Source organism: Humulus lupulus, chromosome 5 (assembly GCF_963169125.1).
Source record: "Humulus lupulus chromosome 5, drHumLupu1.1, whole genome shotgun sequence".
Classification (NCBI taxonomy): domain Eukaryota; kingdom Viridiplantae; phylum Streptophyta; class Magnoliopsida; order Rosales; family Cannabaceae; genus Humulus; species Humulus lupulus.
Window position 1 is genome coordinate 238019762 of NC_084797.1, and position 72089 is coordinate 238091850.

Here is a 72089-nt window from a genome sequence, read left to right on the forward strand (position 1 = left end):
TCCATTGAAGATGGCAGCGATGTGATATTTAGCAGAGGTCACATGTCCAACGGAGCTGAGCTGATCCACAAGAAGTCGAACCTTGAGAAGATACGCATTCAAAGAGAGAGAGCCTTTCTTGAGATTTTGTAACTAAGTGCGAAATTGATCAACCTTGGCAGAGGTCTAAGTTGTGAAGTAAGTTTCAAGAACGGACCAGACTTGAGCAGAAGTTGGAGAACTAACCATACGAGCAAGAATGCCTTCGGACATGGAAGAAAGAAGCCAAGTATACAACAACCGATCCTGCTGTTCCCAATCATAATACAGTGGATTTATCTTCTTTGCTTGACGTCTGCATCAATAAGAAATTTTTCAGGCGGGGTGTAATCTAGATTGATGTAATCTTGAAGCTTATGACCACGAATAGCTCTAAGAACTTGAGGATGCCATAGCAGAAAATTATCATTGTCGAGCTTCACCGAGAGATTGTGTGTGAAAACAATCAAAGCAACGGAGGCAGCAGTAGAAGCAAACGAATTTGCAGATGCCATGATTGAAACAAAGAAACGAAGATCAAACAAAGGAATCAAGAAAGGGGAAATCTTGAAAAAAAAATTAGAGAAAACAATTGAGAGTGAATCACAGTGGTTCTGATACCATATTAGGAAAAGAGATTGAGATGAATAAAAATAGATTCTCATTACTATAACATTTTGTACAAAGGGTATAAATAGAGTCGATGCAACAGCAGAAACAAATAATGTAACAGAAATAATAACTACTGTAACTAACTAAGAGAGTAATAATAGTGTACTAGCTAAACAGGTACAACAGAAGTAGTTAGCTCTTAACAAAGGTGACCCCCTCTCACCTTTTCTCTTCTTGTTTTGTGTTGAAGGTCTCTCAACCCTTATCAAGAAGGACTGTGAAGTTGGAATCCTCTTTGGTATTGCTTGTGGTAGAACTGGGCCCACTATTTCCCATTTGTTATTTGCAGACGATAGCTTATTCTTCATTAAAGCTTCAGTCAGTTTTTGCATTCGCTTCAAAGAAATTCTTCAGTGGTATAGTTAAGCTTTTGGCCAGCTCGTAAATTTTTCGAAATCTGCTGTTTATTTCAGTTCAGAAATTCCTGATGAGATAAAGTTATTATGGCCATACCTTGGGAGTCAATCTTGTTGCAACTCGTGAAAAGTATTAAGGCCTTCCCTGTTTTGCTGGCACCAATAAAAAATCACTTTTCCAATCAATCAAGGATTGTATATGGCAAAAATTGTTCAGTTGGAAAGCAAAGTTGTTCTCTGCAAGAGGTAAAGAAGTTATGATCAAGGAAATGATCCAATCCATTCATACATATTCTATGAATCTATTTCGGCTGCATTCTTCACTAATTCTAGAAATACACAAGCTTTGTGCCAGATTTTGTGGGGAGAGGATGACACAAAAAGAAAATTTTGTTGGTGTCGTTGGGAAAAATTGTGTTAGCATAAGCATAAGTAAGGGTGGTTTGGGTTTTCATGACTTATTCCTCTTCAATTAGGCCTTGTAAGCTAAACGTGCATGGTGCCTTCTATTTTATCATGATTCCCTTATGGGGCGAGTAATGAAAGGGCTCTATCACCACTTTGAATCCTTTTTACAACCTCGCTTGCCTAACCAAGCTTCTTACATTTGGAAAAGTAATCTCTGGGGCAGAGATCTTCTTCAAGGTGATCTTAGATGGCAAGTTGAAAATGGAAGCAATATCTCAATCTATAGGGACACGTGGATTCCGAAAGGAGATGGGCTCTTATATATATCTCCTTGCACTCTCCCTCTCAATGCGACAGTGGATTCCCTGCTTCTCCCTTCTGGTCAATGGAATTTTTCATTAATTTATGAGAATTTCTCTCAAGATGAAGCAGATGCCATCCACTCCATCTCATTATTCATGGCTAACAGACATGATTTCCTATTTTGGCACCATGACAAATCTGACAACTAGACAATTAGAAGTGGTTATTGGCTTGCTGCTAAGAATAGATGATTGGGTCAAGCGGAATCGTTTCAGGGACTTTCAAAATGGTGGAAAAGGTTATGGAACCTTAACCTTCCTCCAAAGATAAAATTATAAACTTGGAAAACTTCCCAAAACTGGCTACCCACAATGCATAACTTGCAATCTCGTGGCATGAACGTAAATGAAGCTTGTCAATTATGCCATAAGGGTCCTGAAACTAGCTTCCATGCCTTGTGGAGGTGCTCAGGTCTCCATCACTTTCGCAACCTCACTGGCCTCTATATCAAAATCCCTAAATTCAAACACATGTGCATCTATGAGTTTTTCCAAGCTATTTCAAACATTCTACCAGATCTGGAGCTTCAACAAATGCTTATAATATTGTGGCGCATTTGGTTCTATAAGAATACACTTGTTATTGAAGGTAGTCGGATTCATATGAACTTAATTGTCCCATGGGCTTTTGATTATGTCGACCGCTACACAAAATCCAATATTTCCAACTCAGATGATGAGTCTTCTACCAAAAGGCATCACAGAAGGGAGAGCTCACGCTGGCAAGCTCCTGCCCATTCGATCCTCAAAATTATCACTGGTGTTGGCATCAACTTGAGTATTGGGAAAGTCGAAATGGGAATGATAATTTGCGGCCACGAGGGTGAATCCAAGCATTCATCCACCTGGATGCTTCATGCCACCTATACTCCATTAGTTGTGAAGCCTTGGGAATGCTTAAGAGCTTGCAATTTTGTCAAAGCCTGAACCTGTCTCATGTTGCCTTGGAATTTGATTGCCTACAAGTTATTCAAGCCATCAATAATAAGAGACTTGATAACTCTTATTTTGGTCAATTATTAGGAATATCATTGTAATGAGTGACCATTTTGTTGTCATCTCTTTTAGATTTTGTGCCAGATTGGCTAATCATGTTGCTCACTCTCTAGCCAAGTTAGTTTTGTCTATGGATAACCAAATGAATTGTTAGATTGGGCATCATTATTGTATAAAATCTCTTATTAAGACTCATGCTTTTATACAATGATATCTCCTTGGTACTCTTTTTTTCTCTTGAGATTTTTCCGCTAGGTTTGCTCTTAAGGGTTTTAATGAGACCAAGTAAAGGAATGCAAAACAGAAAAAATGAAATTGTGCTATAGATGAATATGAGATGCTCCAGACTCTAAGATGAGACTGGCCAAGACTATATATATATATATATACCTGAATAAGATTACAAAGCAACAGATGTAGAAGAACACAACACACTAGGCCATTACAACCAATTTTGTTACAAGAAAGTTGGAGATAACTAACTTCACGTGGGAGTGGTTACAACATAATGGTAATGAGACTTATGGTCACTAATCCCATGCTCACTAAATTGAGCTTTGCTAATCTCAGTAATCCTAATATCCTCCTTCAAGTGGCATGGTGGTACACACAATGTTAGCTTGGTCCTAAAGGCACAGAACTGAGGTGAACTAACGGCTTGGTGAGGATCAGCAAGTTGATGAGCTGAATCAACATACCGAATGTCTAATTGTTTTGCAAGAACACGATCCCGAACAAAATTTAAATCTATTTCAATATGCTTTGTCCGAGCATGAAAAACCAGATTTAAGGCAAGAGAGCTAGCACCAAGATTATCACACCATATAATCGGACATTGAGAAAGAGATAGCTTGAGTTCACTAAAGAGAGATTGTAACCAAATAAGCTTAGAAGTGGCAAGTGTAAGAGATCGATATTCGGATTCAGTGCTTGACCGTTCAACAACATGTTGTTTCTTGGAACACCAACTAATAAGGTTTCCTCCAAGGAAAACACAATAGCCAGAAGTGGACTTCCTATCATCCAAACACCCAGCCCAATCCGCATCAGTAAAACTTTGAAGATCAAGAGTAGGTGCTGGTGAGAAATGAATGCCAAGAGTTGAAGTTCCAGCTAGATATCTTAGTATTCTTTTGCAAGCAATCCAGTGGTCTGTAGTGGGAGCTTTTAGAAACTGGCTTAGCCTATTCACAGCAAATGATATATCTGGTCTAGTCATTGTGAGATATTGTAGAGCACCAATGATACTTCTATAGACCTTAGGATCTTGAAGAGGCATACCAGAAGTGAGAGAAAGTTTTAAACTGGAACATAGGCGTGGACTAAGGTTTGGCATCATGCATGTGAGTTTTGAGAAGCAAATCTCTTATATACTTATGCTAAGACAAGTAAATGCCTGAAGAGTTTCGAAAAACTTCAAAGCCCAAGAAGTAGTGAACTGAGTCGAGAACCTTAAGAGCAAATTGTATGTGCAATTCAGTAATGACTTTATGAATCTGAGCTGCATCTTCACCTGTGATTAAAATGTCATCTACATAGACTAGGAGAATGATTAGCCTGCCATTTTTTCGAGTGAAGAAAAGACTAGAATCATATTTAGAGTTTGAAAATCCCCACTGTATGAGAGTGTGTTTGAGTTTATCAAACCATGCTCTAGGAGCTTGTTTTAAGCCATATAGAGTCTTATTCAATTTGCACACATGATTGGGAAAAGTGGAATTGACAAACCCAATAGGTTGATGCATATACACAGATTCTTGTAACTCACAATTGAGAAATGCATTGTTAATGTCCACTTGTTGAATATCCCAACCAAAGGTAACAACTAGAGTGAATATTACCCGAATTTTTGATGGCCTTACAACTGGGCTATATGTTTCAAAGAAGTCCAAACCAGGATTTTGTTGAAACCCCTTTGCCACCAAGCATGCCTTATATCTGTCCACAGTTCCATCTGCATTTTATTTGATTCTAAAAATCCATTTGTTATTGACAATAGTCATATCTGAATTAGGAGGCACCAAAGTCCATGTACCACTTTTTTGTAAGGCATCAAACTCATTTTACATAGCTTGTTTCCATTGTGGATCACACAAAGCTTGTTTTACTGATATAGGTTCTAACTCAGTGACAACATTAGCAAAATAAGCTTTTGGTTTGAAAGTTCCGACTTTGGAACGAGTGACCATGGGATGTGTGTTTTGTGATATAGGAGGTGTGGGAAGATCAAAATGTAATTCAGATAGGGGAATGAAAGGTGTGGAATTATTGGGAGACAGATGTGGGGTAGACGAGACTGACGTGGGAGTGGTGACTGAAACAGGCTCAAGGTTATTTGGAGAGACACGAGTAGTTGGTGACTCAGATATGGAAGGACTTAATGAAGGAGTAGGGACATGACTGGTTGGTTGTTGTGATGAAAAACTAGGATGCACGTGAGTGGGAACACGGTAGTTGTTGGGATCAATGTAACGATGTTGGATGGAGCTTGACTCAGATGAGGAGGACTGAAATAGAGTTGGATAAGAAAACTCAGTTTCATTAAATGTGACACTATGTGCGACATAGACCCGACCACTTGGATGAAGACATCTACATCCTTTGTGATGAGGACTATAACCAAGGAAGAGGCACTTAGAAGACCAAAAAGAGACTTTGTGTTTCTGGTAAGGTCTAAGTAAAGGGAAGCATGAGCATCCAAAGACTTTGAGAAGATTATAATCAGGAAGTTGATTAAACAATTTCTCAAATGGTGAGATGAAACTGAGTGTTGGAGTTGGCAACCTATTGATCAAATATGCGGCTCAGACAAATGCCTCACACCAAAATTTCGGAGCATGTTGGCCTGAGCTAAAAGAGTAAGGCCAATATCTACAACGTGTTTGTGTTTTCTCTCAACACGACCTTGTTGTTGATGAGTGTGGGGACATGAATGTCTTCTCAAGATGCCTAGAGACTGAAAAAGTGTATAAAGTGGCTTATATTCAGCACCCAAGTCAGTTTGTACACTTTTAATTTTAGTTTGAAATGTACGCTCAACATATGCATTAAAAGTCTTAAAGGTGAGTGGTACTTGAAACTTAGCTTGCATTAGAAAGACCCAAGTGAACTTGGTAAAATCATCAACAAAACTAACATAATATTTGTATCCTTCCATTGAGGTGTAAAATGAGGGACCACATATGCCTGAATATATCAAATCAAAAGGTGCCTTAGAGTTGTTTATGGATTTTTTGAAGCTGAATTAATGCAACTTGCCACACTGACAAGCATCACAAAAATCAACATTATTACACTTGACAGAGGGATTAACAATTGATAGCACTTTGGCTAGAATTGGCTTGGAAGGGTGACCAAGCCTACAATGCCACACAGATGGAGTGCTGGCTTTATTTTGTTGATTGGATGTATTCTTTGACCAATGTAACCTCCCTGCTACTAAACAAGAACAGCTAGTTACATTAGAGATCCCGCCAGAATTCCCTCAACATTGGATAGACCAAGGGCTGACATACATCCATTTTGGGGCTATTCGACTCGCCCTCACCCATCATGGATGAAAAGGCTTACCTGTTTGTGCTAGGATCACTTTCCTGGATACGCGAATGCGAAGGTTTCAACATGCCTCCATCGGTACTCTTGAAACAACGCTTAATGCGGGTACAGTAATTGTCACATTCTACCCAAACTTCTGCATGTCTTTGAAAGATAAAGGACTTCTCGATGCTTTATAAGTTCAGCTGCAAATAGTGGGTTTAGACCAAGATCCAGAATCTATTGGTGCTACACTGCACTATCAAATGGCCTACAGAGTCCAGAACCATGCCATTGACATCGCACTTCCGGGAAGCTCAGACGCACTAATGATCACTGTTGATACAAATCAACAGCAAAGCTGCACCCACATACCCAGGCAAATCACTACGAAGGAACTACAAAAAATCCTTCCGACCTCATGGATTACTAATTACGAAAGGAATCACCGACCGCCTCCTACAATCCATTCGGCAGATCCAGCGTACTCTACAAATAAAGATAGGTCTATTGAAATCAACTTTCAAAAGAAGGAAGATACTCCTAAGGTGTTCTCTACTCAATACATGATGTCCTCCGTCATACCAACAAATACAGAAATCACCTCGTTCGACAAAAATGGAGTCCCCATTTATGCCTACAAGTCATCCTTAGGGCATATTTATTGGGACTAATGCAACTGCTCAGACTGCATTAACACGGACGAACCGGAAAGAATCCCCAAAAAGACTAGTACTGGCAAAGTCTTAAAAGAAAAATGGGAGGCAGGGCACACGAATATTGCTCCTCTTGGACAACTTTCTGGAAAATTTGATTACTTAGTCAAATACTCCTTCGATCCACCATCCTACCCCCCTCTCCCACCTACCGAATGGGATGAAGACGAAAACCACCAAATGACCTCCCCTCAGCCAAAACAAAAGAAGGTCCTACCATGTTACAAGAAAAAAAGGCCCAACCCAAAAATCGCTCACCACCTCATGATAAATACCCACAAACGCGATTTTCCACTATCTACTACGTTTACTGATGACGATGGCACAACAACCCACCAACCAAAGATCACAAATCCAAAAGTTCGAGAGCTTGATGGAACCCTAAAAAAGATCTCACCTGCAGAAGTCGTCTTGAATTGGCAAACGGAGAACATGCTAGCTCAAAACAAAACTCTAGCACAGATCGATGAAAAACTCTCTCACGTAAGCCATAAGGTGACCAAGCTCAGCGACGAAATCTCAAGGGTAGACACGACTATGAGCAAACTCGTTTACAGAATCTCAGAAGTACACGAAGAACTACTGAATATGGAAAAATCCCAACATGCTCCGCATGACATCTTTCGAGCTAAAGAAGCAGAACTTAAAAGTCTGAAAAGTCAATATGTCGCTATGCAAAGTCAGCAAAAAGAAGTCTCTCTATCCCCAGGCGTAAATCCCACACCATGGATGTTTTTAACACTGCCACAACATTCTCAACCACTAGCAACGCCTACTAAAAGGGGTGATCAAATACTTCGCCTCAAACGAATCCTTGACGAAGAAGACCAACTCAAAAACAACAAAAAGAAAAGCAAGTAGATGGTGGTCAGAAAAAACACCAGCTCATGGTCCAAAAGACAAATCGCCTCACTGAGATTATCCATCAACACTGCTTAGACAATCTCCCACAAATTAATCTTAATGAAGAACTAGATGGCTTAAGCAACGATATGCAATCATCCTCCTCTAGCAAATCTGAATTATGGGAGATCGACGATGACGACAGTAGCAACGAAGCCCCACATCAATTTATGAAAAACCACACCCAAGTTTCAGGGGTAGACAGAGAAACAGGGTTTCCTCAAACAGAGCCAATCATAGAAGAAGAGGCGTCATCCTCAGAAGAACAAAACACCATCAGGCACAACTTTGCGACAAGCGGAAAACCTCATACCTTCACATTGGACGATTTACCACCAAGTCAATGGAGGTCTCGCTTTCAAGAATTCAAAGCTTGGACCTTGCTCGAAGCTCAAAAGCCCAGGGCAGAAATAAGAGATATCCTTCTGCAACTCGTGTCAAGGTTCACTGGAATACTGCAAGACTAGTGGCAATGTCTAGGAGAATACAGGCAAGTTCAATTCCTACAAGCAGAATCAATCGAAACAGCTCTAAGCCACCTCTATGTCAAATTTTGTGGGCAAGATGCCCAAGTAATCGAAAGACTCAGAGCAAAGTTCTTTAAAATGAAGTGTTGCTCAATGGATAAGAATGACTTAGAGCTACATTATCAAAGAATGTCCAACAGATTATGTTAGGAAAATATATATTGCCTCAATGGAAATGGTAAGAAAATGTTACAACCCTATGCAAAATATTACAATAAACAAGGATTGATTAAATAAAGTGTTATAACTCTATAACTGAAAATACAAATTAAAGGAGAAGGAGATGTAAGATGATAGAAATAGAAAATACAACTGTATTACAAAAAGATACAAGTAAACTAGAAGTGTTTGAACAAAGGAAATAAAATGATTACAACTTTTAAACCAAAGTACAAGTAAATAGAATAAGAAGAAAAGAAGAAAGAGCAATAGAAGAAAAAATAAGAACAAGAACCAAAACAATAAACTCTCACTCACACAACCAAAGTGAAGAGTGTTAGGGATCACCAACTTGAACAATGTTTGAAACCTTTGTCCAAAAGCTTATTTCCTCCTAACTCAAGCACTAAGGGATCTCTCACATATTATAGGAAATGCTTTCTGGAATAATCAAGCCTCAAGGTGTTTCTAGCCAAGTGCTCTAATGGATAGAAATGTTGTGTAATGCCCCAAATTTCCTAATAAGGTTTAGGAACCTTGATTAGGAGGCCGGGAGGGCCATAATTAATTTATTATGATATTTAATGATTATATGCATGTTTATGTGAATTATATTATTATATGATGGTGAATGCATGCATGTGGGCTCATATTTTAAATGCAAGGGCATTTTGGTAATTTGGCCACTGTGGGCGTAATTGTATATTTTGGGTGCATGGTTGAGATTAATTATAATTTTACCACATTGTATGTGGTTTGGTTCGAGCTTATTGACATGAGACGATCATGAGATGAAAGTGTTCGGTCTAGTCATAACGGGCTTAAGTTCGGGGCTCGGGGTGAGTCTCGGGGTGATGTTAATGATTAGAGCATTACCGGGAATTAAAGGGTAATGGGATATGATTTATTCGTATTTGGGAATGTTGAGATTAGCGGGAATTGGTGAGCGTTAATTATAATTAACAGCATAGGTTGGAAATGACGAATTTACCCTTGGGAGTGTTTAGAAGCTTTTAAATTGGTCTAGGGGCATTATGGTCTTTTGACCTTAAGGATTTATATCAGCTTTAGGAATTTTAGAAGGCTGTGGATTGATATTAAAACAGAGCAAAACAAAGACGTTTCTTTCTTCTTCCCGTACACTACTTTTCTCCATTTTCTCCTTTGGGGTTTTGAGTTCCAAGTAGGGTTTCAAGCTAGGGAATTCAAGAGCTGAGGTTGTGGACTTGGTTTAACCATTGAGGAAGGTTCAAAGCTGGTTTGAGGTGAGTTCCAATCTTATATTTTAAGGTGTGCTCTGTTTTTTTGAGTTAAGTTTTGAGTTTCTTAAGTTTTTAAGCTTAGGATTGGACTTTGTGAATTGTTGAGTTTTTGGTTGGTTTGAGCTTCAGGTTTTGGTGGTTTTGGACCATTGAGAAGTTTGGTAATATTGATTTGATGATTTAGATATGTTTAGATGGGTTTTTGGAAGGTTTTAGAAGTGGAAAAACGAAGAAAAATGGCTGGTGCGAAGTTGGGCCGCGGCCCTGTTCTTGGGTGCCGCGGCCCTAGCTTGAAGAAGGTGGTGGAGGCTCTGTCTGGGGGGCGCGCCGCGGCATGGTCCATGTAGGGCCGCGGCCCTTAAGGGAAAAAAAAATACTAAATGGTGGTTTTTGTGATGGGAACTTAACTCTAAGGGCCTAGGATCGATCCTACTACCTAGTTGAGTGGGATTCGATGTTCCGGAGGCTTGGGTTGGGTTTGGAAGTATTTAATTACTCATTTTGATGAGGTTTTATATTTGGTTATGACTAGGTGACCGCTAATGGACTAGAAGTGATCGTTCTCAAAGGTCGTTTCTTTTATTAATTCTCGCTCGAACCCAAGGTAAGAAAACTGCACCCCATATGTGACATGCATGGCTATGATTGATGCATGTTGGATGTTGAATGTGAACATTGTTAACGTAATGAATGCTTGGCAGTTTTGCCCCTTTGCATATGAATATTATTGAGGCATGCTGGTTGGTTAAGTGTGATGCATGTGATGCATGAGAAACATGTGATTAGGGCATGCCGTGAATGATGTATATGAGATTGGTCAGAGCTTGAGTCTCTGAGTTTGTGCATGATTATAATTATGCCAGCAATTGTTAAGTAAGCATGCTGAATGCCCTATTCTTGGTTAATTGGCATATGATACACATTGATAGCATTGCTTACCTGTGCATGGTACTGACTTATTAGTCAGGTTTGGCAAGGGTGCTAGTATCAACTGTGAAGCTGTGGCTTATTAGTCAGGTTCGGCAGTGGTACTGGGCACTGATCACGTTGAGCTGACTTATTAGTCAGGACGGCCTTAGCGTGTATCACGCAAGCCAACAAAGATTAGATCTAATCGACCACTAGCATTGAATGACTCAAGGAGCATTAATGTCTGACCGACCCTGAGGGTCGATGAACAAATAGAGCCTGGAGGCTAGTGGCTTACCTAGCAGCCACTCTCCCGCTACAAAACAGAGCCTGGAGGCTAGTGGCTTACCTAGCAGCCACTCTCCCGCTACAAAACAGAGCCTGGAGGCTAGTGGCTTACCTAGCAGCCACTCTCCTGCTAAAAAAGAGAGCTTGGAGGCTAGTGGCTTACTTAGCAGCCACTCTCCCGCTAGAATCATGTGATGTGCACCCATTGGTTTGAAAGCTTTATGTTCAGTGTGATTATAATGATAATCATTTGATAATATATGTGAAAAGTATTATGTTTTCTTGCTGGGCTTCGGCTCACGGGTGCTATGTGGTGCAGGTAAAGGCAAGAGGAAGCTGGACCATCCTTGAGTTGGAGAGCTTAGGTGATGACGTGTACATATGCAGCTGCTCGACCGCCACGGCCGAGGTTTAAAGTGGAACTAGGGTTGAACCCTGTTTTGCCGCTTAGAACGGCCTGTTGTAAATATTTTATGTAATAAACTCTGAAATTATATTTTTGGGATCCCAATGTATACAGTAAACGTTTTAGTGAAACGTTACATCTTAACCAAAATGTTTGATCCCTAAACCGCTAGTCACACTTAGTTCACGATTTTGGCCAAATGACTCGATTAGCGAGTTTAGCACTGTTTACAAGGCACACCGTAACGGTCCCAGGAGTTGGGGCGTTACATGTTGTGTCTTACAAGTGAGCTATAGGCTCCTATTTATAGAGTTTAGAGACACCCTTTGAATTTCAAATTCCACCAACCCCCATGGCTGTTACCAATGTTTAATTGGATTAATATGGAATTAAAAATGAGATTTGGGAGTTATTTGGGTTTTTTGAGCCGTTCAACAAAGATTGAAAAATCTGAAAAAATTGCCAGTTTTTGGCCTGTGGCCGCGGCCAGAGACATTAGTGCCCGCGGGCACTAGCCTCTGTCCCACAGGCCGCTTTCACCAACATTCAGTGGTCGCGGCCACCGACCATTTTCAGCACTAAAAAATGTGCTATTTTTCCAAACGGTTCCAAACCCTCCCAAATAATTTTGTAACTCCCAAAACACATTATTGGGGTTAAAATCATATCTCTAACAGCCATATCACATATGGCTTTATGAAATTCATCTCAATATTGTGTAACAACAATTTTACACAATAAAGGGTAATATTTGGAAGTTACAAATTTGTAACACCAAATATGTTACATTATTTGGATATATCTCATATATCTAAATATTGTAACTCTCTATTATATGTTACAATATGTGACACACTTTGTCACATTTATTTAATCTAAAACATTATATTATAATATAATATAATATAACATTATATTATAAAATAATATAACAGATTCTACCTAATTGGGGGAGTAGATGATCCAAACCTAAAGCAAGCCTTCCTGGCGTCCATACCAGAACCACTCGGAGAAAAGACGTTCAAACTCATCTCAGCAAATGGTAGAACATTACAGAACACAACTCTTGGTGAGCTATTCCAGAAAATAATGAGAGCACTAGAAAAAATGTGCTCCCAGAATAAGTTCCTACATGAATATATGAAGCAAACAAAGCAGCTAGAAAAGGTATGCAGCCCAAGAGACCTCACAATCAAATGCTCAACTAAGTCATCTTGTTCCTGCGAAAGGCCAAACTATGGTGGGAGGAGATACAAAAGCAGGTCATTCAAACCAAGGACTCCATGGAAATTTCTCCGGAGAAAGAATATGTTTCTTGTGCGGACAGAATGGGTACTTTGCTAAGCAATGTCCAAAAGGCAAAACGGCCAAGATGATCTCACACATCCAGGATGTAACAGGAGTATCTCTCTCCGACGATGATGTAGAATTTGTCTTCTCTATAGAAGATGAAATCTCTCCATATATAGTCCGTGCCTTACTACCATTCTCAAGCTCAGACAACGATAGTGAAGGAGGAATCTTCAAAATGAATGCCATAAATTCAGTTCAACCCATCCCTATGGCAAAAATGCAAATTATCCCAACCAAATACTCAAAACCAATCAAAGTAGCTGCCTTTTTTGATACTGGAGCCTCCTACACCATCATGAATCCTGATATACTACTGCCGGAATTCTGGAAGAAAAAGAAGCAGTATTTCCACGCAGTAAATAACCAAATTTTCTGCACGGAACTAATCAGCAAGCCTATTAAGCTGCAATTTTTTCCAGGTTGCTCAATAGTCCACAGGGTCATTGGCTCCAAAATTCCTAGAAAATATTTAATTATAGGTTATACACAAAGAAAAAAGGTCTGAGAATACTTCCATAGGGGTCGGCATACAAGCAATACTTCACTCCATGGGAGCAGGTTTCGAATTACTTTCACATGATTGAAGATTGTCTGACATCGATCAAGGAACGCATTATCCAAAAATCATGTGCTAATTCCCATATGGAGTTCTCGCATAAATGCGACCACCCACTATGGAAAAATGAAGAATTATTCATTTCCCTTCCATTTAAGATGAATGAAGATGCCAACCCAACTAAAGCAAGCCATCCTGGAATGAGCCCCGATCATCAAAGTTTGGCAAACAAGGAATGCGAATAGCTAAAAGCACAAGGATTAATCGAAGAAACTGAATCTCCATGGGCCTGCCATGCATTCTACGTCAACAATAGATTCGAACAAGCTCGAGGAAAGCAAAGATTAGTAATAAACTACCAATCGCTCAACAACTTCCTAACAGATGACAAATTTCCTCTGCCAAACAAAAATTCCTTGTTCTCCAGCCTATCACAAGCAAAGGTATTTTCCAAATTTGACCTAAAAGCAGGCTTTTGAAAACTAGGAGTCAAAGTAGAAGACAGGCCGAAAACAGCATTCTGTATCCCAAACCATCATTTCCAATGAACTGTAATGCCATTTGCGCTCAAAATAACCCCATCCGTCTTCCAAAAATCCATGACCAAGATATACAAGCCAATCTTAAACCAGGCCTTTATCTACATTGACGATATCCTACTTTTTTCCCCTGATATAAAGTCTCATACCAATCTCCTAACCCAATTTGTGGGTATCACTGAAAAGTATGGAATAATGTTATCAGAAAAGAAAATGGTCTTGGGCCAGCCCAAAATTAAGTTCCTAGGGATGAAATTGCATGATGGCACGTACGAAGCCCAACCTCACATAGCCCAAGAACTCCACAAATTTCCAAATGAATGCCTCACAAAGACCCAAGTCCAACAGTTCCTAGGGATCGTGAACTACCTCAGAGACTTCGTGCCCCACCTGTTAGGCTTCACAAGCCCATTAACCAAGATGCTTCAAAAAGATTCTCCACCTTGGGCTAAAGAACAGACAGAAGCGGTGAAAAACCTGAAAGAGTTAATGAAAAATTTTCCACCACTTCAGATTCCATCAAATGGAAAGAGAATTCTGCAGACTGACGCTAACGACAAGAATTGGGGAGCGGTCCTATTAGAGGAAGACACCAACAACAAAAGAAAGGTGTGTGGATACAAGAGTAGAGCATTCAAAGATTCCCAACTCCATTACCACTCTACTCTAAAAGAAATCCTGGCGGTCAAAATGGGAATCATGAAGTTTGAACTCCACCTCATCAGTCATAATTTCTTGGTAGAAACAGATTTCTCATCCTTTGAAGGAATGATCACATTCAAAGAAAACAAAGCTGTCAATGCCCAACTACTCTGATTAGCCACGTGGTTCTCTCGCTACACCTTTCAAGTCAAGCACATCAAAGGAAAATCAAACACCATCCCAGATTTCCTGTCAAAGCCAAACTAGAGTACTATAAATATAATCTCCCAAGAAACTAAACAACCCATTCCTCTAGTTTTCATGGCAAACCCTGCAGCAATCATCTCTACATTTCCAAAAGATGCTCAAAAGTTTATCAACAACAAGACCCCAAAAATAAAGACCATCCAAAATGCCCTAGATATCCAATCTACCCTTATCAGAGGTCATGGAAAATCAATGGCAAAAGAGTTAGGCTTCCATCCAAAGTACTCATTTGCCAAACTCTTTCACATGGAGAATACCATTTTCATGCCAAAAAAGATCACCCACATGTTCTGGTACTTAATGGGCTCCAACACTATTACTATTGACGTTCATACCATAGGACTCAGAACATCGGTTCGTAGCTACATGCAAAGGCCTGACCTCTGCCCTGCATACCAACATCCCATGGATCTATTGCAATGGTTCAAGTCATTATCTGATTGGAATGATCTGCTCACCCAACAATGGGAAAAGGTCTGCAACAAAAGACCAGTTGGTTTCTCTTATCCAGCTGATGAAAACGTGGCAAATCCAACAAAGTGCTACACCATTTTGTTACTAAAGATAAATTTCAACCATGGTCTATCATTTACACCAAATGTCCAAGTATATAGATCCAGCGAATACCCGATGGTTGTAATCGGAAACCCCGAACGCAGACAGCTGGTGAAACTGCTGTTTAGCACAAATGGCATAATTCCTGAAGAAATATGGCTACGACCAGAAGACGACGCACCTTGGGAAAAGTATCTGGCAGACTACTCACTAAGGATGGAAAATGATATGGATTATTACAATCAACATTACTCTGAATATGAGGTTGATTATAATGATTCAATCTTCCAAGACTCACAACAACCAGATACCCTGTGCTCATCTCCAATAACGACATCATTAAGAGAGCTTGATGAAGAAATAATGAGGGGATTATCAATCAAGAAAAGACCAACACGTGGAGAACTAAGTATGTCTGATGAAGATGGCAGTGATGACACCTGCATGAATCTTAGCCCCAGTCATGAACCCATCATTAAATAGACCCATGTGACCTTTGAGAAGATTCGCTCGCCCATGTGATGCACCCAGCTATGCTGACTAGATTCGTCTAGGTAATAACGTGTTTCAGAAAAAATACACTGAAGTTTGCAGACTCCCTGAAGACACCAGAGATTCCCTGCAGTTTGAAAAGACAACTCTTTGTATTAATTATAAAAAAAAAAAGTCTGGAATAGAAGAGATTCCCTCAGCCTAGGGAAGGGTGTACATTTAATTTTCTTTATTGTCGTTTTTAAAGCCTGAGTAGCAGAGATTCCCTCAGTCTAGGGAAGGGTGTATGTTAAATTTTCTTTATGTCGTTTTAGTGGAAGGAGATTATAAATACTCCTCCACATTCACTTGTAAGGGCATCAATTTCCAAATAATAAAATCTTCTCTTTCTCTACTTATTATATGGCTTTCTAAATACCCCTTTGGGCTCTTTCTCGTATAGGGGAAGCATTAGGATAAAACCTGGTTATTCAACATTAGGTAGTACAAAGATACATATCGCAACATTTTTATAGCAAAGATCAATCTCAAACAATACCCGCTCAGGCAAAAGTAGACACCAAATAGGGGATGCGCTTTGAGGTTGAATCTTACTATATAGACTAGCCTTGTATCTGCATATTATACATACTCAATCCTTCGATATCCCTCAACTAATTAGTGGCCCATGCTTTGCATGTCTCTTCGAAACACCTTATTTTACTATTTTCTCTTTATTATTCTCTCATCTACATACTTTTTTCTCGCGTGAAATCTGGTACCAAAAACATTAAATAAATATTAATATAATTTAAATTTTATTAAAAAATTGGTAATGATAAAACCCTATAATTTTTTTAAAAAAAATATTAGCCATTTTCTAGAAAAAAAAAATCTTCATTTTCTTTTGGCAGCTACGTTGAATTTTTCATTTGTAAGTTTTCTTTTAAGCTGATGAAGAAATTAATTAGAAATATAGTGATGTAAATGCTAAAGTTTTAAAATCAGGGACGAAAGTGAAAAAAGGGATAATTTGGAAAACGATTCTGCAAAATTAATAAATTAAAAACCCCGATCATGCCAGCGTGGCATTAGAGAAGATGAGAAGTCTTCCAAGTCACCAATCTAACGCGCGTGAGAGATACACGCCCAATTTTTTAAAATGGCCAAGAGAAGAAGAGTCTAGAACCGCGAAAAACGAAAAAAGAAAAAAAAAATTGATCTGAACGTAACTACTCAGTTTCCATTCTCGAATTCGCCAAGAAATAACACGAACACTCTAGAACTTCTTTTTCTTATAACCGACCTCTCTCATTCCACTATAAATACTCGTCTTTCTCATTCGCTGATTCACAGAATTTTGATATCAGAAAGCAAAAAAAGCTCTTAAAATTTGATTCTCTGTTCTCATTTTCACTATTCATTATTCTCTCTGTTTTTGATCCGGTTTTCTGGTTTCGAAGAAGTTTGATCAGGATCAATGGCGGACGTTGAGATGGGAAACACTGAGACCTTTGCATTCCAGGCTGAGATTAACCAGCTTCTTAGCCTCATCATCAACACTTTCTACAGCAATAAGGAGATTTTCCTTCGTGAACTCATTAGCAATTCCTCTGATGTACGTTTTCTCTCCTTTTATTACTGATAATCTGATATTTGTTTGCTTATTTGTATAAACATGCATAAATATATTTATATTAAAATGTTAATGTTGATATATGTTTTGGTGTTCGTTCTGATTGAAACTTGATTTTATGTAAATTGATTGATATTGAACCAGAGTTTTTTTTTTTTTTTTTTTTGCGTGATTTATATCAATGTAGAATATGTTATGGAATAGGGATGGGTTTTGAAGTTGTTGATGAATAACGGAACTAGATTTAATAGATGAAGAAACTGTGATTGAGATTGGAGTTGATTAATAAGACTGTTCTGCTTAAAAATGAGAACTGAATTACGTAAATGTATCTAATATATTAATATATACATATATATACATAGACATATATATAATGTGTATGTAAGCGTGAATAGGGATTGAAGTCTTTGTTGTCGGTTTTACAGGCATTGGACAAGATCAGGTTCGAGGGCTTAACAGATAAGAGCAAGCTTGATGCGCAGCCCGAACTATTCATTAGGCTTGTTCCTGATAAGACCAACAAGACCCTTTCTATTATTGACAGTGGAATTGGGATGACGAAAGCTGGTATGTAATCACACTTCCTTAAAGAAACGATTCATTGGATTTGGTTTTTCTGTTAATTTGTTATCTAAACTTGTTTGTTGGTGTCTTTGCAGATTTGGTGAACAATTTGGGAACTATAGCAAGGTCTGGGACGAAAGAATTCATGGAGGCATTGCAGGCCGGGGCTGATGTAAGCATGATCGGACAATTTGGTGTTGGATTTTACTCGGCCTACCTGGTTGCCGAGAAAGTCATTGTGACAACCAAGCACAATGACGACGAGCAATACATCTGGGAGTCTCAGGCTGGTGGCTCTTTCACTGTTACCAGGGATGTCGACGGTGAGCAGTTGGGCAGAGGAACAAAAATCACTCTTTTCCTCAAGGAAGATCAGGTAAGAATATTCGCATTATAATTTGATGATATAATATTTATTGGATTGTTACCTTGGATTCAATGCTAGGCATAGTATCTAACCAAATTGTCACTTGTCTTATACCAGTTGGAGTATTTGGAAGAGAGGAGAATTAAGGACCTTGTGAAGAAGCACTCAGAGTTCATCAGCTACCCCATTTACCTTTGGACTGAGAAGACCACCGAGAAGGAGATCAGCGATGATGAAGATGAAGAAACGAAGAAAGAAGAGGAGGGTGAAATTGAGGAGGTTGACGAAGAGAAAGAGAAGGAATCGAAAAAGAAGAAAAAGGTTAAGGAGGTTAGCCATGAGTGGCAACTCATCAACAAGCAGAAACCAATTTGGCTGAGGAAGCCCGAGGAAATCACTAAGGATGAGTATGCATCGTTCTACAAAAGCCTCACCAATGATTGGGAGGACCATCTTGCAGTTAAGCACTTCTCCGTTGAAGGGCAGCTCGAGTTTAAGGCCATTCTTTTTGTTCCCAAGAGAGCGCCGTTTGATCTTTTTGACACCAGGAAGAAGATGAACAACATCAAGCTGTATGTCCGCAGAGTGTTCATCATGGACAACTGTGAAGAGCTCATTCCTGAATACCTTGGATTCATCAAGGGTGTCGTTGATTCTGACGATCTGCCTCTCAACATCTCTCGTGAAATGCTTCAACAGAACAAGATTCTCAAAGTGATCAGGAAGAATCTTGTTAAGAAGTGCATTGAGATGTTCAATGAGATTGCGGAGAACAAGGAGGACTATACCAAGTTTTATGATTCTTTCTCCAAGAACCTTAAGTTGGGTATCCATGAGGACAGTCAGAACAGGGCTAAACTGGCTGATTTGCTTAGATATCACTCGACCAAGAGTGGAGACGAAATGACCAGTTTGAAAGACTATGTTACACGGATGAAGGAAGGCCAGAAAGATATCTTCTATATCACAGGTGAAAGCAAGAAAGCGGTGGAGAATTCACCCTTCTTGGAGAGACTTAAGAAGAGAGGCTATGAAGTTCTCTACATGGTAGACGCCATCGATGAGTATGCAGTTGGGCAATTGAAGGAGTACGATGGGAAAAAGCTTGTATCTGCAACGAAGGAGGGGCTTAAGTTGGATGACGAAACAGAGGAAGAGAAGAAGAAAAGGGAGGAAAAGAAGAAGTCGTTTGAGAACCTCTGCAAAACCATCAAAGACATCTTGGGTGACAAGGTGGAGAAAGTTGTGGTATCGGACAGGATTGTGGACTCACCTTGCTGTTTGGTCACAGGTGAATATGGATGGACGGCCAACATGGAAAGAATCATGAAGGCTCAGGCTTTGAGGGACAGCAGCATGAGCTCTTACATGTCTAGCAAAAAGACAATGGAAATCAACCCTGACAATGGTATCATGGAGGAGCTAAGAAAGAGGGCCGAGGCTGATAAGAACGACAAGTCTGTGAAGGACTTGGTGCTCTTGCTCTTCGAGACTGCCTTGTTGACGTCTGGTTTCAGCCTTGACGATCCAAACACTTTTGCTGCTAGAATCCATAGAATGCTGAAGCTTGGTCTGAGCATTGATGAGGAAGAAGTGGAGGGTGATGATGTTGAGATGCCACCACTAGAGGAGGATGGAAACGAGGAGAGCAAAATGGAGGAAGTAGACTAAACTGAATAGACGGAAAAATTCGTCTTTCGAGTCATATGAGTTGGTCTCTGTTATTGTCTTCTTGTTGGGACTTGGAGTCGGCTTTTTTATATATATAGTGTTGGTTACTTTTTTCTTTTTCTTTAGGGGTTTAATGATGGTTTGGCATGTTTGTGTCTGGCCACCATTGTATCCCGTTGTGATTATCTGTTTTTAGTATAATAGAAAGGTCACTCTTAATTGTGTTTTCATTACCAATCAAGTAAATGCATGAACCATTTGATATGGAGCTTAACTGCATACAAGGGAACTTTGATTGTGTGATTTGCTAGCTTTCTTATTACATTCACCTTAAAATATGAAAAACAAAACACATGGACAGTTGACATAAGTACATACCTAAGATACATGTTCCAGAATATGGAGGTGACTTATGTTCTTATTATAACAACATACTGTCAACTGACATGTAAATAGATTGATCCTTTCATTCATTGTGATTTAGTCACTCTATTAAAAAATAAAGAAGCAAGATTGAAAGCTTTATTTGATTTTTCTTTTAACAGTATATATTACACTTAGAGATATTGTAATTTAGTTCAACTTTGTTTTTCACAAATAAGGAACATATTCCAAGTCGAGTACAATATTGAACATTCATGCGTACATAATATACAACACAAATATGGTGAGAGATTTTGACTTTTAAATTTCAAAAGTTGCAAGTCCAAAATTCCAACCACCTTTAGATGAATGATTGGCCGACTCTATTTAAATTTGTTCTAAAGATGGATGATAGTGATTTTTTTTCATCAAACTTGCTCACTTTATAGCTAACTAATTTACAACTTTCAGTTGCCTAGCCTTCTAACATTCAAACTCACTATATCTTGCAATGTGGTGAACAGTAACTTTATTCTTGAAGAGCCTAATAGCAATAGATGGAATGCTGACATGACAATGTATGAAAATTGGTTAAATAAATTTCTTGAGCTATAGACACTTACACTACGAGCGCATCACAACCTGAACTTCATGAAAATGTTTCCAATTTTATGATAGATCTTTTGAAATCGAAGGCTTTGGTGGGATTTGATAAGTTACAGACCAAAATCTATGATAGACTATCATCTCTTATGTGACATGTTTATTGGGTTTACTCTGATATGGTTTTCCCATAATTATATTTAGTGTATTTCAGTTGTAATTGCCTGTTATTTTTGTTTCTTTATTAGTTAGGAGAGTTTGTTATCTTCTGGTTGTATTTGCCTATATAAGGCATTCTGTAGCCTTGTTTTATTTAATAAAGAAGATCAATAATATTCTCATTCTTTTTCTTCCTTTCTTTCATCCGCAATATGGTATCACAGCCGGAAGCTTAGAGCTTCCATTCGATCCTTCTCCGACGTCTCTTTCAGCATCTTCTCCGGCGTCTTACTCTTCTTCTGCAATTTTTTTTTTCACCATGTCTACTAGTGGAACTCCTCCTTCCTCTGATTCTCCGATTGCTGACTCCCCAAATACTACTCCATCACCTGATTCGTCTGCCGTTCATCCTTCTCCTCATTCAACATCCACAAATCCTACTCCATCATCTCAGCTGCCCAATTCCAAACATCCACTTGAAGATCCAGCACATCCTTACTATCTTCATCATGGAGATAACCCCGGCAATATCTTGGTCACACAACTTCTCACCGGCCAAGACAATTACCCTTCATGGAGTCGGGCAATGCGGCTTGCTATATCTGTCAAAAACAAGATAGGCTTTCTTGATGGTTCTATCCCTGAACCTTCTATATCTGATACTTTCTTATACAATGCTTGGTTTAGAAATAATAATATTGTGATTTCTTGGATACTTAACTCGGTTTCGAAAGAAATTTTAGCAAGCATTTTATATGATGAATCCGCTTCTGAGATTTGGACAGATCTTCATATTCGATTTTAGCGACGAAATGGTCCACATATTTTCAATCTTCGCAAAGAACTAATGAATCTTAATCAAGATATGATGTCAATTAGCATGTACTACACTCGGCTCAAAACGATTTGGGAGGAGCTCACCAATTATCGCCCAACATGTACATGTAACAATTGTACATGTGGAGGAGTCAAGAAATTGCAAGAACACTATCATATGGAGTATATCATGTCTTTTCTTATGGGACTCAAAGACTCATACTCCCAAGTTCGAGGTAACATTCTCCTTATGGATCCTTTGCTCGAGCTTAATCGTGTTTTTCATTTGGTCACTCAGGAAGAAAATCAACATGGCCCTCCCGATCCTACTGCTCCTTCTATGGCCTTTGCTGTTAACAGTGACAAATCTATCTCTCAAAGATATCATTCTGCTGCACCAAGATCATCCAATCAAAGAAGAACCCGTCCCTTCTGTACTCATTGTAATAGCCTTGGTCATACAATTGAAAAATGCTATAAACTCCATGGGTATCCTCTAGGATTTACCACAACCAAACCACCTACTAGTACCATTCTTCCTCCACGGGTACCTAAGGAAGCTGCTGTGAATCAAGCCTAAACATATGAGGATCTCTCTAAGTCATCCATTACCAATAGTACCATTCTCCCTTAACTTACTTCAACTCAATATCAGCAATTACTTAATCTTTTAGCCTCTCAAAATTCTGGTATGCATTCTTCAGCCACCTCTTCTTCTCATGGTATTGAAGGTATTGTTCTCTCCACTAATTCACACTTACCTCTTCTTACTTCTTGGATTCTAGACTCAGGTGCTACTAGACACATATGCTCTAATATTAATTCTTTTCAATTTCTTTGTCCTATTCAGCCCACTAAACTTGTCCTTCCTAATAATCACACTTTATTAGTGCATTCTAGTGGATCTATTAATCTTTGTCAAAATCTTATTCTTAATGATGTTCTTTATGTACCTAGTTTTCATTATAATATCATTTCGGTTAGTGCTCTAACTTTTTCCAATTCTTTTTCGATTACTTTCAAAGCTGACCAATTCTTTATCCAGGACAACCTCCACAAGAGGATGATTGGCACAGGTAAAGCAATCAATGGACTCTACCTATTGGATTCTACTCTTACTGCACAAAGTGTTTTCTCTATTACAGCTGATACTTGGCATTCTCGATTAGGCCATTTATCCAATAAAAGATTAGCTTTGCTTCGAAATGTCTTACATTGTAACACTTCTTTACTACATAAAAAGACACCTTGTTATATTTTTCCTCAAGCAAAGCAAAAGAAGTTATCTTTTCCAAATAATAATAAATTTTCATCTCATATTTTTTATCTTGTGCACCGTGATATATGGGGTCCTTATTCTATACCATCCTATTCTAATCATAAATTTTTTCTTACCCTTGTTGATGATTGTTCTAGATTTACTTGGATTTATTTGCTCAAGCACAAATCTGATGCTTTACTTGTCATTCCTGAGTTTCTTTCTTTTATTCAAACTCAATTTAATTGTTCCCTCAAGAGTTTTCGATCTGACAATGCTCCGGAACTTGCTTTTACTAGTTTATTTGCTTCCAAAGGCATTGAGCATCAATTTTCTTGTGTTGAGACTCCTGATCAGAACTCTATAGCCGAAAGAAAGCATCAACATCTTTTGAATGTTGCACAAGCTTTATTTTTTCAAGCTAAATTACCAATTAAATTTTGGACTGATTGTATTCTTACTGCAGCTTATATAATCAACCGGATTCCTACTCCTATTTTGCAACATAAAACTCCATTTGAGGTACTTTACAACAAACCACCTGAATACGCTCATATGCGCACTTTTGGATGTTTGGTTTTTGCCTCCACTCTCACAGCTCATCGAACTAAGTTTGCTCCGCGTGCAAAGCCATGTGTCTTTATGGGGTACCCTCGTGGTATTAAAGGATATCGTTTGTATGATTTAAACGATCATACATTTTTTATTTCTCGAAATGTTATCTTTCATGAACATATATTTCCATTTCATACACTTAATGAATCTATCACTGCTGACCCCTTTTCTAACATGGTTATTCCTTCTCTTGAGCTATCTAACACACCTGTTGCAGAATATAATATGGACAGCAGTACTGCTTCAGTTGATCCGGCTTCATTTTCCACTTCTCCTTCCGTGAATCTTGATTCCAGCCGTGACGTCGAACCTCCAGTCATATCACCTACATTACCTCAGTCTGATTCTTCTCCTACAATTGCTACTCCAGCCCCTATCTTGAGACGTTCCAGCCGTGTCTCCAAACCTCCAATTTATTTACAAGATTTTGAATGCAACTCCATCATTCAAACCAAATCAACTTCTCTCTATCCTATTCAAAATTTTCTTTCTTTTTCAAAACTTTTAGCTCATCATAAATCTTTTATTAATGCAGTTTATGTTCATTCCGAACCTCATACATACCAGCAAGCCATTTTACAACCACAATGGATCCAAGCCATGCATAGTGAACTCGATGCCTTGCAACAAAACCACACCTGGACCATTGTTTCTCTTCCTCCTAGGAAGAAAGCTATTGGCTGCCGCTGGATATACAAACTGAAATTTAATAGTAATGGCTCTATTGAACGGTACAAAGCCCGTTTGGTGGCTCAAGGATTCTTGCAACAAGAAGGATTAGATTTTTTCGATACCTTCTCTCCAGTAGCTAAGATGGTCACATTCAGATTATTATTGGCTATCTCTACCATCAAACGATGGCATATGCTTCAACTTGATATAAATAATGCATTCCTCAATGGCGATTTACATGAGGAAGTGTACATGACTCTTCCTAAAGGTCTTATTGTTCCTTCCTCTACATGTGCAAGACCTCTTGTTTGCAAATTGCACAAGTCCATCTACGGCCTCAAGCAATCTTCGCGCCAATGGTACAGAAAATTGTCAGATGCTCTCATTGCCGAAGGCTTCACCCAATCTCAAGCTGATTATGCACTCTTCACTCGTGGCCACAATCAACATTTCATCGCCCTTTTGGTCTATGTTGATGATATTATCATCACTGGCCCAAATATTCAAAATCTCCAACAACTTCAAGCCTCACTTCACAAATAATTCAAGCTGAAAGCTCTTGGTACATTGAAATACTTTCTCAGCTTCGAAATTGCCCGTTCCACAGCTGGTTTGTTTCTATCACAGCGACAGTACACTCTACAACTTCTTGAAGATACTAGATACCTTGGAAGCAAGCCATCTTGCACACCAATGGATCCAAGATTAAAACTCTCTACTGAAATCGGTGACCTTCTTACCGATCCTACACAATATCGGAGACTCATTGGTAGGCTTCTCTATTTGACTCTATCAAGGCCGGATATCACATACTCTGTTCATTGTCTAAGTCAATTTATGTCAGCTCCCCAAACTCCTCATCTTCAAGCTGTTCATCACCTCCTTCGGTATCTCAAGGGAACTCCTGGCCAAGGTCTTCTTTATTCACCTACTTCTTCTCTCCATCTTCGTGGGTTCTCCGATTCAGACTGGGCTTCCTGTCCCAATACCAGACGTTCTACTACTGGTTTTTGCATCTTCATTGGTGATTCCTTAGTTTCTTGGCGCACTAAGAAACAACCAACTATCTCTCGAAGTTCGGCTGAAGCAGAGTATCGGGCCCTTGCTGCCATGACCAGTGAAATAACATGGCTTCAATACTTACTTTGTGACCTTCATGTTCTTAATAATACACCGACTTTCATCTACTGTGACAACTCCTCTGCTATTCACATCGCTAACAACCCCACATTTCATGAGCAAACCAAACACATCGAGCTCGACTGCCATTTTATTAGAGACAAAATCAGAGATTCTTCGATTCGTCTCATTCCTATTAGTAGTCACTTACAGCTGGCAGATGCATTCACTAAGACTCTTCCTTCCACAGCTCTAAATTCTCACATAAGCAAGATGACTGTACATGATATATACAGTCCATCTTGAAGGGGGCGTATTGGGTTTACTCTGTTATGGTTTTCCCATAATTATATTTAGTGTATTTCGGTTGTAATTGTCTGTTATTTTTGTTTCTTTATTAGTTAGGAGAGTTTGTTATCTTCTGGTAGTATTTGCCTATATAAGGCATTCTGTAGCCTTGTTTTATTTAATAAAGAAGATCAATAATATTCTCATTCTTTTTCTTCCTTTCTTTCATCCGCAATAATGTTAATTACCATTTATGTTGACGCCGTTTTTCGTCAACTTAAAACGTAGAGTAATTAAACAACAAGAACTATGGCGCAGATAAATAATACAGAATAACAACGAGAATTTTACATGGTTCAGCAGTTAACTCTGCCTAGTCCACGAGTCAATTTTATTAAGACTTTGGATATTTCAGGAAATTCTTCAGGGATGAATTCTCCAGAAATTCTCTCAAGATATCAAAAATTTGTCCCTCTAAGTGTCCATGATCTATCTATTTATAGAGGGTTCTCAGAGTTCGTTCCCACATATTTCGGGAAGATACTCCTCTTCATTAATGGGAATAATGACATTAAATTATGTAACTCCTACATACAAGGAAACGTTCCCTGAAGACCAGGAGGCATATAACAGACTAGTTAATATCCCTTTAATGTAGGGAAGTTACAACAATAAATATCTTTCGAATGCATGGATTGCGTCTCATTAGATGACCAACTAAGCCGTTCGAGGCTGGCAATTAGCATCATGCCAGTCCAAGTCTTTAGGTAAATTATGAGTTATGCAACTTTCCCCAAGACCAGCTCAGAGCGGGTAAATACCACCAAAGCCGTTACATTCCGAGCTTATACCCATGCCAAGCTCGGGCTACTTGATCCGAAGATACCCGACAATGGATATACTCCGATGCTATGTCTTTCGAGCTTAGAAAGAACTTCGAGGTTGCCACCTTGCTTCGAGGGTTTGGCATTTGGACCTTGAACATGTACTTTAGCTATTGCGAGCTCCCACCTGACGAATCCAACTTTCGAGGTCACAATCTCAGGTCTCGAAATCTGGGTGTAACATTTTGCCCCCTCAAAAGTATTAGTTCAAATCCTATAAGAAGGAAACTTTTGAACTACTTCCTTCGAGAATCATTCCATCGCACACTCGAATATGGACACGCGTCAGCTGGGTGTTGCTTACTCAAGGTACTCGAGTGCCTTGAGACACTGCCCACAATCGTTCGCCTGCCAACTTTATGGTACCATCATGTCATTTGTCCCTGGCCATCGGATCTGATACGGAATCTGGCCAATGGCTCAGATTAATTCAACTTTTACAATCTCTGAGGGTCTATAAATATATCCCCTTTTGTCTTCTCCATTTTTTCTTCACATTCAACTTCTCAGAGAGAAAAAACCAGACACTTCTTCGCCTGGTTCTTGCATGTTCTCCAAGCCGAGAAGACAAAGCCGGTTGGACTTTTTGATTCAGTGAGATCATACCTGCAACCGCTTGTTCAATCATCCATTTCTCTGTTTCCACCGATTACATTGTGTAAGTTTTCGATTTATGGTTCTTTGCGTTATATACATACACATTTTTTTTAATGCATGCTTATGCTCTGTTACACCGTAGGCATTAGGATTTACTCTCGTCCCATTTATCCATTCACTAGTTTAACGCACTAGGATTAGGGTGCTTCGACTGATGGACATTAAGTTCAAACCCAGTTTCTGCGAAAAAGGGTAAAAAATGGTTCTTTTTTGGGTTCTCAAATTTCAGGAACTGTGTCTTGCACACCAAGATATCAGGTACAAAATTAGGGTGTCTTTAAGGAATGCACGATTCCCAAAAATATCACCTTTTTAATAATCGCCACCTTTCTTCCCTAATATTTCGAGATTTCCCATGACATGTCCACTTTCCTTCCCTTTGGTGGAATACACGCTCTGGGACTGGTCTCGTTCTTTAGATCGAGCTTGCCTTGTAGCCTCGATCATTCGAGCTTAGGTACTATTTATCTCTATACTTCTTGCTCGCTTGGCCCTCACCCTTTTACTTTCTTGTTAGATGCCGCAGAATTCGAGAAAGTGGTGGGGGTCAAAGCTCACAATTCCCTATTCACCAGTAACTCCGAGCCCGGAATCTCCTTTCACCTGGAATCAACGTTTAATTCGGGAGCACAAACTGAGGCGTGAGCAAGAGGACACTCGAGATCACTTCCAACGTCAGATAGACGAGGTCGAAGAAGGGAAAAGGAAAAGACTAAGGGTCGCTCTTCATCCAGATCCGAATACCGAGCCTAGACCGATTCCACTCAACCCTATGCTTAAAGTGACGATTGCCTTCAAGCCAGGTGATCTTCAGTTTTCACTGATGGGGGAACCCTCTACCTCACAGCCGAGGAGGGAATTTTTCGAGGCCGAGCATTATTGGAGCTCGGTTACGTCACTAGGCCAGATAACTGATATCCTGGCCTTTCATGGTATAGGATTATCAGGCTCTCTAAGGTGTCAAGCCCCGACCTCCCACGAGCGAAGCTGCCGCGCTCCAGGAGATGGAAATACTGACAGCAAGCTGAGATACGGAGCTTAGAGCCAGGAGCACATGAAGGCAGGGGGGTACCGCCCTTGAAGTCTTTTTTCAAGGACTTCACAGATTTTGTTGGGCTGGCCCCTTTCCAGCTCAACACCAAATCTTACAGGGTACTGTCTACCCTGAGATCGCTGTATCACGAGTTGAAGTGGGCAGGACCCTCACCAGGAGAGATTTTATATCTCTTCTATTTGAAAAGCAATCCCTCCCCAGCTCGGGGAGGAGACGGCTTCTACTATCTCTCGAGCTATCCAAAGGAGAAGAAGGTGTTCGAGGATCTTCCTAATCATCCTCCTGACTTCAAGAAGGCCTTCTTCTGGATAGATGGCCTAGCCCCGTCTCGATTCTACTCGTTCAGACGGATTCGTAAGTATCTCAACCTCCTTCTTTTCTGTGCTCGAACTTTGTTTTTAGGCCCGTACTTAGTTGAAATGCGTTTGATTTTCCAGCCAATTATCATCGCCCAACCCCTACCAATGAGATGAGGGAGCACAGAGAGACTTTGCTCCAACTTCCTTACGGCAGGAGATCCATTTCCTATCTCCTGCATGAAGACAAGCTCCGAGCTTGTGGGCTCTTAGGAGAGGATCAGTCTACATCGGACTAGTCCAATAAAAAATATGACCGGTGGGAGCTCGTGCCTCTACCAACCGGCAACCTCCCCCCAAGGAGAGATGCGAGGCCTCCACCTCCAATTCGTCATAGGAGTCCACAATCGGGGAACGAGGCCAATGACGAGGCCTCAAGCTCGGGCTCGGATGAGCAAGGTACAGTCATCCTTAGCTGAATACGTGGTCCCCCTCCCTATTAAAGCATAAACCCGATAGGTTAGTATTGTGTGAGGACGATAGGAACCATTTTTATGTATGGTCTTGGGTAGATGAACGGGTCATAGGTTTGATAGCTGGCTCGGGAAATACGACACCATGTATAGCCTGAACGAGGTATGGAACGGAATAGCCGTCCAATATGGGACCAACGACTATAGGGACCTTTCGAGGTTGACGTCCACCTATAGGGAAGGTACTCCCCCCGCCTCTTCTGAAGATGGGGGAATTTCGTGGTCGCCGAGCACAAGCTCGGGGGAGAGTTCCAGTTAGGTTTATCTCCACTTGTCTTTTTATCCCATGTATGTCTGCATTATGCTAAGTTTATTTTTCGATAACTCATATTGTGGTGTAACTGTGCAGGCGAGATAGACTCCGATCTCGACAACATCCTTGAGAGTGGTGGAGCCAAGAGGAGTAAGCGTCCCAGGGGGTCGTGAAAGACCGACCGGCCCGCCAAGGTCCTTAAGAGGACTAAAAAGACACCTCCTCCACCAGCCCCGCCTGCCATGAGCTCGGCTGTGGAGCCAACTCCTCAAGTCGGGGCATCCACTATGGTCGAGCCCCAACCTCCCATCATGGTTCACTCAACGCTCAGCCCACCTCCGAAAAAACCCTCGGCTTCCCTGACACGCAAGTTGTCAGTTTCTACTCACGTTGATGAGTATGTAGTTGACAATGCTGCTGGACCCCATGGGGTTACGCTGGGCTCGGACATTCTGTCTCGAGTGGGTCAGAGCTTTAGCAGTTTTGATGCTCCTCATTGGTAGTTTTTGAACAACACCCGAGACTGCAACACACTTTACGAGAAAAGTCTCAAGCTTACTGCCACGGTAACTTTTTTTTTCTCGCTACTAGCTGTATTTATAGACGGTCCATATGCTAATGTTGATTTCTTTGTATGCCAGGCTCTGGCTGTCTTTGCTCAGCTCAACTATAAACTGAACAATGAGATCCACTCAAGCAAGTCCTATGCTCAGGAGGCGAAGGATCTTCAGCTCAAACTGAGTGATGAGCTCAAGCAACAAAGGCAAAGGTAGAGGCAGGAGCCGAGGAGCTTAAGGTCAAGATATCCGAGCTTGAAAAGCAGAATGCCAGGCTCGCAGAGCTTGAGAAGGAGAATGCTCGGCTCAAGGAGGTCCATGCCAAGCTTGAAGAAGATAAGGCCGTCACTTTTGAGATCATTGAGAGTGATAAGGCTCGTCTTCTCAAAGAGTTTAAGGAGAAAAAGGATTGGGCGGTCGACCTGGCCATGTACAGAATCTGGGCCAACAATGTCAACCTCGATACCAGCTTCTTAGGCCATCTTGAAGCGAAACTCGTGGCCAAATGGCAGACTCGGCTTAATGAGGAGGAGGCTGCTCGGGATGATGCATAAGGAGCTGGGGAGGACGCTGATGCTGAGAAGGCCAAGGAGGATGCTAAGAAGGCCAAGGAGATTGCTCCTTCTCTTTAGATGACACATCGGGCCTGCGTCCCTTTATTTTTTATAATTGTTTTCTTTTAATTTATGCCCATGGGGCTGATACAATTTTTCTTTCTTTTTGACTTCATTTTAATATATATGCTTTACATTTCTCAGGTTGAAATATTTTGCACATTTTATATTAAAGTGTCATATATGCCTGTTTAATCACACAAACATAGTTTGGATTTAAGCTCGAGGTTCAATGCATTCATGCACAGTTTGCTCGAATTATCTGCTTCCGATCTCATTATTTGTCAAAGTCGGATATTAATTTTACCATGCACCCAAAAGTATTTGTATGGTGTGTAATGCAAATGGTTTAGTTATATCTTACTTTTTAGTTACTTTTTCTCGTCCTCGGTTAGCTCTCCAAGGTTATGAGGTTGAAACTGTTGTTTTGCAAGATACTCCAGCCTCGATCTCGATTTATACGAAGTGGGTTATGCTCCAACTTACTGCCGATTAGTTTTAGCTGGTTTGTTCCAAACCTATTAAGGTCGTGTTAGGTTTGTAATCCATACACTTACATTTTAATCTAGTTTGCATATTTGGTTACATCCAAACATTTTTATCTTTTTGCCAGTTTGGTTATATCCAAACTTATCTTATTTCGCGCATTTGGTTTTTTCCAAATACTTGTGTACTTTTGACAGCTTGGTTATATCCAGACTGTCTTAGCTCGCGTATTTGGTTACGTCCAAACACTTATATATATTTCGTATATGTTGTTTTATTTTTTCAAGCTGGTGGTATATATGCCACTGATGCCCCCTTAATATCCTATGAGTGAGAACATAGGTTATTAAATTAAGAGATATTGCAGAAAATACAGCATAATAAACGAAATCAACCTTTATTTGAAAAAATCCAAAAATAGAAAAACAGTACAGATGAACAAGCATGGTTATCGGCAACATCCTTCCTATACTATTGATAGTAAGGTCGTAGGTGTTCGCCATTCCATGCTCTTGGTACTAGACTTCCATCCAATCTCGCCAACTTGTAAACACCGGGTCGGATGACTGACTCTATCTGATAGGGTCCTTCCCAATTTGGCCCGAGCACGCCAGTTGCTGGATCCCGTGTTGCCAAGAATACACGTCTTAGCACCAAAATCTCCCATGCCGAATTTTCGATCCCGAACTCTTTTGTTGAAGTACCGGGTAGCTCGTTGTTGGTATGCAGCATTTTTTAACTGAGCTTCGTTCCTTCTTTCTTTGATCAGGTCAAGAGTTTCTTCGAGTTGAGAGTGGTTCGAGGCTTGATCATGAGCGAGGGCTCAAATTGTGGGAATTTCGACCTCGATTGGCAGCATAGCCTCGCAACTGTATGCCAGAGAGAACAGGGTATGTCCTGTCGATGTACGGGTCGTGGTCTTATATCCCCATAGGACTTGGGGCAATTCTTCGGGCCATCTTCCTTTAGCTTATTCCAACTTTTTCTTCAGCGAACTTTTTAGAGTCTTGTTTACAGCTTCGACCTGGCCATTCGCCTGGGGATGGGCCACTGACGAGAAGCTCCTTATTATCCCATTTTTTCACAAAAGTTGGTAAACAGATTGCTATCGAACTGGGTTCCGTTATCGGACACAATCTTCCTCGGCATCCCATATCTACATATGATGTTTTTCACCACAAATTCAAGGACTTTTTTGGAGGTTATTGTCGCCAAAGGTTCAGCTTCTGTCCACTTTGTGAAGTAATCTACGGCGACTACCGCATACTTTACTCCGCCCTTGCTAGTCAGAAGGGAGCCTATGAGGTCGATTCCCCATGCCGCAAATGGCCATGGGGAGGTCATCATAGTTAGTTTGGATGGTGGAGCTCGAGGAATTGTGGTGAATCGTTGGCACTTATCACACCTTTTTACGTAGTCGAACGAGTCCAATTTGATGGTAGGCCAGAAGTATCCTTGGCGTATGACTTTCTTAGACAGGCTATGCCCCCCAGTATGATCTCCACAGAACCCTTCATGAATTTCTTCTAAGATTTTCTTAGCTTCGGGTGGAGTCACACACCGGAGTAGTGGCATGGAATATCCTCTTATATACAGCCTTCCATCTACAATGGTATAACGACGGATTTGATACATCAACTTCCGAGCCTTGGTCCATTCTTCCGGGAGAATTCCGGTCTCGAGATATTCAACTATCGGAGTCATCCACGTAGGCTCGGAATTGATCATACACACGTCCTTCTACTTTGGCTCGTCAATACTAGGTGTCGAGAGATGTTCAATTGGTACGACATTAAGTTCATCATTCTCGGTAGAGGTAGCGAGCCTGGCTAAGGCATCTGCATTTGAGTTATGTTCTCGTGGGACCTGCTCTATCGCATAGAACTCAAAATGTTCCAATGCTTGTTTTGCCTTTTCTAAGTACGCTGCCATTCTCGTACCACAAGCCTGGTACTCTCCCAAGATCTGGTTAACCACTAGATGGGAGTTGTTGTAGCAATGTATTGCTTTAGCTTTGAGCTCCTTGGCTATACGAAGTCCCGCCAGTAAAGCCTCGTACTCGGCCTCGTTATTTGACGCGTTGAAGTCAAATCTCAAGTCAGAGTGGAATATTCTTCCTGCAGGAGTGATCAAAATTACTCCTGCCCCCGATCCATTTTCATTAGATGACCCATCAACGTAAATTTTCCACAGCTCGTGGGCCGGGGTTATAACTTCATCGTTAGTCATGCCAGTACACTCCACTATGAAGTCTACTAAGGCTTGTGCCCTAATGGTCGTCCTTGGATGATAGGTGATCTCAAATTGCCCGAGTTCAACGGCCCATTTAAGAAGTCGACCTGAAGCTTCTGGTTTGGATAAGACTTGTCTTAGTGGTTGATCAATTAGTACATGGATGGGGTGTGCTTGAAAATAGGGTCGAAGTTTTCAAGATGAGTGAATTAGGCTGAGAGCTAGCTTCTCCATCAAGGGATATCTTGATTCTACCCCCAGTAACCTTTTACTGACATAATACATGGGCCTTTGCACTTTTTCTTCCTCTCGTACGAGTACTGCACTTATGGCGTGCTCGGTTGTAGTAAGATACAAGTACAGAACTTCTCTCGTAATAGGTTTTGACAAGATAGGGGGTTCTGCGAGGTGTTTCTTGAGTTCCTGAAAATCCAACTCGCATTCCTCTGTCCATTCAAATTTCTTGCCTCCCCTCAACAGGTTGAAAAACAAAAGACAACGGTCTGTAGATTTTGATATAAACCTACTTAGTGCCGTCATCCTGCCTGTCAAACTATGGACATCTTTGTGTTTTCGAGGTGAAGGAATATCGATTAGGGCCTGGATCTTATTCGGATTAGCCTCTATTCCTCGAACATTTACAATGAAACCCAGGAATTTTCCTGAAGATACTCCGAAAGAGCACTTCTGAGGGTTAAGCTTCATGTTATATTTCTGGAGCACGGCAAAGCATTCTTCGAGGTCATCAACATGGTTATTGTTAAGTTGAGATTTGACTAACATATCGTCAACATAAACTTCCATGTTGTTCCCTATTTGCTCGGAGAACATCATGTTCACAAGCCGCTGGTAAGTGGCCCCAGCATTTTTGAGTCCGAATGGCATAACGTTATAACAGTATAACCCTTTATCTGTTATGAAGCTCGTATGTTCCTGGTCAGGGGCATGCATGGAAATCTGGTTATATCCAGAATAGGCATCCATGAATGACATTAGTCCATGCCCTGTCGTGGCATCCACGAGCTGGTCAATCCGTGGTAAAGGAAAGCAATCCTTAGGACAGGCCTTGTTGAGGTCCGAGTAGTCAATGCAGGTTCACCACGTTCCATTAGGCTTCGGGACCAGTACCGGATTGGCTACCCAATCGGGGTAAAAAGCATCCCTAATGAATCAGTTTGCTTTTAACCTGTCGACTTCCTCTTTTAGGGCCTTTTTCCTATCGTCATCTAGTTGTCTTCACTTTTGTTGCTTCGGCGGGAAGCTTTTATCGATATTTAGCGCGTGGCTCACTATATTTGGACTTATTCCTACCATGTTCGAATGTGACCACGCGAAGACATCCTGGTTTTTCTTCAAAAAGAAAATTAATTGCTATTTAGTTTCTTCATGGAGGTTTTTCCCAACCTTTACCATTTTCGGAGGGTCTGATTCTTCGAGCCTGATTTCTTCGAACTCTTCCAATGGTTCGAGATTAGCTCTTTCCTCCACTCTTGGGTCGATTTCTTCATCTATCTCCAAGATTGTCCCGTCTTTATTCTGAATGACGACGAGAGCTTGTGCGCTCGCCTGTTTCTTTCCTCTTATGGAAATGTTATAGCATTCCCTACCGGCCAACTGATCTCCCTTCAATGTCCTAATGCCACTAGAAGTTGGGAACTTGATGGCCAAATGCCTTACAGACGAGACTGCCCCCAGCCCTACTAGGGCGGGTCTCCCGAGCAGTATGTTGTCGGCCGATGGCAGGTCCACTACTACAAACTCCATCATCTTGGTTACTGAGACCGGATAGTCTCCCAAGGTTACAGGGAGTTCAATGGACCCCATACAGGCAATCCCCTCTCCTGAAAAACCGTACAATGTCGTTGCACAAGCTTTTAGGTCTCGAAGCGCGAGTCCCATCTTTTCTAAGGTGGCCTTATAAAGAATGTTCACTGAGCTCCCATTATCAATGAGAACTCGGTGAACTCTCTTATTCACGAGCTGGAGAGTGATGACCAATGGGTCATTGTGGGGAAACTATACATGGGACGCATCGTCCTCAGTAAAGGTTATCGGCTGAGATTCAATCTTTAGGCACTTTGGAGCTCTAGGTTCGGGTTCATAGGGGGACCCGTCCCAAGTTTTTAACTCATTCACGTATCGCTTTTGGGCATTCTTGCCCGTCCCTGTGAGATGAGGCCCGCCCGAGATGGTTATCACATCTTCTCCATCAATCGGAGGGGGCATATCTTCTTCTCTAGCTCAGGAATTATTGTTTTGAGCCGGCTGTGGCGCAGCTACCCTTTGGCAAGTTGAAGCCTGATTATTATTCTGGTTCCTGACATACTGTCTGAAGTATCCTCTCGAGATTAGTCCTTCGATCTCGTCCTTCAACTGCCTGCATTCATCAGTAGTGTGCCCAGTATCTCTATGAAATCGACAGTACTTGCTGGAGTCCTTCTTGGACTTCTGATTTCTCATGGGGTCTGGACGCCTGAAAGGGACCTGGTTTTCATTAGCCAGGTATATATTCTCCCGAGACTCGTTAAGCTCGATGTACACTTTGTACACGGAGAAATTCCTTTCCCCTTTCTTCTTCTTTCCCCCTTCTGCCTCGGGGTTACTTCCTTCATTCTTCTTCCTTTTGGAAGGGCTTTCTGCAGGGGGTTTCAAGGCTGATGGGTCTGCCGAGGTCGAGGCAGAGTTTACATTTATCGTTGTAGTTATGGGCTGAGAGGTCATGTTCAGCGTTGACCTCGCCTCTTCTACATTGACAAACCTCTGAGCTCGCCTATTAAACTCGATTAAGGACCTCACAGGCTTTCTCTGCATATCATCCCAAAGGGGACTTCCCGGCATTACCCCAGCTTGGACGGCCATTAGATGACCGCTGTCATCTACATCCCGAGCTCGGGCGACCTCCAGATTAAACCTTGTTAAGTAGCTCTTCAACGTTTCACCCGGCTGTTACCGAACATTGGTCAAAGTCGATGCTTCGGGTCTTACCCCGATCATGGCTCTAAACTGCTTCTTGAAATCCTTTGATAGCTGATCCCAAGAAGTGATTGAATGTCTCTTATATTTTTCGAACCAGTTTTTTGCTGGTCCTGTAAGCGATGCTGGAAACAACATGCATCTGAGCTCGTAACCTACATTACTTGCTCTCATTATGGTGTTAAATGTACTCAACTGACTGTACGGGTCGGATTTCCCTTCAAAAGGAGGGACATGAGGAATCTGAAACCCTTGAGGAAACGGAGTGTTGGAAATATGGGGAGCGAATGGTTCGAGCTCTTCATCAGAATCCTCATCCCGACTCCAACCTCGCTCATTCTGCAAGAGCCTAAATGATCTTTCCAGCTGATCAATTCTTTCTTGAACTGGGTCCGCAGAAGGTCTTGCCTAAAATTGGCTATCATTGATCACAATTCCAGGCTCGCGCCTTCGCGGGGGATCTTTGCGCCCATTTAGGCGATCTCGCAGGTCCGGGTTCGATGGATTACCACTACCCTGATTCTGATTCAGGTGCTCCCGCAGGTCGAAGCGGTTCCTATGGTTTCTAGTATTTCTTCGTCCTTGATCATACATGTTGACTGATCTGGCGTCCCCTGAGTCGTCACTGGCGAGGCTTGTCGCATGATTGTTCCGAGACAGATTTCTTTCATGCTGCCTCGTCTCTACAGTGCGAGATCGAGACATTTGGCTTCTCGCAGGTTGGTTGCCTCTCCGTTCTCTAGTAGCCTCTCTATTCCCCTGTTTCCGTCCTTCCCGTCTTGCCTCATCACCCCGAGTTGGTTGTGCGTTCCTCCGAGGTGGTGAGGGGTATCTTATTGGTGACGGTGGGAACCGAATGGGTGACGGTGGCTGCCAACCATTTCGGGGTCTGGATGGCCCCGAGTTCGCCTGTGCTGACTCGATAACATTCTGTGTTACCAGGAACCTGAGTCCGAGCCTCTACAAAAGCTCGGTTATTCCCAGTTTCTGCTGGTAACTCCACAGTTGAGTTAGCCGGAGCCCTTGCTCGAGTGTTTCTTCAGGGTCTCGAGGGAGCAGGTTGCTTTCCTGGTGGTGGAGGCTGCTCCGCTCCTCTTGTGGCAGCATTTTTCCGAGGTCGCCCATGAGGCCTGCAGGGAGGAACATGAACGTCTCGCGGAGGTGGATCTTGGTTCTCCTGCGGAGGTTGAGGCTGAGCCGCCTGCGCATTTGCGGCTAACCTAGCCAACTCTTCGTTCCGCTTCTTGGCTTCAGCCAGCTGTTTTCTTAACTGTCGGTTTTCAAGTTCCACAATGGGGACGTACCGTTCAGGATTATAGTACATGTCCTCATCATCCCTGGGAGCCGGAGGTGCTGGAGGTCCACGGGAATCGGAGGACTCACTTCTCTCTTTAGGTTCAAGGTTCGTCATCGGCTGCTTCCCAGGGCTCCGTGGATAGTTTTCTTCAGGAATATTCTGATCATTCGCGGCCATAGCTAATAAGGGATTGTATTGCTTAAGGCTCTCAATAAAAGCACCAAACTGTTGACGCCGTTTTTCGTCAACTTAAAACGTAGAGTAATTAAACAACAAGAACTATAGCGCAGATAAATAATACAGAATAACAACGAGAATTTTACGTGGTTCAGCAGTTAACTCTGCCTAGTCCACGAGTCAATTTTATTAAGACTTTGGATATTTCAGGAAATTCTTTAGGGATGAATTCTCCAGAAATTCTCTCAAGATATCAAAAATTCGTCCCTCTAAGTGTCCATGATCTATCTATTTATAGAGGGTTCTCAGAGTTCGTTCCCACATATTTCGGGAAGATACTCTTCTTCTTCTTTTTTTTTTGATCAAGAAAGTAAGACTTTATTAATCACAAACCAGTACAACCTCACAAACTCGAAAAGGACCCAAACTCAGCTACATTACATGGAGCATATTTTCCTCATATAAAAAGCTCAATACCTTTCAAATGCTTATGAGAAAAACAACTAAATCTATACATGATATCTTTTTTTACCATATCAACTACAGTATTGACACTAAGCGAGTAATTATGAACAAAACAAGTGTTTCTATTATGCCAAATATAATAGACTGAAGCTGAAAAAATAGCCGCCACCATAGAGGCCCTAACCCCCTTCCTCATATCTTCAAAGGCCATTGAAATTTAAAGGCCATTTACAGCCTATCCAATCTTGAATATGAAGCACTACCTGCTGAGAGAAACAGCAGTCAAAAAACAAATGGCCATGGCTCTCATCAGCTTGTTCACAGACCGGGCAAAGGGTAGTTTCAAGAAGCATTAACACTCGAGGCAAATGATCCGGAGTTAACAGCTTAGTATTAATAGCTTGCCAAGTAATAAATCTATGTTTGGGCACACTCATTCTACTCCATACAAAATGCTGGTACTTGACAGGGACTTGGTGTAGATAACTCGCATATAACAACCCAATTTTAAACCTCCCTTGACTGCCAGCTTTATCAATAGCCTCTTGAGTCAAAATACCACGCAAATGACAGATTTTTCGCCAGTACCAACTGGTATCTGCCTTAAGTTGGTAGTGCCAAAAGTTTTGTCCCTTTTAATACACAAAGTGTATCCATTTCACCCACAAAGACTCCTGCTGATGAATAATAGCCCAGATGTATTTGCCTAGCATTGCCTTGTCTTAGTACCTTCACCAAAACCCAATCCTCCAAAAGATTTAGGCAAACAAACAGTAGACCAGGAAGTGAGATGAAAGTTACTTCTGGTACCATTATTACCCCAAAGAAACCACATACAAATTTTGTCTACTTCTTTGATTATACTTTGAGACAATAAGAAGATGTTCATCCAATAATTTCGCAGCCCCAAAAGAACAAAGGATATGAGCTGAGTCCTACCTGTATATGATAAATGTCTATTAGTCCAAGTATGAAGCCTAAACTTAATTTTTTTAAGAATCTCGCCACAGTCTACCTCTTTCCACTTTGTTGGTCTCATAGGAACCCCAATATATTTGAGAGGGAAAGTTCCCTCTTCAAGTTGCAAAATCTGCTATAACTGAACCTTGTCATTAGCTGAAATACCACCAAAAAATACTTGAGACTTACTGAGATTGGCCTTCATTCCTGTACTATTGCAGAAGTCATCAAAGACTTGTTTAATAATCTGAACAGGGCCACGATTAGCCTTGCAAAAAATCACTAAATCATCAGCAAAACATAAGTTGATGATCTTGAGACTTTTACACATAGGGTGAAAACGGAAATCAAGTTGCAAAGCTCCTAGCTGAAGCAGCTATGAGAGATATTCCATAACTAATACAAACAGTAATCGAGAGATAGGGTCTCCTTGACGAAGCCCCTTAACTCCCTGAAACCCCCCCTACAGTCTACCATTCATCATAAGAACATAAGAAGTACCTCTGAGAAAAACCATCACCCAATTAATAAACCTAGTAGGAAATCGAAGGCTGATTAATAACCTCTCCAAAAAACCCCAGTCAACTGTATCGTAGGCCTTACTCAAATCTATCTTCAAAGCACATCTCGGGGAAGTATTCCTTCTATTGTAATTCTTGATCAAATCCTGAAAAATTAGGATATTATGAGCTAGAGACCTCCCTCTAATAAAGGCACCCTGATTGGGACTAATTAGAGTGGGTAAACTTCCGAAAGCCTACTACAAATCATTTTAGAAATGCATTCATAAAGAGTATTGCAGCATGCTATGGGTCTATAATCTATCGCCCTGCTAGGTATTTCAGTTTTTGGGACTAAAGGCAGCACTGTTTTATTGAGATCAGCAGGTATCTTCCCAGAAGAAAAAAATTCAAGCACTGCCGCTGATATGTCATCTCCAATTTGCTTCCACATAGCTTTGTAAAACTCTGAATTATAACCGTCCAATCCTGGACTTTTGGTACCCGGAATGCTAAACAAAGCTTTCTTGACATCAGCTTTCGTAAACTTTCTAATTAAACCCAGTTGCATATCAATATCTAAGCAAGGCCCCAACTCAATGCAATCAGTATTAACCAAACTGGTAGCAGAACTGTGATTGCCCATATAGCCTCTGAAGTGGTCCAAGAAATGATGCACTACTGCATTATAATCATCAATAATGTCCCCCTGTTCATTCAGAAAAGAAACAATACGATTCTCCTCCCTTCTTTTTTTAATGCAAGCATGAAAGTACGAGTTATTTTCATCACCCTTCTGAAGCCATGTAACCTTGCTGCGCTGAATCAAATAACTTCTGTATCGAGCATAATGTTCTTTATAGCAAACCGCAGCTATTTTTTCAGGAAGATACTACTGCTCAGGAAGATACTCCTCTTCATTAATGGGAATAATGACATTAAATTTTGTAACTCCTACATACAAGGAAACGTCCCCTGAAGACCAGGAGGCATATAACAAACTAGTTAATATCTCTTTAATGTAGGGAAGTTACAACAATAAATATCTTTTGAATGCATGGACTGCATCTCATCAGATGACCCACTAAGTCGTTCGAGGCTGGCAATTAGCATCATGTCAGTCCAGGTCTTTAGGTAAATTATGAGCTATGCAACTTTCCCCAATACCAGCTCGGAGCGGGTAAATACCACCGAAGCCGTTACATTTCGAGCTCATACCCATGCCAAGCTCGGGCTACTTGATCCGAAGATACCCGACAATGGATATACTGCGATGCTATGTCTTTCGAGCTTAGAAAGAACTTCGAGGTTGCATATCTTCGAGGTTGCCACCTTGCTTCGAGGGTTTGGCATCTGGACCTCGAACATGTACTTTAGCTATCGCGAGCTCACACCTGACGAATCCAACTTTCGAAGTCACAATCTCAGGTCTCGAAATCTAGGTGTAACAATTTATTTAATTTTGTATTTTAAATTTTATAATATTGTTAGTATTTTATTTTTGTTATTAATTTGTGTTGTATACTTTTATTTGTTTTAAAATATTTAGTATAACATTTTAAAACTTAAAAATGAAATACAATGAATGTTACTTTCCCAACAATAGCATTCTTGAGGCTAAGGTTGGTACTAAAGCCTCTTTTGCTTGGTGGAGCCTCGTATGGGTTTGGAGGTGATTTGATGACCCGTGGATTCCATGGCCAACGAGTTTCAAGTTGTTGGAAAAGCCACCCATTCCCTCTGACATGTTTGTGATTGATCTCAAGTTAGCTAATGATGATTGGGATGAAGAATTTGTTCAACATGTTTTCAATCTAGATGATACTGAACTGAATGTGAGTTGGGAGATGAGGTGCTTTGGCACCATGCCAAGAACGGAGAATATAGCGTGAGAAGTAGACACAGAGAACCGAGTCATGGTTGAAATATTTCTTTTTTTGGAAAATCAGCCATTTGTGGATTTCTACTAACCGTGTTCTCTTTTGCAAGAAAGTTCAATGTGATCCAACTTGTTTTAGGTTGAATAGCTATCATCAGGAGGACATCAGTCATGCTTTGTAGAGAGGCAGATATGTGGCTCAAGATCTGACTTTGAGTTCTTTGCAGTTATTTCTTGGCAAAAATGGTAGCTGATGGTAAAATAAAAATTAATGTAGACGCTGGTGTGTGTGTGTGCATGTGTCAATGATGGTTGTCCCAGCATTGGAGTGGTGGCTCAGAACTCCAATGGTCAGGTGCTGGCGGCAAGGAGAGTGTTCAAGAACAGGCCTTGTGTTGTGGAAGATGCGGCGCTGCTGGCCATCAGGGAGGGGTTACATCTAGCCACAGAACCTGATTTTAGCAATTTTATTCTTGTGTCGTACTGCTCCAATGTTGTTACTTCTATAAACAATACACGAAAGGGCTGCTGGGATAATGAAAGCTTAGTACCAGAGATCAGGCTGCTGAAGAATTCATCCACATATGCTGGAATCTTGTACAATTGGAGAGACACCAACTTAGTTTCTCACATATTAGCCAAAGATTCCTTGGTTAAAAGGGCAAGTTTTCTTGGAATAGGGTAAAATACTTCAGTTGTCTATCTTGCTGTAATGTCTGACAGGCCATTTCCTTAGTTGCGTTTTTTTTCCTAGTTTCTGGTTATTGGTTTTCCCAGTTGTATCCTGATGTTCTCATCTCAAATATATATATATATATACATATTTATATATATACAGTGTCATCTTCATTGTTGAAGCGATATAACTTCATCATGAAATTGAACATAAACCTCAGTTGGAGAAGAAATCTGTTCTTTTTTGGAATAAAAAGTTAAACCATGTTAGTCATTGGAGATGGCCAAAGTTTGTTGTGGAAGGTATGGAAGAGAGTGGGTTATTCCTTTTGAGCACCCTCATGTTAATAGCAAGATTTTGAGGGTTAGTTCTACAACTTGCCTTCATTATTTATTCTGAAAAATACTCACAACTTTCAGCACGCATTCAATCTAACTTTGCATAATACTCCTCACTTTCAGTACTTGCATTCAACCATAATGGTGTGGAGTAGGCAAAACTAAGTTGAAGTCAAGACTACAGGGTAGGCAGAAACTTACCACAGATAGTGTAGTAGTTGGAATTGAAGTAAAAAACATGGATACATACATTTAACTCTGAGTAATCTTCTTTATCTTATAGATATTGTTTAAAACTTAAGCAAAGACCTATGCTTTTTTTCAAATCACTCTCTAATTGGCATTGTGGGAATCCAAAACGCCCGGTAAAATATAGCATTCAAAAAAAGAATAAAATCATAAAACATCATAACTAAGAGGCTTGATTTGGATAATGGAAGAGAACAAGGTTCAACAAAATAAAACAAAGTAGAGTAATAAATCTAAGAGAATCCAACAATTATCTCAGTAATAAAACAAAACTGCTATTCAATCCCAAATGCTATATCCCCATTCTTCAATCTCTCAACTCTTAAATCTTAAACCTTACAAGACGGAGATGAAATTCCTATTTAAGAAAGATCAGAGCTAGCTGGCCCTGCACCAAAACCACCAGCGCCACGACCAAAACCAGGTCTTCCACCAGGACCCTGCAAATATTGAAACTCGAATAAGAACCAATGCTAAGACAAGAAAAAACAAAGTATAGTACGATTTTCTTTTTAATCATATTATGAAGAAAGACAAGCCTCATTTTGGGCAGCACCCAACAACGAGCTCATTACTTCAAACACCCAATAACCAAACAATCACAAAAACAGAAACAAAGACATGCACTACTTCAAATTTTGAAGGAAAAAAAATCCCTTAACCTAAAACATTTCATCAAACCTTTATCAATTCAAAAATGGAAGAAAATTCAAATTCTATTGTACATTGCCATTTGAAGCGAGCTACTCAGTCGCTACATCTATACAAGAATAGCTTCTAAAACATAAATAACAAGACAGTGTCATATAAGTAAACTTACCCCAAAAGAAGGCCTGTAATCAGCGGGAGCTCCAGCTTTGTCACCAAACTCACCAGGAGGACCACGAGGACCTCCACGGTACCCATCTCGGTCACCACCAAATCTACGTTCTCCATCAAAGCGGGGTGGACCACTGATTCACAATAACAAAAACAAAACTCATATCAAATTTGAGACCAACAATTTAAACCACCCAAAAAACCATCATCACAAATCTAAAAATTAAATCGCCTAAACATATCTAAATATATAAATGCAGCTATAAAAATAAACAAAATCAAACTCAAAACAAAAAGAGCCAAGGATGTACCGTGGGCGGTCACCACCAGGGCCTCCCAAAGGCCTCCCAGCGGGCTTGGCTTGCTTCTTCAAGGTAGCAGGGACAATCTCAGAAGGGAGATTGAGATAGTTCCTGAGGAACTCGATACCATCGTTTGTGAGGTACCAGTAGTAGTGCATCCAAGCAAAAGTTTCCCGCACATACTCCTTAGATTTAAAGCTCTGCATGAGCTTGATCACCTGAAGGTTTGGCACATCAATTTCCGGGTGCTTGGCCAGATTGTAATCCTTCTTGGCGTAGCACACTCCCTCTTCAAGAAAACCAACAAAATCTCAACCATTAAAACTTCAGAATTGAAACCCAACAATCAAAAACAATTTTCAAAGTGCAAAATGCTACCTTGGAAGAGGTATTTTGATATTTCACGACGGTTTTTCTCTGAGATAATCTGAATAACAAAGCTAAATTAGATAGCAAACCCATAGAAAAACAGGAAATAGCAAGAAGAACAGAAAAATGAATACCATTTTGAAGAATGGAGTCGGAAACTAAAGATGACGGCTCTTCTTCTTCTCTTCTGCAAACCCTAGCGAAGACTGAGGAGCTCATAATCCTAATACGCATCATTTTATAGTAAGTATTGGGCTTGGGCCTTATTCTGGTACAATTATTTTATGGGCTATAAGGGCCTGGTATAGGATTTCGAATTGAAAAGTAAAGAGGAAATTACATTTTATATCATATTTTTAATAGAGTTTGCAAAAATACGGTTTGTTTTCAAAAAAAAAATTAATATATGGCTTTTTATAAAAACTTTCACTTTTATGGGTTTATTTTCTCATATTTTCACTTTTAATTAAGTTTTATTAATATGAAAAGGTATGTTTGTAATTTAATTATTTTTTATATTTTTTTATATAACTAATTTTAAATTAAATTTTTCTTTGGTTGTTTTGCCAAAAAAAATCTTTTTTTTTTGTAATATGAATTATGTTTAAAATTATTTTTTATTTACTATAAACATTTTTTTTCCTTTTTTTTTTTATATTGTATGTTTTTTTTTTCAAATTCTGGGTAAAGTAATCAGTTACTTGATTGATCTTTGACAATTATGTAAAAAAAAACATAGAGCTAGGTTAAATAACATGTACTAGGAGGGGTAATCAGTTATCCTGGGAGGAGTAACTTTCTGCTATAAGAGGGGTAACCAATTACCATAAGAGGGGTGACAAGTTATTCATAATAAATATGAAAAGAAACATCAAATTTAAAGTAAAAAAAAGGAAGAACACTTCATTTAAAAATGAAGAAAAAATAACTATGATTTTAGTAACATAGGTAACCATTTACCATAAAGAACCAAAAAATATTCACACATATCAGAATGTGAAGGTAACCAGTTACTCCCAGAAATATACACACAAAGAACGTGAAGGTAATTAGTTACCCTCGTAAATATACACACAAAGAACGGGAAGGTAACCAGTTACTACAGATCTGAAGATAGAAAACAAAATCAGATCCACCCTATTTTCCTTCTCTCTCATCTTCTTCATATAATTTTTTTTCTAGATTTGAATGTTCTCACCAGGGTATTTGGTTACCAATTCACGTTTTCATATTGTTATTAGTTTTCTTTCCAAATTTTTGTGTTCCTATAAGGGTTACAGTAAAAAAGAAAATGCTAATTTTTTTTACATATAGTGGAAAAAATATAAAAAAATTACAATAATAAAAGATAATAAATAAAAAATAGTAAAATAATTATGTAATGTTAAAATGTGTGAAAAAAATGAAAAAATGGAATGAGAAAATAATAAGTACAAAAAATGAAGAAAAAAGAAGGAAAAACCATAGGAAAGAAAACTAAAAAAATATGAAAAAAAAAAAAACAAAACAAATGATTAAGGAAAAAAAACAAATGAATGAATAAAAAGGAAAAGAAGAAGAAGAAGAATGGGAAAATTGAATAAAAATAAATATAAATGAAAAAATTGGTAGAAAAAAATTTAAAAAAAAAAAAGAAAGAAAAAAAGCTCATATGTGTGAGAAAAGAAAAAAAAATTGAACGAGAAAATAATAAATACAAAAATGAAGAAAAAATAGAAGGAAAAAAAAGAAAAAAACTCATATGTGTGAGAAAAAAAAATTGAAGGAGAAAATAATAAATACAAACATGAAGAAAAAATAGAAGGAAAAAAAGAACAAAAAATGAAAGAAAAATGAAAAAATTTTGAACAAAAAAAACAAAACAATACAAATAAAAGAAAAAAAAAATAGATAAATGAATAAAAATGAGAAGAAGAAGTTGGGAAAAATGGAAAGAACAAAAAAAAAAAAGATGAAGGAAAAAATTGGTGAAAAAAAAAGAAAAATTTGAAGAAAAAATGAAAGAAAATAACTAAAATGAATGAAAAAATAAAACATTGAAAAAAAATAAAATAAATTTTTTTTCAAAATCAAAGAAAACATAATTATGATAAAAAATGTGGCATTTCCATATTTTAGTTAGCTACTAATTGTGTTTCTCATACTTTATTTTTTTTCTTTAATAAATTTTCCCATACAAATTAAGAAAAGTATAGTTCCCATATTTTTACACATTGATGGTATAAAAGCCATATTTTTTAAAAATTTCCAAAACTAAAAATCGATGGGCCCATGAAAATAGCTAATTCTAGCGATTTTTGCAAAACAATTCTAATCTAATCTCTAAAATTAAGGCGAAAATTGAAAACACAAATTTATTCCTATCTCTTTCGAATATCTCATTAGATCTTTATTGTTGTACCCTAATTTCAGCACAAGTTCGTTCACTCAGCTTGGGTACAGTTGGCAGATAAATACATGAAAAAATAACCAAATAGGATATCTGATGGTTATCCATGTGGACAGCTCGATATTCACAATGGTAGATGGATGTTAAAGCGCTAGCTCGGGGTCAGATAGCTGTCAGAGCACAAGCTCGTGAGAGATATGCAGCTCGTGGTGATTCAGATATAACGCATATTAAAGGATCCCCAAAGATTCGGGATTTGTTTATATGCTAATTCATGACTAGACTGTCATATATATTATCCGAGATAGCAAGAACATATTTATTTTGTTATCAAATCATATCCCAGCATAAATGGGAATGATTTGTACTAAATATATACATTATGTAATTACGTGATTGACTCATGTGGTTACCCAAACCTGTTCATGAAATTCCTTTATAAATACTGAAATATTGAACAGGAAAGGGGACCATTATTCTGTAATACCGAAACTCTGCCAAAATAGAGAGAAACAACAATAATATTGACTCGTGGAATAGGTGAATTTTAACCACTGAACCATGTAATAGTTTTGTGTTCTGGAGCGAATTCTTGTTATTTTCGTTACGGTTTACTATCAAACACTAATTTGCCCTTATTATTTCTTAATACACTGTTAGCAAAAAATCGCGTCAACAGTTTGGTGCTAACATTTGGGGGCAAATTAGTGCTTCACCAATATCTCAGTCAATTTTCATCATGGTTCTCACTCGCTCAATGCATGATAATGAGATAGACCAGCCCGGTGGGTAGGAGGCCCATCATACTGCCGTTCCGAACGAACATGGCCCTAAGATTCAGCAACGTTCGGGAAAACAACTGGCGGATCAAGGCGACACTCGGAGTTCGGCGTCATTACCGCCAAAGCATAACCCAGGCTATCTAGCTGCCATCGAGATGGAGAACATGCAATTGAGGAGCCATCTCGCTAGGGCAAACAACCAAATCGATGAGGTTTTGGCTCGGTTACCCCCTCTTGCAACCAATGTTAATGTCGAGAAGATGCAAAGTGGGTCTCATAAGTCCCACAAGAATAATTGATCCAAACCGAGTCAATCAGTTAGAACCACCACTCCAAGTTCTGTACCTACAGGGCGAGATCACCAAAATGTTCGACCCAGCAACCATCATAGGGGTCGTCAACATGTCAGTCGGTCGGTTAGGATTGCAACCCTAAGTTTGATGCCTTCTACACAGGTCCCTAGGAATGCCCATGATAATCCACGAGAAGGGGCTGGGACAGGCTCACGATGACAAAATTCTCCAACAAATCCTCCTACATAGCGATCGAATCACCAGGCATAAAGAACTAGAGACATTGGAGTGGAACAGAGGCGCGCTAATTTAGTCTGTCCTGATGGAACGAGGATAGCCTCACCAATAAGGCATCCCCCGTCACTGATAAGACATCCAACACCACCTCGTCCTCAATGGGATATTCCAGCTCATGGAGACAGTAGGAGAAATCCTCCCCCATCTGCCAATAATTACGTCCCACGAACACGTGTCGAGAATCTAGGTCCTCGGCCCCAGCCGCGAGCTGTGAGCTTCACAAACAGGAGTTACTGGACTGAAATCCATCGTAGCGGCTCGTCCGAGAGCGACTTAAGGAATCATTTGAGTTCAGCACAGAGCCCTCGGTATGACCCGTAACTCGATTTGTGCAATCATCTGAACTCGCAGAGAAGATATTGTTGGTTTTTATTGATCAAATCAGAGATTATACGCAGTGGAACAACAATCAAATTGTTAATTTAATCCCATAAGATTTCTAGATCTACTTCTTCACATGCATATATATATTGAATCAAAGACATGAATAGAAAAAATTACCTCAGTTCCTTCCTTGCTGCTATATTTTTATATGGCTAAATCCTTGAGATCTCACACCAAAATCTTCCAAAATGTTCTCAGCACACAAAGAACGAGTGTGGGCTCGCTATACAAACAATAGGCAAAAAACTATTTATCAAATGTTCTCAACACATGAGATCTGATAAAGTTTGGACCTAGGTTTTGTGAAGAACAGTGACTTTTGTATGTATCACTGTTCTCTTTCTCTGAGAGAGATTTCTAGATATTTTTCTATCCCTGATGTACGCCCTGATTTTCCAACGGGCTATTAGCGAGCTGAGATACGGCCTAAACTATATCAGCCACGTGAATCCCCCACGACCGGAGCTGTTGCCGTCAGGTCCTACCTCGTTAGCTCGGGGTATCCAAGGGTTCACCAAGATTACTTAAGGACTGAGTCTGGACTTTGAAGGCCACAGGTCGAGGGAAGCATCCAGCTCGTGGTACGAGCTGGAGTTGGAGGCTTTGACCTTTTGTAAAGTTAACCACGCAAGGTAAACGTGCATATATCAGACATCGCGTGTCTGCTTTATCCCTGACTTCTCGGACACGCAGCATGAACGTGCGTATTCTGGCACCCACGACTGGGTTGGGTCGTGCGACCCGTCATCCCCCTTACTTATTGATTAGACCACACTTCATGTGTCAAGTTTTAGGAATTAATCATTAATGTCACAAAAGTGACATGATAGGTAAGAAGGTCACGGGATGACCTTCTTACCAACTCCCAGGTGCCCTCTCCTATAAATATGGAGACCTTGGGAGTTGCAAAGGGTTGGATTCTATTGTGTAAGGAAATACTCTGTAAAAGAATACCAAGCATATAGTAATAATATTGACTGGTGGAGTAGAATGATTTTAACTTTTGAACCACCTAAAAAACATAATTGTGTCACCAGTCCATCTCCAAAAAATCATGCATCTGTTTCGGTTCATAGTTAAGCACTAATCCATTCCTCTTATCTTCTTAATTACTTGTTGGCGAAGAACCGCGTCAACACCTGAAAAGTTACGTTCTGTAAAACTGATATCCTATATTTAATATATCCAATATATTAAAATATTTGTTATTTTAAACAATTTTAAAATAACTGATCAGTTATCAGATTTTTGTTTAAATAATAATATTTTAATCATATTAAAATATTTCATTATTTATTTAATACTTAAATAACTAAAATTGTGGAACCTAGAAACTAATCGCAATCTCTTATGTGTGTAGCACAGTGACTGTGCATTGTGCTACACGTGTACCACATGCCAATGATGGCATGTGATTTTTTCCAATTTTTATTATTATTTAAATACCAAAAATCCCAAAAATAAATTAATTATATTTTTGTTAAATCAAATAATTAATTAATTACACATAATTAAACAATAATTATGTTTGATACATATAAAAATATTTTTCTTATCACATAAGTCTTTTTTGCCCATTTTTGTGTTTACCTTTGTCAGTGTTTGTTTGAGCCATTTCGGGGACCATGGACCTATAACATTAAGCTCCAATAAATAAACTAAATAATTAAACTCTTTAATTATATTAGTTAATTTATTAATTATGATATTACTCCACTATAAATTCAGAATTGCTCTCTTTATGTTATGGATATACTTTTACAAAAATCTTATCTTAAGTCGTCCATTGATATAACCATCTTTCAATAGTTCAACCCTCTAATTAATTAGTTCATAAATTATAATGGAAGAATTACCATTTTACCTTTCTAATTTACTTCTTATTCCTTAAGTACCATTAATTCACTAGTGAACAATTAATCTATAATCTAATTATAGATTTGAGCTCAAAATCATTCAGTTCCAGAATTAACCCTTAAGGGAACTAATATACAATCCATTAGGAAAGATTAGATTCTGTATTGTTAATACATGTTCCCAGTCATCCATGATATTAAATCTCCAAAACAAAAGTCATTAGCCTCATTCTTTGAAGAGACCTTAACGAATGAATCAAAAGATTTAATAAACATGAACAGGAGTTCATGAACACTCAGGATTTAGGTTGATCTATAAATGATCATCAGTTATGATATGAATTACAAGTCTTTATTGTTAAATGGTTTTTGGATAAAGACTTTAATTCATATCGGCCCATGTCATATATAATCATATTATATAAAGCACCTTTACCGAAATGTCTTTCCACATCAATAATCCGAATCTAGATTATTTGTATCATTATGATACTCAGTAAACCGTACTTACAACTCCAATTAAAGAATTCCATTACTTTAATTTGTTGTTGTTGACTATTTTTATTCATTCATGTGATCTTAATTCTCTCGTACTAATACAAGATCACATCCTCAATAATGAATATGGAATTTTTCTGATATTTACAAAATTATTCAAACAATAATTTAATAATCTAAATATAACAATGATAGACCATTGTATTTATTTATTCATAGGAAAAACAAATGTATTTACATGTTTTTACGACACACACTCCTAACAAGTATCCAGCTCAGGATGAAGGTATTAGCTATACACGGCAAGAGGGAGGTCCGTCCATTATACGCGATAACGGGAATGCCCCACAAAACCAATCTCGAGCTTGAAGGGACAATAACCCATCAAACGTATACGATAGGATGTGAGTTGTTGAACAACCCCCAGTTAACCTAAAGACTAGGGACCAAATCCTCGAAAGACTAGCTTTGATGGAAGAGCAAATGAAGAGGCTTTTGCCCGGAAAAGAAAATGATGATTGCGACTCAGATGAGGAGCTCGAACCTTTCGCTCCAAATATTGCGGCGGCCAAGTATCTGGTAGGATTTAGAATGCCACACCTGCCAAAATTTGATGGAGACGGGGATCCGCCAGATCACCTTGGAATGTTTAACACCATGATGATGGCTCACAATGTCGGGCTCGATCTAAGGTGTATTTTGTTCCCTACAACTCTGGTCGGGCTAGCTAGGCATTGGTTTAAACAATACAAGAGGCATTCTATAAGTTTGTGGAAGAAGTTTTCTTCTGATTTCAAAAAAGCATTCCGAGCTTCACAGGCAGCTCGGGTTAAGGCTGACTCATTAGCTAACGTAAAGCAGCAAACTGGTGAGACGTTGAAAGCATATCTGAGTAGATTTGCCAATGTTGCTGCACAAGCTAGGGATGCTGATGACAGCTCCAAACTCATGGCAATGAAGACAGGAATCCTCGTCGGGGGCGACCTATGGCAGGAACTCCAAAGAAAATGAGTTAAAAGCATGGATGAATTCTTAGCTCGGGCTCAATAGTGGATAAATCTCAAGGAGGCGCGAGCTTCTATTGCAGGAACCAGCCAGACCGCTACCCAACCTATTGGAGCGGTAACGGATGCGGCAGCCACGGCCCAAACCATTACCCAGAATAACCAAAGGGGGAATAACAAAAGAAAAGGGAATGGTGAACCCGACTAGAGCGGGACAAAAAAAAAACAAGCCCTCAGAGAAGTTCAAGCCTGTCTATGCCACGTATGTCGACCTAACGGACACACGTAAACACATTTTTATGGCCAATTCTAGTCGCCTTCCATGGAAGAAGCTAGAACCATTGAAGAACCAAAAGGCAAATAAAGATCCCTCAAAATTCTATCGGTTCCACAACGACATCAGTCATAACACTAATGATTGCCAACAGCTAAATGATGAGATTGAAACTCTCATTATGGTGGGACCTTTGGCCCAGTACGCCCGAAATCAGGTGAATCCGAGCCAGCCCGCTGAGCAGAACCCGCTACCTGTCCCAGAAGCTCCGACAAGCCAACCTAGAGCTCAAGCAAATCAAGTCGACCCTCCTCCGATAGTAGGGGGAGATATAACCACCATTGCGGGAGGACCTCATTTGGCGGGCACAACAGCGAGGCCCAAAATAGGTACATTAATGAACTGAAGTCGCATAACAGGGTGGAGTTCATCCCGGAGCAACGGTTATCGAAACAGCAGCGATTGGAAAAGCAACCAATCATTTTGACGAAAGAGGATGCTGGCGACGTCCAATTCCCGCATAACAATCCGTTGGTGGTAACTATTCAGCTTGCCAACCGAATGGTTTGAAGAACACTGGTGGATAATGGAAGTTATGTGAATCTACTTTTCAGGTCCACCCTGGAAAAAATGGGGTTATCCGTAACTGATTTGAAGGCAACTTCGATGACTCTATACAGATTTTTGGGTGAAGGTTCAGCAACTATTGGGACGATCGGATTGGTGGTGACATTGGGAGAAGAGTCATGAACTGTTTCCAAATTACTCGAGTTTGTGGTAATCAATTGTCCAGCTGCATACAACGCGATTTTGGGTTGACCTGCGCTGATGGCATTTGAAGTCCTAACCTCTATCTGCCACCTGGCAATGGAATTCCCCTCGGCTGCGGGAATATGCACAGTTAGAGGCGATCAACTCGCTGCCTGGGAATGCTATAGCATTTCTATTAAGGAAAAATCACAACTCGGGCAGCAAGCGATGGTCATAAATGACAGAGATGAGGAGTTCCAGGAAGTAGAAGTTACTCATGGGATGGAAGAACCTCAACAAAAAGAGGATAGTGAGGCCACCCAATGCGATGAACCATGGATAGGCAAAGACATATCAGAGCTCAAAGTCATAGAAGAGCTCTAGGAAGTAAACATCGATCCCAAAGAAGCTTCAAGAGTCGTAAAGATTGGAAAGAACCTTGACGACAAAAGAAAGAAGAAGCTGGTCGATTTCTTACAGAAAAACCTAGACGTCTTCGAGTGGTCGCATGAAGATATGGTGGGAATAAGTTCGAATATAATAATGCACACCTTAAATTTGGACAAGAATTTTCCTGCAAAATCCCAAAAACGGAGACGTTTAAGAATGGCCCAAGCTGAAGCCCTTGAGGAAGAAGTAGCCCGGTTATTAAAATGCGGGTTTATTCGGGAGGCAAAATACCCGATCTAGGTTGCCAATCCCGTGCTGATCCTTAAGCCGAACGAGAAATGGAGAACCTGTATCAACTTCTCCGATCTAAATAAAGCTTGTCCCAAAGAATGTTTCCCACTACCAAGGATTTACCAGTTGGTAGATGCCACAGCAGGTCACGAGCTCATGTCCTTCATGGACGCATATTCTGGATATAACCAGATCACAATGAACCCTGCGGACCAAGAGCATACTAGTTTCATGACCGAACATAACGTATATTGCTACAAAGTTATGCCATTCGGGTTGAAAAATGTTGGGGATACGTACCAACACTTGGTCAACAAAATGTTCGCTAACCAGATTGGGAGAAATATGGAGGTGTATGTCAATGACATGCTTGTCAAGTCAAAGACGGCCAATAACCATGTATCTAATCTGGAAGAGTGTTTTGGAATATTAAGGAAATATGAGATGAAGCTAAATCCTCATAAATGCAACTTCAGGGTGGCATTTGGAAAGTTCCTTGGCTTCATAGTCAACACGAGGGAAATAGAGGCGAACCTTGGAAATATCATATCGTTATTAGAAATGCCTTCGCCCAGGTCTCGTAAAGAAGTTCAAAGCCTAACTGGAAGGGTGGCAGCCTTGAATCAATTCATTTCGAAATCCACTGACAAGTGTCTCCCATTCTACAACTTGCTCAGAGGAAACAAGAAATTTGAGTGGACCGAGGAGTGCGAACAGGCGCTCCACGATTTAAAAATGCATCTGGTCGAGCCCCTAGTATTATCTAAACCTATGTCTGGAGAATCTCTGTTCCTTTATTTGGCCGTAACAAAAAATGTAGTCAGTGCCGTGTTAGTACAAGAAAAAGACCGTGCTAAAAAACCAGTATATTATATAAGCAAGAGACTTCTCGGAGCCGAGTCACGATACCCACTGATAGAGAAGTTGGCATTATGTCTGATATTGGCTTCCAGAAAGCTCCATCCATATTTTCATTCTCATTCAATCAACGTCTTAACCGACCAACCTTTAAGGCAGGTTTTGCAAAAACCTGAAACGTCGGACGTCTTTTAAAATGGGCCATCGAACTTAGCCAGACCGAGATATTTTACATGCCACGGACCTCAATTAAGAGTCAGTCCCTTGCTGACTTTATGGCTGAATGCACCAATTTTCAAGAAGAGCTCTTGAGGGAGCCGGTGTAGGAATTATGGAAAATCTTCGTTGACGGATTGTCAAACGAGAACGGATCAGGACTTGGGATCATCTTAATCTCACCAGAAGGTCATAGATTTCATACAGCTTTGAGATTCGGATTTGAGGCATCCAACAATGAAGCAGAATATGATGCTTTACTAGCAAGGCTGAGGGTGGCGAGAGAGCTCAAGGCCAAAGCCATCCAATGCTAAAGCGATTCCCAACTAGTGGTCAATCAAGTATTGGGAGAAATTAAGCTCGAGGTACCAAGGTGGCGGCCTACCTAGCTAAGGTAAAGGGAGAAATGTCTGAATTTGAGTACAGCACTGTTGAACAGATACCCCGTGACCAAAATTCTAACGCTGATGCTTTGGCACGACTTGTTACCACAAAAGAGGATGAGACATTGAATGTAGTGCCAGTGGAGTTCTTGGAGAGTCCGAGTGTGACGGGAGAATTGATAGAGGTCGGAATGATCGACATAAGACTGACCTGGATGACTGCCATAATGAAATACCTCGCAATTGGAAAGCTACCTGATGACAGAAAAGACGCGAGAAAATTACTCTACCAAGCTCCACAGTACATAATAGTAGATGGAACCTTATATCGGCACGGTCATTCGTTGCCTCTCCTACGATGTGTTCCGCCCGAGGAAGCCAAAACCATTTTACAAGAAATTCACGAAGGCTTTTGTGGAGATCATGCTGGGGGGCAAAACCTGGAACTGAAGATACTGAGACAGGCCCATTTTTGGCCCACTTTAACGAATGACTCAATCTCGGATGTTCAGAAGTGCAACAAATGCCAGCGTTTCGCCATTGTTTCTCGAGCTGGTCCAATCAAGCTAACAATGTTTTCATCCCCATGGCCATTTGCAGTATGGGAAATTGACCTAATAGGTTCCCTACCTACGAGAAAGGGAGGAGTTCGATATGCGGTGGTGGCGATCGATTACTTCACGAAGTGGGTAGAAATCGAGCCTCTGGAAACCATCACCATAAAAAGAGTCCTGGAATTCGTGGTGAAGAGTATTATATGTCGATTTGGACAACCTGAGAGAATCGTGCCAGACAACGGGATGCAATTCGATAGTGATCCCTTCACTGACTTTTGTGAAAAATATGGCATCACGAAGAATTTCTCGTCGGTAGCATATCCACAAGCCAACGGTCAAGTCGAGACTGTAAACAAAACCCTTAAGGCGAGCCTGAAGAAGAGGTTAGACGAAGCCAAAGGACTATGGCCCGAACAGCTCCCGCAAGTACTTTGGGCCTACCGAACTTCTCATAGGACCTCCATGGGGCACACTCCTTTTTCTTTAACTTTTGGAAGCGAGGCCATGCTTCCAATCGAAGCCATGACAGCTACTCACAAGCAAAGGACATTTAATCAATAACAGAATGACGGGCTACTTAACGCATCTCTCGATCTGATCGAAGAAAAATGAGACGAATCCCAGTTACAGCTCGCCCATTGTCAACAAAAAATCACTCTCTATTTAAATTCTAAAGTTAAGGGGCGCGGACTTGGATTGGGTGACCTAGTTTTCCGAAGGGTCTTTTTTGCAAATAAAGACCTCAAGGATGGTATATTAGGCTCGAACTGGGAGGGACCATACCAGATCATAAAAGTCTTGCATGAAGGAACTTTCAAGATAGCTCGATTGAATGGGGAAGTAGTCCCACAGACCTAGAATGCTTTACACTTGAAAAAGTATTATCAATAGTACCACTTTCAATGTAAGGCTTATTTATAAAAGTCATTTCGATTAAATAATAGATGGATTATTAAATAACCATTTCTTAGTGTTATTATTGCAAGCTCGTGTTCTCATATTTGTAACGCAACCAAGAAAGTTTATACATTCTAGTTACTTGGTGACGCATAACCGAGATTGGCAAAGTTAAGCCTGCTTGGATCAAGTCCAAAACTTTGAAGCTTGGAAAAATTGATTATTCAATGGATTTTTTTTTTTAAAAAAAAAGCTCGAGTTTTCAATAAACCTAGCACGAACTAAGTTTCAATCATTTAAAACCCTGGACGTAACCAGGTCCAAAACTTAGAAAGCTTGGAAAAATTGATTATTCAATGGCCTTTTAAGGCTCGAGTTTTCAATAAACCTAGCGCGACTAAGTTTAAATCATCTAAAACCCTGGATGTAATCAGATCCAAAACTTAGAAGCTTGGAAAAATTGATTATTCAATGGCTTTTTTACAAAAAAAAAGGCTCGAGTTTTCAATAAACCTAGCGCGAACTATGTTTAAACCTTCTAAAACCCTGGATGTAACCAGGTCCGAAACTTAGAAATCTGGAAAATTAATTATTCAACAACTTTTTAAAGCTCGAGTTTTCAATAAACCTAGTACGAACTAAGTTTAAATCATTAAAAATCCTGGATATAACCAGGTTTGAGGCCTGATTCTTAACAGGTACGACGCAAATAAGCAAACAAAAACTTATACATAACCAAGTTTGGAAATCTATCTTGATCTAAAAGTCTATCCCTAAAATTTTGAATGTACAAGAGTCTAAGGATTCATAAACATGAGAAGATAATAAAGGAAAGACAAATAGATCACAAGTTGGATATATATTGAAATAAACACAAACAAATATATTGTCACATCGAGGAGAAATAACCTCGAGCTAAGCCCGAAGGCAATTTTTTAATACCAAAAGATTGTTAGACAATTACAAAGAAAATCATAAATGAGATCATTGGGCCTCGTCAACTCGCCCTGCCGAAGTGACCTTTTCACTATCTCCCTCCGCTGCTCCAGGAGCCTCACCAGTCTCCGAGGGTTCTTGCAAGAACCGAGCCTTGAATTTAGCAAGGTGCGGATCCCACAACCCGGGCTCCATAAAGGAGAATTTCCCATCCTGGTTGAAAGCCCAACAATGGTAAAACATCTCCTCCATGGCTGATGATGACACTGTCGCTTCCTCCTTGGCTTTAACTTCGGCCTTGAGTAGTTTCACTTTGAGCTCACCATTCTCGGCTTGAAGCTGCTCAGCATAGTGGTTTGCCTCTGCAGTCTGAGCTTGGGAGGCGGATAATGCGTTTTTTGCAGGCTGCTCGCTTTCTTGGGAAGAGATAAGAACAGCCTTAGCAATATGCTCATTTTTTTGAGCAACTGTCAAGGCAGCTTTGGCAGCCTGTTCACCTTCCTTGGTAGTGGCTAGCTCAGCTCGGAGCTTTTCATTTCTGGCCCTAGCACGAGCTATGCTTCGATATTGGGCCAGGACGGACTACAAAATAACAAAACAAGTCAAAAACATAAGAGGAAGAACACATAGAAAAAAAATCAGATGTGGGACGACTCACAGTGAGATTCATCCCAATAGCATAATCGAGGACATCCTCTGGGCTGCGCTCCTCAATGGCCCTCAGGTCCCTCGCACAGGCTTTGTATGTGTGGTCCACCATATGAGTCGATGTCTTGTACACGATACCCCAAAAGGTTTTGGGGATCTTTTCCAGGTCCTGGGGATCAACCGGTATTTGGATGGTGGGGGCATCGACTTGTATTACTTGGGGAGGAAGAGGCATGTGTCGAGGGGGAGGAGGATGAACGTGCCCAACAGTGACGAAATTCATCGGAGCTGATTCCCGAACGGAGCTCGTGTCTTTACCCTTAGAGGGGGATTTTTTTGTATCCCCTGTTTTAGAGGTGGCCTTCTTCGCCACCCTGGGCCTCTTCATGACAAGGCCCGTTCTGGATTTTTTTAGCTTGAAAGGTAGTCCTTAGGTCAAGGGCTCCTGTCAATTCCATCTATTCACCTAAAAAGAACAAAGGGAATTAATTCACAAAAGAAATGTTTCAAAGATATAAAAAGAAAAAGAAAATGGGGAAGATAAAGATCCTACCCTCTGGGCTGGGGGAGGAATCTATTATCACCAGCTCGGGTGTATGAACTGGGCTAAGCATGACCTCCGGCTCTGGGATTAACGGAGGGGAGGGGAATCTAAGGATATAATCTCTAAGATCCTGGGGGGTTCATGTCCTTCCTCGGGGCTGGATTCGTCTGCATACTGCCTAAACTCAGGAGCAAATGCCCCTTGGAGCAAAGAGGCCCAAGTCCTAAGGTTGGTTCCATATTCTCCAAAGATAGAAGATCCAAAGTTTAGTGTATTGTCGACAACAATGGTGCCTTTGTGATAGCTATGGTTGTAGCATACCACCAAACGATCTACACATTGGAGGAAATTTACATTTAGGTCCGGATCGACGGGGTGGCGACTAACTAGCTGGTTATGGTTAAAACGTATTAACCTAAGGCTAGCAGCAGCCCGATCTAACTCCCTAAAAAGGTATGAGTTACCTTGGCCGGAGGGGCCGACTGCTGCCCCAGAAGTAGCCCCGTCAGGATCAGGTCTTTGATCAGCTTCGGGAGCCCATCTTTTCCAAATGAGAGGCACCTCGTCCTCTTCCTCGTCGATGTCCTCAACGGTTGGCAAAGCCTCTTGAGAGGAGGGAAGCTCGGGGATCACCGGAAAAGGAGCTCGGGTCCTCAGGGCCAGTGTTTGGCCCTCACCGATCAGCTTACAGACCAACATCATGACATCATTCACGACCTGGCGATAATCTTTATCCCTGGGGGAAAGTCTACTCAAATTCTCATACTGACCCTTGAGGGCACAGATTTTTCTGACCTGGCAAATATGGCTGCACAACAAACAAACTCAATCAAGAAGTGCACAAAAAAAAATATTTCAAGTAAAAGGAGTAAAAGTTCACAAGCTCGATTTACTAAGGTAGAGGACTTACACGGTCGGTTGAAGTATCAGTGTTCGCAATTCTTGAAGCCATTCGACATAAATAATAGATCTTTATAGTCGTTTGGATGGCTGGGAAGCTCAATGACGGAGGCGGAGCTTGGAAACCGTGTGAGGTAGTAAAACCTGTCACCGCGCCCTCTCTAGTCGGGGCTTGCTTTGAGACAGAAAAAGAATTAAATATCCGTTGGAGAGGGGACCTCCCACTCGTGCCTCAAGAACATATATTACAGCCACACCAAAAGTCTATATGAATTTGGGGGGAGCTGGAAATGAGCTAGTTTTACGTAATTTAAGAAATCTACGAAATACTGGTCCAAGGGAAGGAAAGATCCAGCCTTCAGATGCTCATCTCCCCAGGCCGCATAATCATCTTGGAAAGGGGCACATCTCATTTCCCCTTCAAATGCAGGTCGAGCGAGGAGACCACCAGCTCCGACCTTGATGTTGTGACTCAACATGATTTTATTCACTTTCCCTTGAGTCTTGATTTTCGAGATTATGTGTTTGGCCTCGAAGAATACGTTGGGGTCGACGAGAACTTCTTTCTCCACTACCGGACCAAAGTGCGGAATAGGAGAGTCAGGGGGGACTTGCTTTCCTTTGTCTTTGCATTGAGTGGATGAGCTCGCAGATTTCTTCTTAGGGGCTGCCATCAGATCGCCTGACGACAAAGCGACCTAGTTAAGCGACCTAAGATGATCTATAACTATGTCATAAAGGTACGAAGGACGAAATGAAATAGGTTTGTAATATGAGCTAAAGTTAGCCTTAGCCCCAGCGTGTGGTGCCATGCGATATCCTAGGCTACGCACCTCGGTTTCTTAACAACCCCAGATACTTCGGGATTTGCGTGTCAGAAATGTCAGACCCACTACTCTCCTTTGGAAAGCAGTTTAGTGTGAAACCACTCAAGGAAATGTAACCCCTAAGCTACCTAGTATTAAAGCTAAAACCTCTTCAGTTTCTTTACCTCGAATGGATATTCTTTAAACTAATTTTCCATTAGGGCTACCCCTAGATTAACCCATAAATTTGCCCAGTTTTATGAATGTCTTATTTCAAAAACATGTTAGGGTTCACCCATTGAACCTAAATCGAAACCTATTTCCTATGAACATTTAGAAATAGCCTAACGGTAACAAACAATGAACGTTGCGGACGAACATTGTTGAAAACAGAAATCTCAATGGATAACAAAGAACAAAAAAAAAAAAAGAGAGAGAACTTTTCAAACCAAGGGATGAGATACTTACAGGAAATATGTTTGGTGATCAGAGAATGTAAATTCGGCAACGGGAAGCTTCTGGAAAGCTTCTGAATGTCTGGGAACGTTGAATAGTTTTGGGGATTCTGAGAAAGAAGAAGGGAAGCTTGGGAGTTTAGAAATGGGAAATTTTCAAATGCAAAGGTGGTGAGGTTTGAAGTCTAATCACCTTATTTATATGTAAACTATGGAAATTCATTTGGGCCATCCAATTGGAGTATCTCGAGATCCAAGAGCCAAGATTAAATAGACCAAATGGCGACAAAAAGTTGACAAGACAATTATTTCAGTTCTCGAAACCCGAACAGACGCCAATTGCGGTAGACCAGTACTCGAGTAGTAGGCATGCATGGTTTTATGTGACAGAAGTCTAAAAGCCCCTAATGTGTATGTCAGAAAATGACGACATCAAACACGAGCAGAAGCTTGGGGGGCAAATGTTGTACCATAATTTAAGCATGAGTTCGTTCATTTAGCTCGGGTACAGCTGGTAGATAAATACGTGGAAAAATAACCAAGTAGGATAACTGATGGTTATCCATGTGGACAACTCGAGATTCATAATGATCAGACCTAGTGTTAGGCGTCCTGACTTTACCACGAACCAAGAATAAGATAGTTGTTAAAGCGCTAGCTCGGGGTCAGATAGCTGTCAGAGCACAAGCTCGTGAGATATATGCAGCTCATGGTGATTAAGATATAACGCATATTAAAGGATCCCCAAAAATTCGGGATTTGTTTATACGCTAATTCATGACCAGACTATCATATTTATTATTCGAGATAGCAGGAACATATTTAGCTAAATATAGACATTATTCATAAAATTCTCCTATAAATACTGGGAATATTGAATAGGGAATGAGACTATTATTCTGTAATATTGAAACTCTGTCAAAATAGAGAGAAACAACAATAATATTGACTCGTGGACTAGGTGGATTTTAACTCCTGAACCACGTAAAAATTTCGTGTTCTTGAGCGAATTCTTGTTATTTTCGTTACGGTTTACTATCAAACACTAATCTACCATTATTATTTTTTAATACACAGTTGGCAAAAAATCGTGTCAACACTATCTTCATCATTGAAACAACATAACAATATAACTTCATTAGGAGTTTAGTTTAAGAAGAAAATTTATCCAGGTTAAACAGCATTAGCCATTAGAGATGCTCTTAATTTTCTTATGGCTGTATTATAGGAGATTAAGATGTCGACAGTAAAACCTTTGGAGGATTTTAGCATGCTTTCGAGGGTTAGTTCTACAATGAGTCCCACAATTTAAATGAAGAACGAAATATGAAAATTAAATAAACATGGTATGTTTCGTGTATCCATGTACCAATCCCACAAGTTTAGGAAGTAAATTCCATTTGCCATTCATATTTATTCCAGAAAAATACTCATCAATTTTTATGTAATTCTCCATGTTAATGATAACAAGCTCAATACATAAGATTTGCAAAATCGAGCACATTTAGTCATTGAGTAATGATATGTGCACCTAAAATATACACTCAAACATTACACATATTGATGTGACAGTTTAACATAGCCAATCACATTTATTAGAACTGGGACCTACTATTTTAAAGACCGTGTTTAATGTTTAAGTGCATATTTTAAATACACATATCATTACTTCTTGTATTATTCCATCATGAGTTTATAATCAACTAATTAGGCATATATACCATGTAAATAAGAGACATTATTTAATATAAAAAATAATATTAATGAGGATAAAAATACAGTTGAGGAGCTGCTATTATATCCACTTTTAATTATTAAAATAGAAACATACGAGTATTGGACAATAATAAGCTAATTAAACAAATTTGAAAAAAAAAAATCATGTCATTCTCTATCATTAACCTCATAGCTAGCAAACTAATTTACAAATTTTTAGTTGGCTAGGCTTTCTCACATTTGGCTTAGAATAACTGTAAAATAATAAAGTCAGCAACTTTATTCTTGCAGAACCTGATAGGAAAATCCTGCAATGATAAGTTGAGGAAAATCATTTAGACGACCTGTCAGTGATTGCATTGAAACAAAGAATAAAAATCATCAAACATTTAGGTAATGGAAGAAATATAAGGATCCACAAAATAAAACGAGTAATAAATCTAAGAGAATCCAACAATTATCTCAGATAATGTAACAAGTGAAACAAAACTGCCCACCATGGACAAATGCTATATATCCCCATTCTTCAAACTCTCAACTCTTAATTCTTCAACCTTACAAGACGGAGATGGAATTCCTATTTAAGAAAGATCAGAGCTAGCTGGCCCTGCACCAAAACCACCAGCACCACGACCAAAACCAGGTCTTCCGCCAGGACCCTGCAAATATTGAAACTCGAATAAGAACCAATGCTAAGACAAGACAAAACAAAGTATAGTACAATTTTCTTTTAAATCATATCATGAAGAAAGACAAGCCTCATTTTGAGCAGCACCAATAGCGAACTCATTACTTCAAACACCCAATAACCAAACAATCACAAAATCAGAAACAAAGACATGCATTAATACAAATTTTGAAGGGGAAAAAAAATCGCTTAGCCTAAAACCTTTCATCAAACATGGAAGAAAATTCAATTTCTATTGTACATTGCCATTTGAAGCGAGCTACTCAGTCACTACATCTATACAAGAATAGCTTCTAAAACATAAATAACAAGACAAGACAGTGTCATATAAGTAAACTTACCCCAAAAGAAGGCCTGTAATCAGCGGGAGCTCCAGCTTTGTCACCAAACTCACCAGGAGGACCACGAGGACCTCCACGGTACCCATCTCGGTCACCACCAAATCTACGTTCTCCATCAAAGCGCGGTGGGCCACTGATTCACAATAACAAAAACAAAACTCATATCAAATTTGAGGCCAACAATTTAAACCAACCAAAAAACTATCATCGCAAATCTAAAAATCAAGTCACCTATATCTAAATATATAAATGCAGCTATAAAAAATAAACAAAATCAAACTCAAAACAAAAAGAGCCAAGGATGTACCGTGGGCGGTCACCACCAGGGCCTCCCAAAGGCCTCCCAGCGGGCTTGGCCTGCTTCTTCAAGGTAGCAGGGACAATCTCAGAAGGGAGATTGAGATAGTTCCTGAGGAACTCGATACCATCGTTTGTGAGGTACCAGTAGTAGTGCATCCAAGCAAAAGTTTCCCGCACATACTCCTTAGATTTAAAGCTCTGCATGAGCTTGATCACCTGAAGGTTTGGCACATCAATTTCTGGGTGCTTGGCCAGATTGTAATCCTTCTTGGCGTAGCACACTCCCTCTTCAAGAAAACCAACAAAATCTCAGCCATTAAAACTTTGTTTAACCCTAGAATTGAAGTCCAACAATCAAAAACTAAAATTTTCAAAATGCTACCTTGGAAGAGATACTTTGATATCTCACGACGGTTCTTCTCTGAGATAATCTAAATAACAAAGTTAAATTAGATCGAGAACCCATAGAAAAACAGCAAAGAGCAAGAAGAATTACAGAAAAAATGAATACCATTTTGAAGAAGAATTGAGATGGAGTCGAAAACGGGAGAGCTATTCCTCTTCTGTAAACCCTAGCGAAGACTGAGGAGCCCAAATCTTACAATAGGTTGGCTTTTATATTACGTATTGGGCTTTTTTTGTGGGTTTTAAGCCATTTAATTGGCCAATTACAAAAATATCGAATTACACTTTAATATTGAGGAAATTACACTTAAATCGGTTTTTTTTAACAAATTCACAAAAATATGATCATTTTTTTCAAAAAAACTTATTTTATGACTTTTTTAAAAAAAAAATCAATTTTATGGATTTAGTTTCCCATATTTTTGTATAAAAATTAGTTTATACCATAGTTTTACTCTTAATTAAGTTTATTTAAGTTAGGAGATTATTTTAGTTATTTAAGTATTTTTCATTTGATTATTTTTATATTAGTTTCATTATACAATGTTGACTTAGTATTTTAAAAAGGAAACTTAATTTATTTTATTGTTTTTATATTGTTTAATGTTTATATTTTATAATTTAATGTTACAATTTAAAATCACAAATACATTTTCACTTTACCATTTTTAGTTTTTATCTATTTAACTTCTCTACTCATTGACGTCTAAATTATCTTCCGTCTTTGTCAAATTTTTTGAAGAAAGCTTCTTATTAAGTCGTCTCTCATTCAATTTAAAATATTTTATTATTTATTATCATATATATTATTGTACTTATTTTTTTTTACTATACATAAAAAAAAAACAAATCAATTTTTTGTTCTAACTTTCTTTTTTACATTTTTTTAAAGATCATGACTACTTTTTGTCTTGTTTGGGTTAAGTAACTAATAACAATCACGTTTTTATATATGATTTTTTTTTAAATTTGGATGTTCCCATCAGGGTAACCAGATACTCATTCACGTTTTCATACCAGATTTTTTTTTTCCAAATTTGAATGTTTACATTAGGGTAACTAGTTACCCATTCATGCTTTTTATATCTTTTTTTTTCTTTCCAACTTTGGATATTCCTATCAAAATTACTGGTTACTCATTCAAGTTTTCATATCTATTTTTTTTCCAAATTTGGATGTTCCCACTAGGGTAACTGGTTACCCATTCAAATTTTCATCAAATATTTTTTTCCGTTCCCATCAAGGTAACTAGTTACCCATTCACGTTTTCATATTTATTTTTTTTTCTTTCCGAATTTGGATGTTCCTATCAAGATTACTAGTTACCTATTCAAGTTCTCATATATATTTCCAGATTTGGATGTTCCCACTAGGATAACTAGCTACCCATTCACATTTTCATATAATTTTTTTTTTCTAGATTTGAATGTTCTCATCAAGATAACTGGTTACCCATTCACATTTTCATATTTTTATTATTTTTCTTTTCAATTTTGGATGTTTCTATAACGGCCATAGTAAAAAGAAAATACTCAAAAAATTGATTTGGATTTTTTTACATATAGTGGAAAAAACTATAAAAAAAAATAATTACAATAATAAAAGATAATAAATAATAAATCAATAAAATAATTATGTAATATTAAAATATATATGTGAAAAAATGGGAAAAAAAGAAAATAGAAGGAGAAAAGAATAAGTACAAAAAAAAAAAGAAAATACAAGGAAAAAAAACAGAGGAAAGAAAACAAAAAAAATAAAAAAAAAAATGAATGAATGAATGAAGGAAAAAAATAGATGAATGAATATAAATGAAAATAAGAAGAAAAATAATGAAAAAATGGAAAGAAAAAAAAAAGATGAAGAAAAAAATGGTAGGAAAAAATGAAAAAAAGGAAAAGAAAAAAGAAAAATGGAAGAAGAAAAAAAGCTCATGTGTGAAAAAAAGGATAAAATGAAAGGATAAAATAATAAATACAAAATGAAGAAAAGAATGAAAAAAATGAAGGAAAACTAAAAAAAAATGAACAAAAAAAAGAAAACAATACAAATGAAAAAATAGATAAATGAATAAAAATGAAAAAAAAAAAAGACAAATAATCAAAAAAATGGAGACAAAAAAAATGAAGGAAAATTTTGGTAAAAAAATATGGAAAAAATAAATAGGGAAAAAAAGAAAAAAAATTGAAAAAATAATAAAAAAATGAAGGAAAAATAAAAAATTGAAAAAATAAAATAAAATTACATTCAAAATCAAATAAAACATAACTATTATAAAAAATGTGACATAATTATATAATTTTTTTAATTTAGGGAAAAGAAAATCCATAGATATGAACTTTCAAATAAAAAAGCCATATAAAAGGTAGAAAAATTAAATGTCTATATTTTTGTAAAACAACCTTAAAAATCCTATAAATATGAAAAAATCCCTATGATATTGTCATATGGTATATTTCTAAAACAACAATATGACATTTTTCTATAATACTAGGTAGAAGCAACGTGCAATGCACGTTTGCTTAGTGTTAAAGTTGTAAATAATGTCTATAATTTCAATAAAAATTGGTTCACTATTTTTAATATATATATACATAATAGAATGAATTATAATTCTAATACATGCATCAACTAATTCTAATTATATATTTACATGGGCATCTGACATGTATATAAAATACAATAATATTTAAAAAGAAAATCAATAATAGAAATAAATTAAGAATATAAAAAGTCATAGTGTAGATAGTAGTATAAATGCATCAACTAATTTTAGTTTCTAATGTATCTCACAATGTATTTTGGTGAATTTGATGAAGAAAAAAAGCTTCAATCTCTTGGTAAAAAACAAACTATCACACAAATTTATAAGATAAAAAAATTATATGTATACATTTATTATTTTTAAATAAATATGATTTAATTATTTAAATTATCATAAAATATCTTATTTTATTTATTTTTTGTTTAAGTTTATATTTGTTCAAAATTTTGAATTTAATAGTGACAACAAAAGAGTATATATTATATGATTAATATAACATTAAGTTTAAGGAATAGATAGGAGAGAGAATCGTTTGTGGAAAAAATAGGGAAAAGAGGGAAGAAGAAGTGGGTCGCGTGCCTGAGATATGTATTATAGCACTACGTAAATATAGGCTTTCTCTGTAGTTTTTTTTAAACAATAAATAAAAAGCGCAGTGAAAAGGTTTGAAAGAGTCAAAAAAAGTATATTTAATGTCCGCGCCCTATTTTATTGCGGTTTTTAAAAAAAACGCAGTGAAATGTTTGAATGAGACACTTTTCTCCGCGGTTTTATACCCAAAACCGCAGAGAAAAGTCCACTTTTCTCTGCGGTTTTGGGTATAAAACCGCGGAGAAAGGTGGTCTCCAACCACTAAAGCCCAAAAACCTATTTTTCCCACTCATTTCTCATCTTCTTATTTGTTGAAGTCACGGCCGAAGCTCTCTCCCACCACGCCGTCCCTACCCACGGTAAGCGACATTGTCTATTTCTTTTTGTTTTTTCCATTTCCTTGCATATTAAAGCTTGAAATCATGTATATATACTTAATCTTGAGTTATTTTGAAGTTTTAGGGTAAAAATGAATAAATATTGTGTGGGTTTAATGGTGGTTTCTATGTATGTTCATATGGTTATTTTTTGTAATATTTTTGAAATTTTATATAGGATTGGAGGACATTTTCATTGTTTAAAATGTGTATTGATCACTAAAACTTGATTTCTTTAATGTATATTTCGGTTTAGGGTATTTTTGTATTATTTTATTTAGAATAATGTTGTTTACATAATTTTTTATATTAAAAATTAGTGCTTGCATAATTTTGTATATTATTTAGGTAATGATTTTTTTAAAGAATATTTTTGTTAATTATATTATTTTAGGATAAATTCAATTACCATATATTTACTAATGTTTAACTTTTTATTGTAGGAAATATTTATTTGAGTGTGAGCTCCCACTCAAGGTTGAAATATTTGTTCGAGGTTGAAATTGGTGAATATTAATTTTTAAGGTAAGTAGTAATTACTACTTAATTTTTTATTTTTATTTTTTATATTTACAAACTATTGTTAGAGGAGTTTGAATATATTAGATATTCATCCATAGTGAAGTAGGTTCTGAAATAAAATTGTGTGCTGCGGAGATAACAGAAGGTTGAGAACATGTGTGCCTTAATGAAGTAGGATCTGTGAATTTTCTGTGTGCTGCGGTGACTTATGGTTGAGAACATGCATGTTGTTTGTTATATGTTTTGTTTGATGTGAATTTATAGGTAGATAACTCGGGATATGCTATAAATATAGAGGAAACTCTGCCCAATTTTTTTTTGATGATATTAGTTGAACATGTTTTATAAGTTACTATATATAATAATGTTTTTGTTTTTGTTGAAATTTTAAATACATATGAATTTTGGATATGTTATAGAAATAAATGAAACTCTGTCCATTTCATTTTATAATTTAATAATTGAACATAATTTTAGAGTATTACTATACTAATTTTCTTTTCATTATCAACTTAGGAATTAGGTAGATATTATCATTATGGATAAGTCATGGATTCTTGAGAATAGAGAAACACAATAATTTCAAGACGGATTCAACCAATTTTTAGAATTTTGCCAAACAAATTGTAGTGATCCGGAAAGAATTCATTGTCTATGTATAGATTGTGGTAATGGAACAAAAGGAAATATTACCATGATAAAAAATCATGTATTTTGTCGGGGATTTGATACAAGTTATCGTACATGGTATTGGCATGAGGAATCATTGAAAAATAATAATCTATATCCATTCGGGAGGCGAGGGGTTGATGATTTGGGTTATAGTGATTTTGACGATCATCCTATGGAATTGCTCGATGAAGCACAAGAAGAGTTTGCTGATGATCCTTCAAAATTTGATAAATTGGTTAGAGATGCAGATAAACCATTATTCAATGGTTGTCTGAAACAAAGATTACCAACGATGATAAAATTTTACAACATAAAAGCAGAAAATGGAGTTAGTAATAAATGTTTTAGTCAATTTTTAGCTGTTTTTAAAGAGATTTTGCCGTCAGATAATTGCTTCCCTGAGTCTACGTATGAAGTGAAGAAAACTTTAAATTGCATAGGCTTGAAGTATGAGAAGATCCATGCATGTCCGAATGATTGTGTGTTATATCGTAAAGAGTATGCAGACATGGACACTTGCCCAGAATGTGATTCACCCTGCTACAAACCTAACAAGAGTAAGGAGATCAGGAAACTTATTCCTCAAAAAGTGATGTGGTATTTGCCTTTGATTCCGCGGCTTAAGCGATTATATCGAAGTGCAGAACACTCTGAAAACTTAATATGGCATGAGACTAGGCGAGTGAAAGATGGTAAACTTCGACATCCTGCAGATTCGCAGGCTTGGAAAAAAGTTAATAACTTAAATCCAGAATTTAAAACTGAAGCAAGACATCTTCGTCTAGGTCTAGCTGCCGATGGTGTAAATCCACATAAATCTCTAAGTAGTAGGCATAGTTCGTGGCCTGTCTTCCTTGTTATCTACAATCTTCCTCCGTGGTTAGTGATGAGAAGAAAGTTTTTGATGCTCACGTTAATGATTTCAGGCCCAAAACAACCGGGACACGATATAGATGTTTATTTGGCACCATTAATTGATGATTTGAAAGATTTGTATGAAAATGGTGTTGAGGCATATGACGGTTTTAAGAAAGAAGTCTTTAACTTAAAAGCTGTTTTGTTGTGGACTGTTAATGATTTCCCAGCTTATGGTAATCTATCAGGGTTAAGCACAAAATGTTACCAGGGATGTCCAATATGTTGCACTAACACAAAGGCTATTCGTCTGTCTAATGGACACAAAATTTGTTATATGGGTCATAGACGATATTTGCCCCTAAATCATCATTATAGGGACAAAAAAAAAGCATTTGATGGTGATAAAGAACAAGGTGTTGCTCCTTTCCCACTTTCGGGGCAACAAATTCTTAAAGAAGTAGAGAAAATTGATTTCAAGTATGGAAAAATGCAGAAAAATAAGAAAGTAAGTGGATGTTTCCAAAGGAAATCAATTTTTTTTCGTCTCCCTTACTGGAAAGATTTACTTGTTCGACATTGTTTGGATGTCATGCGTATAGAAAAAAATGTGTGCGAAAGTATTATAGGTACATTACTTGATATTCCCGGTAAAACTAAGGATGGTTTAACTAGTCGTTTAGATCTTGTTGAAATGGGTATACGAACTGATTTAGCACCTGAACAGAAAGGTAAACGCACATATTTACCTCCTGCTTGTTTCACGTTGTCCAGAGAAGAGAAAAAAGTTGTATGTAAATCATTTGCAGAGATGAAAGTGCCTGATGGCTAATCATCCAACATTCGAAACTTGGTATCCATGGGAGATTTGAGGCTGATGGGTATGAAATCACATGACTGTCATATGTTGATGCAACAATTACTTCCGATTGCTATTCGGTCAGTATTACCGAAAAAAGTTCGAGATTGTTTAACGAATGTTTGCATATTCTTCAATCATTTATGCGGAAAAGAATTAGAAATGAAAAAATTGGATGCATTGCATTATAAGATAGTGGAAACTCTATGCAACCTTGAAATGTTTTTTCCGCCATCCTTCTTTGACATTATGATTCATTTAATGGTTCATCTAGCAAGAGAAGCCAAGTTATGTGGACCAGTTTGGGCGAGATGGATGTATCCATTTGAAAGAAGTATGAAGGTGTTGAAAAGTTATGTGCGTAATCATTATCGTCCTGAAGCTAGTATGGTTGAATGTTATATATCGGAAGAGGCAGTAGAATTTTGCTCAGAATACATGAGTGGGGTTGAAGCAATCGGAATCAGCAAACCACGAAATAACTCAGATGGAGTTGATAAAGGACTACGAGGGAATGGAACAGTGACCACCGTGTCTAGGGCAGAATTAGATCAAGCTCAATTAGTTGTGTTGCAAAATAATCCTGAGATTCAATCATATATAATGTAAGTAGAAAATATATTTCAATCATATATATTAGAGTAGTGATTTTCTTTTTGTTGTTTAAACTTTTTGTTATTTCTTTTATGTTTCAGTGATCACATAGAGTTATTACGGTCGATGATTCCAAACAAGATTAAAAATAAACAAAAATGGGTTATAGATGAGCATAATAAAACGTTTTGCCAGTAGCTGAAGAATACAATTTTGACGAAGCTGGGAGAAAAAAATCATGGACTGTCGACTGAGTTGAAGCGCATATCTCTTGGAGCAAGCATTGATGTAATAAAGCATCAAGCTTACATTGTTGAAGGGAAACGATTTCATACTAAGTCAAGAGATGATGCTCGGCTGGTTCAAAATAGTGGAGTAAGTGTAGTCACAGAAGCTATGCATTTTGCCAGTGCAAAAGATAATAACCCAATTTCAGGCACAATGACATACTACGGGGTTGTTGAAGAAATATGGGAGCTAGATTATTCATTATTTTGTATTCCTCTTCTTAAATGTTCTTGGGTAGACAACAATACTGGAGTTAAAACTGACGAACTTGGATTCACTCTGGTTGATTTAAGCAAGAAGGGAAGCAAGAACGATCCTTTTATCA

General features: G+C 38.9%; 5 protein-coding genes across 6 annotated transcripts; 2 read left to right on the plus strand and 3 right to left on the minus strand.

Annotated features, from left to right (window-relative positions):
* The first annotated feature begins 17234 nt into the window (after positions 1–17234).
* Positions 17235–20424, plus strand: LOC133778486 (heat shock protein 83). The gene is made up of 4 exons (XM_062218431.1): positions 17235–17517; positions 17964–18105; positions 18198–18478; positions 18587–20424. The coding sequence occupies exons 1-4, from the start codon at positions 17380–17382 to the stop codon at positions 20138–20140; spliced, it is 2115 nt and encodes a 704-aa protein (XP_062074415.1). The 5' UTR covers positions 17235–17379; the 3' UTR covers positions 20141–20424.
* An 18287-nt stretch (positions 20425–38711) lies between these two features.
* On the minus strand, positions 38712–39324 carry LOC133780127 (uncharacterized). The gene is made up of 2 exons (XM_062220001.1): positions 39241–39324; positions 38712–39143 (listed from the first exon to the last, which is right to left on the minus strand). Exons 1-2 carry the CDS (start codon positions 39322–39324, stop codon positions 38712–38714), a joined length of 516 nt encoding a protein of 171 aa, XP_062075985.1.
* Positions 39325–43265: 3941 nt separating this feature from the next.
* On the minus strand, positions 43266–44820 carry LOC133778487 (small ribosomal subunit protein eS10z-like). Its single transcript, XM_062218432.1, has 5 exons — positions 44738–44820; positions 44613–44661; positions 44244–44523; positions 43934–44066; positions 43266–43553 (listed from the first exon to the last, which is right to left on the minus strand). Exons 1-5 carry the CDS (start codon positions 44738–44740, stop codon positions 43476–43478), a joined length of 543 nt encoding a protein of 180 aa, XP_062074416.1. The 5' UTR covers positions 44741–44820; the 3' UTR covers positions 43266–43475.
* A 17929-nt stretch (positions 44821–62749) lies between these two features.
* LOC133778488 (small ribosomal subunit protein eS10z-like) lies at positions 62750–64675 on the minus strand. Of its 2 annotated transcripts, XR_009869110.1 has the most exons (6): positions 64568–64675; positions 64439–64487; positions 64064–64343; positions 63757–63889; positions 63225–63386; positions 62750–63035 (listed from the first exon to the last, which is right to left on the minus strand). XR_009869110.1 is itself a non-coding variant. In XM_062218433.1 (5 exons), exons 1-5 carry the CDS (start codon positions 64568–64570, stop codon positions 63309–63311), a joined length of 543 nt encoding a protein of 180 aa, XP_062074417.1. In that variant the 5' UTR covers positions 64571–64675; the 3' UTR covers positions 63059–63308. The 2 variants fall into 2 exon arrangements, 1 of the variants encoding a protein (XP_062074417.1); XM_062218433.1 differs by lacking the exon at positions 62750–63035 and having other exon boundaries at positions 63059–63386.
* Positions 64676–71143: 6468 nt separating this feature from the next.
* Positions 71144–71940, plus strand: LOC133780128 (uncharacterized). Its single transcript, XM_062220002.1, has 3 exons — positions 71144–71487; positions 71578–71649; positions 71913–71940. Exons 1-3 carry the CDS (start codon positions 71144–71146, stop codon positions 71938–71940), a joined length of 444 nt encoding a protein of 147 aa, XP_062075986.1.
* Positions 71941–72089: the final 149 nt, after the last annotated feature.

Bases quoted from the DNA above. Each gene is read 5' to 3' on its own strand.
- LOC133778486 (XM_062218431.1), top strand. From the start codon at position 17,380: ATGGCGGACGTTGAGATGGGAAACACTGAGACCTTTGCATTCCAGGCT. The intron at 17,518-17,963 runs GTACGTTTTCTC...TCGGTTTTACAG, and splicing joins TCATTAGCAATTCCTCTGAT to GCATTGGACAAGATCAGGTT. The intron at 18,479-18,586 runs GTAAGAATATTC...GTCTTATACCAG, and splicing joins TTTTCCTCAAGGAAGATCAG to TTGGAGTATTTGGAAGAGAG.
- LOC133780127 (XM_062220001.1), bottom strand. From the start codon at position 39,324: ATGGTACCAGAAGTAACTTTCATCTCACTTCCTGGTCTACTGTTTGTT. The intron at 39,144-39,240 runs GTACTAAGACAA...GTGTATTAAAAG, and splicing joins AGGATTGGGTTTTGGTGAAG to GGACAAAACTTTTGGCACTA.
- LOC133780128 (XM_062220002.1), top strand. From the start codon at position 71,144: ATGGTTCATCTAGCAAGAGAAGCCAAGTTATGTGGACCAGTTTGGGCG. The intron at 71,488-71,577 runs GTAAGTAGAAAA...TTTATGTTTCAG, and splicing joins GAGATTCAATCATATATAAT to TGATCACATAGAGTTATTAC. The intron at 71,650-71,912 runs GCATAATAAAAC...ACCCAATTTCAG, and splicing joins CAAAAATGGGTTATAGATGA to GCACAATGACATACTACGGG.
- LOC133778487 (XM_062218432.1), bottom strand. The intron at 44,067-44,243 runs GTACATCCTTGG...ATTGTGAATCAG, and splicing joins CCTGGTGGTGACCGCCCACG to TGGTCCACCCCGCTTTGATG. The intron at 43,554-43,933 runs GTAAGTTTACTT...CAATATTTGCAG, and splicing joins ATTACAGGCCTTCTTTTGGG to GGTCCTGGTGGAAGACCTGG.
- LOC133778488 (XM_062218433.1), bottom strand. The intron at 63,890-64,063 runs GTACATCCTTGG...ATTGTGAATCAG, and splicing joins CCTGGTGGTGACCGCCCACG to TGGCCCACCGCGCTTTGATG. The intron at 63,387-63,756 runs GTAAGTTTACTT...CAATATTTGCAG, and splicing joins ATTACAGGCCTTCTTTTGGG to GGTCCTGGCGGAAGACCTGG.